The following is a 72,089-nucleotide window of genomic DNA, read 5'->3' as shown; positions in this document are numbered from 1 at the left end:
TACTGTGGAGGTGGAAATGGGTCCCCTTATTTCTTGGCCTGTGTGCAGTTGCACCAATATAATTTCCGCCCCTGTCCACCCCTGAATGGAACCATAGGAAGGATGACACTACAGCTACAGAGGTGACCGTCTGATAGCTTAGCTCGACTACCCATCTCTCCTGAAGACCCTTTCAGCTTTTTGAGACTTGGGTGGAGGACATCATCTCTGAAAATAGGGTCCCACAGCTGCACCCCAACAGTTTGAGCAGCACTCATACATGAGTAAATATCCTAAGAGCAAAGGGAGATGCTTAGCCACTTGCTTTGTCACGGAGGATGATTCTGTCATAGCTATGGATGGGATTTCTTTATCCCATCCTCTCATGGTTAATTTTTTGGCCTCCTTTTGGTTTGGGGAGGGCTATATTTACCCGCTCCTGTCTGAGTTCCCTGTCGGTGATACATTAATTCATGGCTGTGTGTCTGACCCCTGGTGTGCTTGCATACTCTTTTGTCTGATTGTCTCTCAGTGTATGACCCGGTCTTTTTTCTCGTTCTGTGCCTTGCCTTGTGATTCTGTGCTTACTGTCTATTCTGGCTCTGACCTTTGGCTTGCTTCCTCAGACTTCCCACCAGTCTGCCCCATTTGTACTGTACAGCTATCTCCGGTTTTCTGACATTTAGCTACGTCCTGACCACTCTCTGTATTTAACCCTTTGGCACCTCACCGACCTCCTGGCTTGACTTCGGTACGTTCAAACTACTTTCCGGCATCTCCGGTCACCGCCTCTATTCGGCGTCTGACTCTGCCTCCGGCCACTCCCCGGTAGTCATATGATTCAAGTCCTGCACAGCTGCAGGTAAGCTCACCACAGCTCTCCTCTCACATTCTCTGAGCTTTCAGTATTCTTGCACAGATTCCTGCTGTAAGTCTGCAGCAGGGATCTTGATAGATTTCATTCTCCGGGGATTACTCCAGAGTGGTTGTTGTGGTGGGATGCAGGTCTGGACAGCTGTTGTCATCCTATTAGATAGATAAGAATTAATATATGTGTGTTTATGCTTTAAAGAGAATCTGTCACCCCCGAGACGTATATGACCTATAAATATGGGCATACAGGTAATAGAAATGTTAAGCTAGTTCTAACTGTATGCCTTATGTTAATGGTGCTGTTGTGGAGAAATGTTATATTCTGTCTTCACGCTAATCAACCCAATAACTCATCATAACACACAAATTCATCTATTGTGGAGGTGGAAATGGGTCCCCTTATTTCTTGGCCTGTGTGCAGTTGCACCAATATAATTTCCGCCCCTGTCCACCCCTGAATGGAACCATAGGAAGGATGACACTACAGCTACAGAGGTGACCGTCTGATAGCTTAGCTCGACTACCCATCTCTCCTGAAGACCCTTTCAGCTTTTTGAGACTTGGGTGGAGGACATCATCTCTGAAAATAGGGTCCCACAGCTGCACCCCAACAGTTTGAGCAGCACTCATACATGAGTAAATATCCTAAGAGCAAAGGGAGATGCTTAGCCACTTGCTTTGTCACGGAGGATGATTTCTGTCATAGCTATGGATGGGATTTCTTTATCCCATCCTCTCATGGTTAATTTTTTGGCCTCCTTTTGGTTTGGGGAGGGCTATATTTACCCGCTCCTGTCTGAGTTCCCTGTCGGTGATACATTAATTCATGGCTGTGTGTCTGACCCCTGGTGTGCTTGCATACTCTTTTGTCTGATTGTCTCTCAGTGTATGACCCGGTCTTTTTTCTCGTTCTGTGCCTTGCCTTGTGATTCTGTGCTTACTGTCTATTCTGGCTCTGACCTTTGGCTTGCTTCCTCTGACTTCCCACCAGTCTGCCCCATTTGTACTGTACAGCTATCTCCGGTTTTCTGACATTTAGCTACGTCCTGACCACTCTCTGTGTTTAACCCTTTGGCACCTCATCGACCTCCTGGCTTGACTTCGGTACGTTCAAACTACTTTCCGGCATCGCCGGTCACCGCCTCTATTCGGCGTCTGACTCTGCCTCCGGCCACTCCCCAGTAGTCATTTGCTTCAAGTCCTGCACAGCTGCAGGTAAGCTCACCGCAGCTCTCCTCTCACATTCTCTCAGCTTTCAGTATTCTTGCACAGATTCCTGCTGTAAGTCTGCAGCAGGGATCTTGATAGATTTCATTCTCCGGGGATTACTCCAGAGTGGTTGTTGTGGTGGGATGCAGGTCTGGACAGCTGTTGTCATCCTATTAGATAGATAAGAATTAATATATGTGTGTTTATGCTTTAAAGAGAATCTGTCACCCCCGAGACGTATATGACCTATAAATATGGGCATACAGGTAATAGAAATGTTAAGATAGTTCTAACTGTATGTCTTATGTTAATGGTGCTGTTGTGGAGAAATGTTATATTCTGTCTTCACGCTAATCAGCCCAATAACTCATCATAACACACAAATTCATCTACTGTGGAGGTGGAAATGGGTCCCCTTATTTCTTGGCCTGTGTGCAGTTGCACCAATATAATTTCCGCCCCTGTCCACCCCTGAATGGAACCATAGGAAGGATGACACTACAGCTACAGAGGTGACCGTCTGATAGCCTAGCTCGACTACCCATCTCTCCTGAAGACCCTTTCAGCTTTTTGAGACTTGGGTGGAGGACATCATCTCTGAAAATAGGGTCCCACAGCTGCACCCCAACAGTTTGAGCAGCACTCATACATGAGTAAATATCCTAAGAGTAAAGGGAGATGCTTAGCCACTTGCTTTGTCACGGAGGATGATTTCTGTCATAGCTATGGATGGGATTTCTTTATCCCATCCTCTCATGGTTAATTTTTTGGCCTCCTTTTGGTTTGGGGAGGGCTATATTTACCCGCTCCTGTCTGAGTTCCCTGTCAGTGATACATTAATTCATGGCTGTGTGTCTGACCCCTGGTGTGCTTGCATACTCTTTTGTCTGATTGTCTCTCAGTGTATGACCCGGTCTTTTTTCTCGTTCTGTGCCTTGCCTTGTGATTCTGTGCTTACTGTCTATTCTGGCACTGACCTTTGGCTTGCTTCCTCTGACTTCCCACCAGTCTGCCCCATTTGTACTGTACAGCTATCTCCGGTTTTCTGACATTTAGCTACGTCCTGACCACTCTCTGTGTTTAACCCTTTGGCACCTCATCGACCTCTTGGCTTGACTTCGGTATGTTCAAACTACTTTCCGGCATCGCCGGTCACCGCCTCTATTCGGCGTCTGACTCTGCCTCCGGCCACTCCCCGGTAGTCATTTGCTTCAAGTCCTGCACAGCTGAAGGTAAGCTCACCGCAGCTCTCTCTCACATTCTCTGAGCTTTCAGTATTCTTGCACAGATTCCTGCTGTAAGTCTGCAGCAGGGATCTTGATAGATTTCATTCTCCGGGGATTACTCCAGAGTGGTTGTTGTGGTGGGATGCAGGTCTGGACAGCTGTTGTCATCCTATTAGATAGATAAGAATTAATATATGTGTGTTTATGCTTTAAAGAGAATCTGTCACCCCCGAGACGTATATGACCTATAAATATGGGCATACAGGTAATAGAAATGTTAAGCTAGTTCTAACTGTATGCCTTATGTTAATGGTGCTGTTGTGGAGAAATGTTATATTCTGTCTTCACGCTAATCAGCCCAATAACTCATCATAACACACAAATTCATCTACTGTGGAGGTGGAAATGGGTCCCCTTATTTCTTGGCCTGTGTGCAGTTGCACCAATATAATTTCCGCCCCTGTCCACCCCTGAATGGAACCATAGGAAGGATGACACTACAGCTACAGAGGTGACCGTCTGATAGCCTAGCTCGACTACCCATCTCTCCTGAAGACCCTTTCAGCTTTTTGAGACTTGGGTGGAGGACATCATCTCTGAAAATAGGGTCCCACAGCTGCACCCCAACAGTTTGAGCAGCACTCATACATGAGTAAATATCCTAAGAGCAAAGGGAGATGCTTAGCCACTTGCTTTGTCACGGAGGATGATTCTGTCATAGCTATGGATGGGATTTCTTTATCCCATCCTCTCATGGTTAATTTTTTGGCCTCCTTTTGGTTTGGGGAGGGCTATATTTACCCGCTCCTGTCTGAGTTCCCTGTCAGTGATACATTAATTCATGGCTGTGTGTCTGACCCCTGGTGTGCTTGCATACTCTTTTGTCTGATTGTCTCTCAGTGTATGACCCGGTCTTTTTTCTCGTTCTGTGCCTTGCCTTGTGATTCTGTGCTTACTGTCTATTCTGGCTCTGACCTTTGGCTTGCTTCCTCAGACTTCCCACCAGTCTGCCCCATTTGTACTGTACAGCTATCTACGGTTTTCTGACATTTAGCTACGTCCTGACCACTCTCTGTATTTAACCCTTTGGCACCTCACCGACCTCCTGGCTTGACTTCGGTACGTTCAAACTACTTTCCGGCATCTCCGGTCACCGCCTCTATTCGGCGTCTGACTCTGCCTCCGGCCACTCCCCGGTAGTCATATGATTCAAGTCCTGCACAGCTGCAGGTAAGCTCACCACAGCTCTCCTCTCACATTCTCTGAGCTTTCAGTATTCTTGCACAGATTCCTGCTGTAAGTCTGCAGCAGGGATCTTGATAGATTTCATTCTCCGGGGATTACTCCAGAGTGGTTGTTGTGGTGGGATGCAGGTCTGGACAGCTGTTGTCATCCTATTAGATAGATAAGAATTAATATATGTGTGTTTATGCTTTAAAGAGAATCTGTCACCCCCGAGACGTATATGACCTATAAATATGGGCATACAGGTAATAGAAATGTTAAGCTAGTTCTAACTGTATGTCTTATGTTAATGGTGCTGTTGTGGAGAAATGTTATATTCTGTCTTCACGCTAATCAACCCAATAACTCATCATAACACACAAATTCATCTACTGTGGAGGTGGAAATGGGTCCCCTTATTTCTTGGCCTGTGTGCAGTTGCACCAATATAATTTCCGCCCCTGTCCACCCCTGAATGGAACCATAGGAAGGATGACACTACAGCTACAGAGGTGACCGTCTGATAGCTTAGCTCGACTACCCATCTCTCCTGAAGACCCTTTCAGCTTTTTGAGACTTGGGTGGAGGACATCATCTCTGAAAATAGGGTCCCACAGCTGCACCCCAACAGTTTGAGCAGCACTCATACATGAGTAAATATCCTAAGAGCAAAGGGAGATGCTTAGCCACTTGCTTTGTCACGGAGGATGATTCTGTCATAGCTATGGATGGGATTTCTTTATCCCATCCTCTCATGGTTAATTTTTTGGCCTCCTTTTGGTTTGGGGAGGGCTATATTTACCCGCTCCTGTCTGAGTTCCCTGTCGGTGATACATTAATTCATGGCTGTGTGTCTGACCCCTGGTGTGCTTGCATACTCTTTTGTCTGATTGTCTCTCAGTGTATGACCCGGTCTTTTTTCTCGTTCTGTGCCTTGCCTTGTGATTCTGTGCTTACTGTCTATTCTGGCTCTGACCTTTGGCTTGCTTCCTCAGACTTCCCACCAGTCTGCCCCATTTGTACTGTACAGCTATCTCCGGTTTTCTGACATTTAGCTACGTCCTGACCACTCTCTGTATTTAACCCTTTGGCACCTCACCGACCTCCTGGCTTGACTTCGGTACGTTCAAACTACTTTCCGGCATCTCCGGTCACCGCCTCTATTCGGCGTCTGACTCTGCCTCCGGCCACTCCCCGGTAGTCATATGATTCAAGTCCTGCACAGCTGCAGGTAAGCTCACCACAGCTCTCCTCTCACATTCTCTGAGCTTTCAGTATTCTTGCACAGATTCCTGCTGTAAGTCTGCAGCAGGGATCTTGATAGATTTCATTCTCCGGGGATTACTCCAGAGTGGTTGTTGTGGTGGGATGCAGGTCTGGACAGCTGTTGTCATCCTATTAGATAGATAAGAATTAATATATGTGTGTTTATGCTTTAAAGAGAATCTGTCACCCCCGAGACGTATATGACCTATAAATATGGGCATACAGGTAATAGAAATGTTAAGCTAGTTCTAACTGTATGCCTTATGTTAATGGTGCTGTTGTGGAGAAATGTTATATTCTGTCTTCACGCTAATCAACCCAATAACTCATCATAACACACAAATTCATCTACTGTGGAGGTGGAAATGGGTCCCCTTATTTCTTGGCCTGTGTGCAGTTGCACCAATATAATTTCCGCCCCTGTCCACCCCTGAATGGAACCATAGGAAGGATGACACTACAGCTACAGAGGTGACCGTCTGATAGCTTAGCTCGACTACCCATCTCTCCTGAAGACCCTTTCAGCTTTTTGAGACTTGGGTGGAGGACATCATCTCTGAAAATAGGGTCCCACAGCTGCACCCCAACAGTTTGAGCAGCACTCATACATGAGTAAATATCCTAAGAGCAAAGGGAGATGCTTAGCCACTTGCTTTGTCACGGAGGATGATTTCTGTCATAGCTATGGATGGGATTTCTTTATCCCATCCTCTCATGGTTAATTTTTTGGCCTCCTTTTGGTTTGGGGAGGGCTATATTTACCCGCTCCTGTCTGAGTTCCCTGTCGGTGATACATTAATTCATGGCTGTGTGTCTGACCCCTGGTGTGCTTGCATACTCTTTTGTCTGATTGTCTCTCAGTGTATGACCCGGTCTTTTTTCTCGTTCTGTGCCTTGCCTTGTGATTCTGTGCTTACTGTCTATTCTGGCTCTGACCTTTGGCTTGCTTCCTCTGACTTCCCACCAGTCTGCCCCATTTGTACTGTACAGCTATCTCCGGTTTTCTGACATTTAGCTACGTCCTGACCACTCTCTGTGTTTAACCCTTTGGCACCTCATCGACCTCCTGGCTTGACTTCGGTACGTTCAAACTACTTTCCGGCATCGCCGGTCACCGCCTCTATTCGGCGTCTGACTCTGCCTCCGGCCACTCCCCAGTAGTCATTTGCTTCAAGTCCTGCACAGCTGCAGGTAAGCTCACCGCAGCTCTCCTCTCACATTCTCTCAGCTTTCAGTATTCTTGCACAGATTCCTGCTGTAAGTCTGCAGCAGGGATCTTGATAGATTTCATTCTCCGGGGATTACTCCAGAGTGGTTGTTGTGGTGGGATGCAGGTCTGGACAGCTGTTGTCATCCTATTAGATAGATAAGAATTAATATATGTGTGTTTATGCTTTAAAGAGAATCTGTCACCCCCGAGACGTATATGACCTATAAATATGGGCATACAGGTAATAGAAATGTTAAGATAGTTCTAACTGTATGTCTTATGTTAATGGTGCTGTTGTGGAGAAATGTTATATTCTGTCTTCACGCTAATCAGCCCAATAACTCATCATAACACACAAATTCATCTACTGTGGAGGTGGAAATGGGTCCCCTTATTTCTTGGCCTGTGTGCAGTTGCACCAATATAATTTCCGCCCCTGTCCACCCCTGAATGGAACCATAGGAAGGATGACACTACAGCTACAGAGGTGACCGTCTGATAGCCTAGCTCGACTACCCATCTCTCCTGAAGACCCTTTCAGCTTTTTGAGACTTGGGTGGAGGACATCATCTCTGAAAATAGGGTCCCACAGCTGCACCCCAACAGTTTGAGCAGCACTCATACATGAGTAAATATCCTAAGAGTAAAGGGAGATGCTTAGCCACTTGCTTTGTCACGGAGGATGATTTCTGTCATAGCTATGGATGGGATTTCTTTATCCCATCCTCTCATGGTTAATTTTTTGGCCTCCTTTTGGTTTGGGGAGGGCTATATTTACCCGCTCCTGTCTGAGTTCCCTGTCAGTGATACATTAATTCATGGCTGTGTGTCTGACCCCTGGTGTGCTTGCATACTCTTTTGTCTGATTGTCTCTCAGTGTATGACCCGATCTTTTTTCTCGTTCTGTGCCTTGCCTTGTGATTCTGTGCTTACTGTCTATTCTGGCTCTGACCTTTGGCTTGCTTCCTCAGACTTCCCACCAGTCTGCCCCATTTGTACTGTACAGCTATCTCCGGTTTTCTGACATTTAGCTACGTCCTGACCACTCTCTGTGTTTAACCCTTTGGCACCTCACCGACCTCCTGGCTTGACTTCGGTACGTTCAAACTACTTTCCGGCATCTCCGGTCACCGCCTCTACTTGGCGTCTGACTCTGCCTCCAGCCACTCCCCGGTAGTCCTTTGCTTCAAGTCCTGCACAGCTGTAGGTAAGCTCACCGCAGCTCTCCTCTCACACTCTCTGAGCTTCCACTATTCTTGCACAGATTCTTGCTGTAAGTCTGCAGCAGGGATCTTGATAGATTTCATTCTCCGGGGATTACTCCAGAGTGGTTGTTGTGGTGGGATGCAGGTCTGGACAGCTGTTGTCATCCTATTAGATAGATAAGAATTAATATATGTGTGTTTATTCTTTAAAGAGAATCTGTCAACCCCGATACGTATATGACCTATAAATATGGGCATACAGGTAATAGAAATGTTAAGCTAGTTCTAACTGTATGCCTTATGTTAATGGTGCTGTTGTGGAGAAATGTTATATTCTGTCTTCACGCTAATGATCAGCTCAATAACTCATCATAACGCAGAATTTCATCTACTGTGGAGGTGGAAATGGGTCCCCTTATTTCTTGGCCTGTGTGCAGTTGCACCTATATCATTTCCGCCCCTGTCCACCCCTGAATGGAACCATAGGAAGGATGACACTACAGCTACAGAGGTGACCGTCTGATAGCCTAGCTCGACTACCCATCTCTCCTGAAGACCCTTTCAGCTTTTTGAGACTTGGGTGGAGGACATCATCTCTGAAAATAGGGTCCCACAGCTGCACCCCAACAGTTTGAGCAGCACTCTTACATGAGTAAATATCCTAAGAGCAAAGGGAGATGCTTAGCCACTTGCTTTGTCACGGAGGATGATTTCTGTCATAGCTATGGATGGGATTTCTTTATCCCATCCTCTCATGTTAATTTTTTGGCCTCCTTTTGGTTTGGGGAGGGCTATATTTACCCGCTCCTGTCTGAGTTCCCTGTCAGTGATACATTAATTCATGGCTGTGTGTCTAACCCCTGGTGTGCTTGCATACTCTTTTTTTCTGATTGTCTCTCAGTGTATGACCCGGTCTTTTTCTCGTTCTGTGCCTTGTAAATCTGTGCTTACTGTCTATTCTGGCTCTGACCTTTGGCTTGCTTCCTCTGACTTCCCACCAGTCTGCTCCCTTTGTACTATTCAGCTATCTCCGGTTTTTCTGACATTTGGCTACGTCCTGACCACTCTCTGTCTTTAACCCTTTGGCACCTCACCGACCTCCTGGCTTGACTCTGGTAGGATATAACTACTTTCAGGCATCGCCAGTCACCGCCGCTACTCGGCGTCTGACTCTGCCTCTGGCTACTTCCCGGTAGTCACTTGCTTCAGGTCCTGCTCTGCTGCAGGTAAGCTCACCACAGCTCTCCTCTCACACTTTCTGAGCTTTCAGTATTCTTGCACAGATTCCTGCTGTAAGTCTGCAGCAGGGATCTGTATAAGTTTCATTCTTTGGGGATTACTCCAGACTGCTTCTTGTGGTGGGATGCACGTCTGGACAGCTGTCATCATGCTATTAGATAAATAAGAATTAATATATGTGTGTTTATGCTTGAATGGGAATCTGTCATTCTCAGAGACGTATAATATGGGCATACAGGTAATAGAAATGTTAAGCTAGTCCTAACTGCATGAGTCATGTTAATGGTCCTGTTGTGGAGAAATGTTATGGAAGCCTGGAAGAAAACATTAACATATAGACAGTATATAACATTTCTCCACAAGATCTTTAATATTAGGCATACAGGTAGGACTATTACTTTTTACTTGTGTGCCCATAGTAATAGGTCATATATGTCCCAGGGGATGACAGTTTCCTTTTAATAATGATTGAGTGAATGCTTAAATGAAACGTTAACTATAGGTAGCAAAGAATGAATGTCTGACAACCCATGATCTACGCAGGCTAGCTACATACTTCTTGTAGTGTAGGTTTTCAACAAGTGTCATTTCACGATAGGCAGAAACAGGGCTGCCATGAGGGCATGACTACCCTTACTAGTGTACGTGGCCTGGGGAGCAGAACATAGAGGGGGGTTGGACATAGTTCAGTTCCTTAGATCGTGTGCAGTACTCTTTGTTGTTTTTTTATTCTTTTTCTCTGATCTCACAAAATTACCTTATTTTCATTGTGTTGATTGGCTATATGTGTTGTCTTTTTTGTCTGTTTCGTTTGTTTTCTCTTTTGTTATTGGCAGTGTAATTTTTCACCTTATGTAATTGACCAATTGATTTAACTAAATGACTCTTATGCAAAAATAGATTTAGTTAGCAAAATATTTAGTGGGAATGTGTTACAAAGCTTTTATGTTTTGGGCATTGACCATTCTCTGGTTATTGTTATCCAATGTGTTTGTGAGATGATTGAAAGGCACTTAGTGGAGAAATTCAGCATAGTCTATATTTCTATTTCCCATATTTCATACTTGGTGCTGAAATTCAAGAAAGGCCATATTAGTAAGAGCCTTATCATCTCAAACACATTCGTCAACAATAACCAGAAAATGGCCAATTCTTTTAGTCATAGTTTAAAGTTTTGCAAGAATTTACTTTAAAGTTTGTCACCCCTTATGTCATAAAATAAACAGAAACGGCTTTTCTAGCAGACTGACATGTCCAGAAGAGATCCCTTATTAGCAGTCCCCTCATTATCATAACAGGCAGGATTACAATAATAGCACAATTATTTTAATTTCTATAGCGCCAACATATTCCGCAGCACTTTACATTTTAGAGGGGACTTGTGCAGACAATAAAAGACATTACAGAATAACAATAATCACTTAAACAACAAATACCAAGAGAAATTAGGGCCCTGCCTGCAAGCTCATAATCTGAGAGAAAACAGAATTCACAATTCACAGTATGTAGTGTCACAACTCACCTCTTCCCCCTTCCTACACAATGACATCTGCATGTCACTACAACATGAGAATATAAATAGAAAATTCTTAGAAGGAAATAGAGTTACCTATAATGTCTTATGATATCTATATATATTTATATATACATGTATATGTCCAATGTCCTTATCTCCAGTCAGGCAAGAAAGCAGCTTCCATAAATGTACAGGAAACAGAATACAATAATCTGCAATCAGAAATACAGATTATGAAAAAGATGATCACAATCTGATTTCAATTAGCGAAAAAAATTTATGAGACACATTCCCTTAAAGAAAATTAAAGAAAAATATACCTAAAAAGAGTATTGGATATTTTAATAAATGTTTAATACGTTAGAGTAGAGTAGGGCCCTGCCAAAAGAGTCTACCTTGTCGTGGTGGCAGGCTTAAATATCTGTTGGTCAAAACAAAAGCTGATGGTTATGTATGTGATATGGTTCCATGGGAACTGTTACTGTGTGCATGGTGAGAACGGGGGGGCAGAAGAGTTTTTCCAAGGGTGGGTGGTGGGACTGTGGAAAGTTCAAGGGGTGTAGATGGGGCTAAGGTGGAGGCGCAACTGGGATGGAGCCTAGGCGGAGTCTCAAGGGAGCCCCAAAATTTTGCCAGTATGGGGCCCAGAAATTCCTTATGGCAGCCCTGATCAGGAACATGGCTAGCTTACATAATATGTGACAATGAAACTATACAATGATGAGATACTGTGAAAGAAATGATAATTCCATTGTCTTACCCTTGATCTTAGTATCTCTTGGTACATGTATCAGAGATAGAATAACTGTTATTGCTTAGTGATAGTTCCTTCCCTTTATTTTCCCTCGTTTCCCCATATTTTTCCTTTTCTTTCCTTCATGTTGTTTAACTCCATTTTGTATAATAATTAGAACATTTTCAATAAAGACAATTTAAACAAGAAATTGAGTATCTGCTTAGTAAAAAATGCTTTTGTGACTCCTTCGTGAACATCATGTGCTAAAGAAGAGCCACGTCCAGCTGAACCAAGCTGAAGGATGATCATGGATTTTATATGGTCACTTCACGAACATTCTTGATGGTGCCCATCAGGAGGTGGCCACTTGGCATTGCTGTGATTTCTTTTTCTCATGTAGAATTAGTATAAGAAAAAAATTACAGTCCTGCTCTGCCCCATGGTATAACATCGGGCCTAGTGCTATCTGATAAATCATCGGATAGTTCTCGGCCATATTACATAATTGTGTGAACAAACTCTTGTTTTAATAAAGCAATTTTCTTTTAATTTGGAACAGCTGTGATCATGTTGGTTTATTATCCAAAACAGGACCCCCTCTATTACTGACAGCTGTAGAGGGTCACTTACACGCCTGCAGTAAACACATTTCCCTTGTGTAATATGATTGTGGGAGAGCTCGAGTACGGTGCTCACCACAATCATGCGTCTCTAGAACCAATGGAACGAATGATACCGAAATTTACACACATTCAGCCCTATTTCTCTTTTATAAGCTTTCAGGACAGCTGCAAAATAACCATTAGGCCCATGAACATGGCACTTTTATGTGCAGACTCCAAATTCTCAAGCCTCCACACAAGTTCTTCTCTACTAGACCCCATGTGAGCTCTAGGCAACACGCTTCCTCCTCATCCCCCGATAAAAGCTGCCAACAGTCCTGAAATAACAGGACAGTCCGTAAAAACGGGCACTTTTTTGCCCTGCTTGTAAAAAAAATGAAGGCTGCAGTCCCTGAATTTTTCTCTTGCCATCCTACCCCAGGTGTATGAGGAGAGATATCTATTCCTGGGGAAGAAGAGTTTATTGTGGAGTGGAAGAGGAACTACCGATCACCTGAAAAAAACAAACTAAATTAGATAGACAGGATGACTGAGACATAATTGTCACATTAGACCTTTGCCTATCCTGTCAGAGAACAATCTATGCCTTGTATAAATGGTCAGACAGATAGGAGAATCACCCAACATGTTCCGTGGACACCTGAGAAAGTGAAGGATTTCTGTCATCGATCACAAAACCACAGAACAATCCACTTCCATTTGTAAATAAGCTGTATAACATTAGTCTGTTACACCCGACATGGAGAGACTTGTTGCAGAAAATTAAAACAATAGCTGGACAGATTGATGCTTCGCCACCTGATGCACAAGACTCATTCTGCTATCTAACCCAAAAGAGCAAGGAAACTCTCCTCAAAAAGCATCGGATCCCTGGAACATGTGCTGTGACGTTGGACCTGGTGAGGCGTGAGTGTTGGACAGTCTCAGGCGGAGACGGATGTCCTGAATAGCACCCACTGAGCCCCTGGACCTGGTGAGGCCGGTGTGTTGGGAAACCCTGGGAGGAGGGTCGGCTCCCTGAATAGCACCCGGTGCGCCCTGTGTGTTGGACGGTCTCAGGAGGAGACGGACGTCCTGAATAGCACACAGACAGGACACGTGAGTTTTGTGTTGTGTGTGTGTTTTTTTTTCTTTTCCTTCTCAACTCAACTTGCGGTGGCTCAGGGGAGTCAAGAAGGTGACAAGCGGCTTGCTGTAACTCGACGGGTTACGAAGGTGACAAGCGGCTTGCTGTAACTCGGTGGGGTTACGAAGGGGACAAGCGGCTTCCTGTAACTTGTCGGTGTAACAAAGGTGACACCAGCAACTGTGTGTGAGCGGCAGCCGGAGGTGTCGGTGATCGGTGACAGCAGGAGCTGTGGCGGTGCCAGCAAGAACTTGTGTGGTATCGTACTTCAAGGGCCAGTACAGGCCCAAGAGACAAACTGTGTCGTGTGAACTGTGGTCTAAGGAGACCTGTAGAAATGACATGGGGAAATCCCGAAAGGGGGCGGTGACACAAATCGGGGTGGTAACCCAAAAAGGGGTGGAGTCCCAGAGGGAGGTGGTGACCCAAATCGGTTGTGGTAACCCAAAAAGGGGTGGAGTCCCAGAGGGGGGCGGTGGCCCAAATTGGGATGGTGGTCCAGAAAGGGGCCGAGTTTTCAAAAGGGGCAGCACTGGTTACCTCAGTGGACATGTCTGGGGAACCACAGTGTGTGTGTATGACTTTTTCGGAGTGTGGCATGTATTTTCCGGATAACGACAGGCCACAGGTGTGTACCGTGATGCTGCATCGGGAAGGAGTCTCTGGTAGGCTTGACTCAAAGAGTCAGGTGACTCTGACAGGAACTCCTCTCGTTTTATCTCTGACCGAGAAAAACGACAGGGTTCGCTGCGACCATGGGGTCATTGTGAACTATACAGTGGACAGAGTCATGATCAAGATGACAAAGGGGGTTAAGTGCCAAGGTGGCAGTATTCCACCAAGCTTAGTGCATCCCTTTGAGAGGGGCCAGGACTTAGTCTTGTTTGATGATATGTGGCACGGGGATGGAGATGTTTCTAATGTTGAGCTAACAGACGTTGAGACGGTAACGCCTCATAAAGTGGACAAGTCAGATGTAGAAGTGACCGGAGGAAGGGGTACATTTGCCCAACTTACGGACCTGACAACTCGTGACATGACGGATGGTGGGCTGGGAGATGAGACGACTGGACTAGACACATGGGTGGACGGTAACTGGAGGGTTCACTCGACTGACGGGGCTGATCCAGTGGTACCCTTTGAAAATATAATTAAAGAAGTAGTAGTGCGACACGTGCTGGCCAAAAGAGAACAAGATCATGAGATACAGTTGATATAAGAGACAGTGGAAGAACATCTCGAACGAGAAAGGGTCCTGAGACAAATGGCCGAGCATAGGGTGGAGGGTCTCGAGAAAGAAGTCTTGGAGCCCAGAGGTCACCTGTCAACGTGTCAAAACGTGAACAAGACCCTTCGGGAAGAGATGGAAGAACTCAGAGGAGCAGTAAAAGGTCTTCTGCGGGAGAAGAAGGTGGACAAAGACTTACAGCAGCCGAGCACGAGTGATAAGACGGAAATGCCAGTACCCATCTTGGCAAAGGGTCGTGAAGAGATAAAATCTCATGAAGTTTGTGAGCTAAGAACTGAAGAAGAGAGTCACCCGGTCGGGTCAACTGTAGTAAGGGAAGTGTCCGTGGTAAAGCCAGAGCCTTCTGTCCAGGAAGAGAGCAAGACCACGACCTTCAAGTCTGTGATTGAGGTGCCCGAAGACAAGCAAGAAGCCTGCACTGAGGAAGGTGTGCATGAGGCTTTTAAAAAGGCCGTCAAAGCGTGTAAGGTGCACTGGGCACCTGAGACTCGGCAGTTGGTGATAATATCAGCCAGGGAAGATACAGCAAACCGAGTAGCTATCCTGAAAGAAATGCATTTGCAATGTCTCCACACCAAACAGTTGGTCAGGCGGAGTAATATGAAAGCTGCTCGACGCCTAGAGTTAGCAAGGGAGGCTATGGATTGGCTGGGTTTGCAGAAAGATGTAATTCCGGTACCCAAAGGTCTGATTGGGAGAATCATTGGAAGACTCAGGAAGGTAATGCAAGACCTTGTAAATATCTCCGATGTGGTGAGGGTGAGGATCCCTCCTGATGATGAAGTCCAGGTATACAGTGAAGAGGCCATGGTTCCCATCATGGTGGTCGGCTCCATGGAAAGCCTGAGAAACTTTCGGATGCTCTAGGAGTATCGAGTGGGGTACCTGCAAGAGATTGAGCAGTTGAGGCTGGACCGTCGGTGGATCAATAAAGAGGTACGGAACACCAGGTGGCGGGAGCCTTCAACCCAAGATGTAAGGTCCTGAAGGGTTCCTCCAAGTAGTGACATGACAGGTGGCCAAAGAATGTCAGCAAGGCAGGGACATCAAAAATCGGCGAGTGGCAATTTTACTGGCAAGACGAAACTGAGAGACCTTAGCTCCTGTGAGACACTAAATAGGTCAGACTCAGGCCAGAAAGTTGACGTGACTGGGAGTGGGACTTCTGACTGTACCCACAGGGAGAGCCGGTCAGTGAGAGAAAGGTCAGGTGACGAAGCGCACTGCAGACAGGTGGAGACTAAAGAGTGTCTGGTCACTCTGATGGACTGTGACTGGAAGGCCAAAAACCAAGGCCGATATTCTGACTGCTGGGGGCGAGGGAGGCCTAATGTAGAGATGAGGCCCTACGATAGACAAAACAGATGGAGACGGTTCTCTCGACCTGTTGAGCAAGGTGTAATGAGTGCCCGGTCTCGAGATCCCGGGGTAATGTTGTGTGTTAAACCCCACAAGTTTAAACAGAGGGGGGAGGTATGTGGTGTAGCGACCACTGTGTCCGCTAGGGGGCACTGTGTGGGTGTCCCAGGAGAGAGGATGAGTGGCAGGATGCTGAATGACCATTATGTATCCCAAGGTAGGTGGCCTTGGGATGGAAGCTTGAAAATGTGTGTTGATCAGCAGAGGTACTGCTGAGCTGTCATTACACTGTGTCAGGGAGAGCTTTCCAGGGAGCTGGTGAGACAGGCTGAACCAGCTACCTGCAATCCCACCTAGGTGTGTATAGAACGCCATAGTAAAGTATATGTGTGTGAATGATTGAAGGACCTGTGATGACGTCATAGCCATGTGATCCGGTGGGCGTGGCTACGGACCATATAAGGTGGCTAGGGTAGGTCACATGAGGAAAATGCTTGGACCCGATTGGTCCGTGTGCAAGGTCTCGCTGGAAGATGTGTCTGCCTTCCGGAGTGCCTGTGTGCATAATGGCTGCACGTGTCTGAGAGTTCCCAGGAGAGAGAACCGATGTCTGCACCGTGTTGAAGCAACTATGAGGTAACCGGGACACGGGAGTGTTACTAAGAGACTGTATAGCATGTTGGCTGGATGGAGCAAAGCCTGTGTGCCCACAGGGATACAGAGCAGAACTCTGTCATGGACTCTATGCTGTTTTATATGAACTTTCTGTTGCATATGGCTTTGGTTTATGATGCTTAATAAACCGCATGGACTGTTGGAGTTACAGTGGTGGCCAAAAGTATTGGCACCCCTGCAATTCTGTCAGATAACACTCATTTTCTTCCTGAAAATGATTGCAATCACAAATTCTTTGGTATTATTATCTTGATTTAATTTGTCTTCAATGAAAAAAAACAAAAAAAGAATTGTCCTAAAGCCAAATTGGATATAATTCCACACCAAACATAAAAAAGGGGGTGGACAAAAGTATTGGCACTGTTTGAAAAATCATGTGATGCTTCTCTAATTTGTGTAATTAACAGCACCTGTAACTTACCTGTGGCACCTAACAGGTGTTGACAATAACTAAATCACACTTGCAGCCAGTTTACATGGATTAAAGTTGACTCAACCTCTGTCCTGTGTCCTTGTATGTACCACATTGAGCATGGAGAAAAGAAAGAAGACCAAAGAACTGTCTGAGGACTTGAGAAACCAAATTGTGAGGAAGCAATCTCAAGGCTACAAGTCCATCTTCAAAGACCTGAATGTTCCTGTGTCTACTGTGCACAGTGTCATCAAGAAGTTTAAAGCCCATGGCACTGTGGCTAACCTCCCTAGATGTGGACAGAAAACAAAAATTGACGAGAGATTTCAACGCAAGATTGTGCGGATGGTGGATAAAGAACCTCGACTAACATCCAAACAAGTTCAAGCTGCCCTGCAGTCCGAGGTTACAACAGTGTCAACCCGTACTATCCGTCGTCGTCTGAATGAAAAGGGACTGTATTTTAGGATACCCAGGAAGACCCCACTTCTTACCCAGAGACATAAAAAAGCCAGGCTGGAGTTTGCCAAAACTTACCTGAGAAAGCCTAAAATGTTTTGCAAGAATGTTCTCTGGTCAGATGAGACAAAAGTAGAGCTTTTTGGGAAAAGGCATCAACATAGAGTTTACAGGAAAATAAAAAGATGCATTCAAAGAAAAGAAAACGGTCCCTACAGTCAAACATGGCGGAGGTTCCCTGATGTTTTGGGGTTGCTTTGCTGCCTCTGGCACTGGACTGCTTGACCATGTGCATGGCATTATGAAGTCTGAAGACTACCAACAAATTCTGCAGCATAATGTAGGGCCCAGTGTGAGAAAGCTGGGTCTCCCTCAGAGGTCATGGGTCTTACATTAGGACAATGACCCAAAACACACTTTGGAGACTTCTAAGGTGGCCAGCAATGAGTCCAGACCTGAATCCCATAGAACACCTGTAGAGAGATCTCAAAATGGCAGTTTGGAGAAGGCACCCTTCAAATATCAGGGACCTGGAGCAGTTTGCCAAAGAAGAATGGTCTAAAATTCCAGCAGAGCATTGTAAGAAACTCATTGATGGTTACTGGAAGCGGTTGTTGGAAGTTATTTTGGCTAAAGGTTGTGCAACCAAGTATTAGGCTGAGGGTGCCAATACTTTTGTCTGGCCCATTTTTGGAGTTTTGTGTGAAATGTTCAATGATTTAATTTTGCTTCATTCTCTTTTGTGTTTTTTCCTTGCAAGCAAATTAAATGAAGATAATAATACCAAAGAATTTGTGATTGCAATCATTTTCAGGAAGAAAAGGAGTAATATCTGACAGAATTGCAGGGGTGCCAATACTTTTGCCCACCACTGTATATGAGAAACCCGTGCCGGACCTGGTTATCTGGTTGCCTAACATGTGTCCCCTACCTGAATAACAATCATTACCTTACAATAGATGATAGATAGATAGATACATATGGGATAGATAGATAGATAGATGGATAGATATGGGATAGATAAATAGATAGATAGATAGATAGATAGATAGATAGATAGATAGATACATAGAAATGGGATAATTAGATAGTTAAATAGATATTGGATAGATAGATAGATATGGGATAAATATAAAGATTGATATGGGATAGATAGTTAGATAGATAGATATGGGATAGATAGATAGATAGATAGATAGATAGATAGAAATGGGATAGTTAGATAGATAGTTAGATAGATATGGGATAGATAGATAGATATGGGATAAATAGATAGATATGGGATAGATAGATAGATATGGGACAGATAGATAGTTAGATAGATAGATATAGGATAGATAGATACAGGGTCGGACTGGAGTACCTAGGGCCCACCAGGGCAATCGACTCTAGGGGCCCACCCTATGGCTACTATGATGGTGTGATATGTTATGTGGGTATCATTTTGTGTCTATTTATATTATACAGATTTCCATAGTGTTCTCTTGTTGCCCTGTATCATTCCGTGTATTCCCCATATTGTCTAGAGTCTCAATTACTTTCCAAGTCTGATAATTGAATTAGCTCACTTACTGTCTGCAGCCTGACTGTTAGGGATGGTGTAACGCACTAAATATTACATAACGTAAAGTGCGTTCACCGCCCGGGGTCTACCATGCAGAAGGTGTTAACACTGCTGCTAGATAATGCGGACGTACAATATGGCAGTATAACGCAAGTGGGTTGAACATCACCCGGTGCGCTGAGCGATCTCTGTTTATTCACAAAGACGCCTAAGTGCTAAACACAAAAGGCTGAGCCTGTTAACGTCACAGGTCTCAGAGAAGTGCACATACGATATATGACCACAGGAGCTGGAACCTAGGCAGAGGGTCAGCGTCCGTCTAGACCTATCGTGCGTGTGGCGTCGCTACTTCGGACGCCAAGAGGAGCTGCAGACTGCAGCACGGCAACCGACACTGCCGCTAATCGACAATGCCCGGTAGGAGGCGCACTGTCGGACGCTAGCCCTGTGGAGGATGCTATTGTGGCTGTAGCTTGCCACTGACTGTAAACCTAAGTCCCTATACACACTCGGAATATCAGAGGGAGGGGATCTTAATGAGTCATTCGCAGGTACATGCATCCATCCTCATTGACACAGTTAGCCACTAGAGACTATATTAGCGCATGGCCGAGTGGCCATGCGAACCTTTTATAGCTGGGACCTTCCGGAAGCTTCCAGATCCCTGAGATGGACCAATCAGATCACGAGAAGGACCTGGGCATGTGACTCCCGATCTCCAATGGGAGATCGTCTCGTGAACATGCCCAGTAGAGCGACGGAAGGACTTAGCCTCTGGAGTGGCTTGTTGCTGAGCAGCCTGCGATGCTATTGCTGGACCAGAGGTGGCAGCAACAGCCAGACCCACAGAGCTGGTCTGAGCAGAGCGTCTGGGACACCGGGATTGCTGTGCAGGCTCCTGAGTGGTCAGTGGAGAATGGGAGACCGCTGAATGCAAGGCTCTGGATTCCTGCTGTGCAGCTGCAGTAACCCGACGCCTAACACTGACTGTATCTATGTCTCTTGATGACCCCCTGTAGTGCCTTAATCCCCAAGGCACCTTTGTCAGGTCTGGGAGGCTTGAAAACCACCCCAACCTGTCTGACTACCCGTGGACATAAGGAGGGGGCAGGGGAGGACAGGAGCTGTACAAGTCAGACCCTGTATGGTGATGATCACGTGAAGACGGCACGTCAGAGAGAAGGGGAAGCATATGGACCCATTTTATCCTCTGTCCGCCGGATTATTGGACATTCATCCTGTTACTGAACTACATTCGTGTTCTGGACTATTGTAGCCCCAGTGTGATGAATTGTTCATGGACCTTTTATTTTTGCCTACAATAAAGGTATTGGGATTGTTCACACTTCCCTCACTCTGTTGATTGTGTGTTATCAGAGAAGGACCCCGTGACAGCTACCATAAACGGTATTATTGTTCATTTGTCAGCATTTCTCACGTGTGCCTTTTAGCAAACTATACAGTGTGCAAAAGAACTGTAATGTGCACTGCCCAATATCAAAGTTTATTTTTTATTAAAATGGAAGAAAAGCAAATAACTGTCAATCTTTTTTGGTCTGTGGCTCTATGCAAGGTTTCGTCTTATGGGCTAAGGATGATTCTGATAAATTTAAGGAATCGGCCCAGAACTACAATGGAGGCCCTTGTTAATGACCTGAAGAGAGCTGGGACCACAGTCTCACAAATCACCGTTTGTAACACAGTACACCGTCATGGATTAAAATCCTGCATGGAACGTACAGTAAGTTCCACCTGCTCACGCCAGCAAATGTCCAGGCCCACTTGAAGTTCACCAGTGACCATCAGGATGATCCAGAGGAGGCATGGGAGAAGGTAAGGTGAAAAATCTTTATTGAGACAGATTAAAAGGTAATAAGCTGCTTAATAGCCAGTATATACTGGAGGAAGGAATGTCCTAGATAACTGGACGTGTTTCGAACACGTGTGGTGCTCTTAGTCCTCAGCTTCACAATGAGCAGTCTTGCAAAAGTTAAAATACTCCCCAAACAGGTGGTGAAAAAATGAAGATAATTGCTCCACTAGAAAAAGGTTAACACCCAGATAACATGGCAGAGAGGGAGCGAGAAAAAAAAACAAAAAACAACATATAACACATTTAAGTTGCAACAGTACATGTCATATATATAGATGGCACAGACAATCAAATCAACCTGTTTGGGGAGTATTTTAACTTTTGCAAGACTGCTCATTGTGAAACTGAGGACTAAGAGCACCACACGTGTTCGAAACGCGTCCAGTTATCTAGGACATTCCTTCCTCCAGTATATACTGGCTATTAACCAGCTTATTACCTTTTAATCTGTCTCAATAAAGCTGGATACCTTCCCTTTTTTAACAAGCACTTGACGTCAAGCAGAGACGCTTCCTTGCTCGGATAGAACTATTCATGTGCGGTGTGGACATCATCATAAGGGTGAGCTGAATTAACTTTTTTCTACAGAAGGTAAGGTGGACAGATGAGACCAAAATAGAACGTTTTGGTATAAACTTCCCTCGCTGCATTTGGATGAAGAAAAAGGATGAGCGTAACCCCAAGAACACCATCCCAACTGTGAAGCATGGTGGGGGAATCATCATACTTTCGGGGTGTTTTTCTGCAAAGGGGACTGGACGACTGCATCGTACTGAAGGGAGGATGGATGGGGTCGTATAATGCAAGATTTTGGTCAACAACCTCATTCCCTTGACCCAAAACACACAGCCAGGGCAACTAAGGAGTGTCTCTGTAAGAAGCATTTCTAGGTCCTGGGGTGGCCTAGCCAGTCTCTAGAGCTGAACCCAATACAAATTGTTTGGAGGGAGCTGAAATTCCATTTTGCCCATCGACAGCCCTGAAACATCAGAAAAAGATCTGTATTTTCCATCTATCGTCATCGTTCTCTGGATCTATGAAGCCAGAGCTGTCAATCAAATTAGAGGGGAGAGGTGGAGATTGAGTTAAAACAAACAGGACTTCTTTTGAGTAGCCATTCTTTACTGACAGAGTCCTCCCATTAAGGGTAACTTGTCACCTTGAAATACGTTATTTATCTGCAAAAATGTGGTTAATCTGCAGGTAAATAGGGTTTAAAGCCTGGTTAACTGGCTTAATGGAAAAGCGTTAGCTACAAGGAGAAAATTAAGTTTTATTCTCCTTGCCACAACTTACTTCCGGTCATAGGGTCGGTGTAAGGTGGGAAACATTACAGTCTCCACTAACTACCAAGTGAGCGTGCTGTAATAATGTCCCGTCACCTTGACTGTAACATCGTCCAAGGAGCCAAAACTCAGGCTGGGATTCATTGAACGACTAACATGGCAGCAATACGTGGCAACTCATCAGCAACCTGCAACTGCGTCACAGGGAGCTGATGGGAGCAGGTGAGTGAATGCACCAGCCATCGTGATATCTAAATGCTGCTGTCAGCGATTGACAGGGGCATTTAAATACTTAAAACAGCAGCAATCAAGGTGAGCTCTGATTATTGCTGTTACAGGCAGACGCCAGCTATGTATCACATCTGACATCTGCCCGGTATGGAGCAGGCTCAGCTCCTGAACCCGCTCAATACAATCATATCCCTAAGGTTACAGTTATGTTAAGGTTAGTAAATTTCACTTGTCTGTTTCTAAACATGGAAAGGCAAAAGTAATTCCCTTACACATGTGAAAGAGCCCTTATAGATTTAGTAAATGTGCCCACACATGAATGTTTTTACACACCACAATGCACTGTTACATACACACATCTTACAAAAATACATAAAATTACAGATACACAGACATAGCTGCAGACACGCTCAAACAGACAGAGACGCACACACGCATCAGTACATAAATACATCGCCTGAACCATCATCAGTACATGGTACATCAATTGTAATGTTCGGTATACCCCATATACCTTTGTATACCATGAAGCTACAACTCCCAGTATGTCCTTAAAAATGGAGATACTGGGAGTTGCTGTTACCAGTCATCAGACTGTGAACCATTCAGGAACCACAGTACTGATGAGACGCAGGCAAGATCACAAATGAGCATTTACATCCAGGTATCTTACCTGTGACATCTTCTCTGATTAGAGTTGTTCTCTTTCTTTTAGTCTCCATCTCGTCCAGACCCCATGATGACTTTTCTCATCCACAGCTCGTCTCTGCAGACCTCCATCTTCTCCGGTCTTCTGCAGCACATCCTGACACAGTGCCCTTAAAAATAGCAGAGTCATTATAATGCTCCTGAATAAAAATATCTGCCCTACACTGAGCTGCGGTATAGACTACTAACTCTCATAATCAGGCCCGGATTGGTAATCTGCCCAACCGGGCATTTTCCCGCTGGGCCGCAATATAAGTGACTCTGTGGCAGGCCCGGTTGGTAATCTGCCCAACCGGGCATTTTCCCGCTGGGCCGCGATATAAGTGACTCTGTGGGCCGCTGGAGTGGCGGCGCCTGCATATCTGGCCGCCGGCCCGTTTAAAATTCTTTCCGCCAGCCCTTTAAATCTCCGGGCACGGCGGTTTTACACAGGTATGCGTGCTGGCAGAAGCTGCATCATCACTCACCAGTCTGTGGCACAGGAGGGGGTTAAGAACGTCTGACATTGCACGTCAGGACGTTCTTTGTGGACAGAGACAGCACGCTCTTCTCTCCTGCTCCAGTCTGCAGCGCTGACCTATCAGGGGAGGAGACCAGAGGCTCAGGACCTCCGGCCTACCTGCGCCCGCCTGTAATCACTGGATGCCTGCCAGGATTGGAGTGATGGTGTGTCTAGGACCTGGTGAGTAAGTGAATACAGGTGCTGGGCTGCAGTGGGGGGCTGACTGGTGCATACATGTGCTGCAGTGGGGGGGCTGGTGTATACAGGTGCTGCAGTGGTCTGGCTGGTTGGTGTATACAGGTGCTACAGTGGGCTGGCTGGCTGGTGTATACAGGTGCTACAGTGGGCTGGCTGGCTGGTGTATACAAGTGCTGCAGTGAGGGGGCTGGCTGGTGTATACAGGTGCTGCAGTGGACTGGCTGATGTATACAGGTGCTGCAGTGGGCTGGCTGGTGTATACATGTGCTGCAGTGGGGGGGTTGGCTGGTGTATACAGGTGCTGCAGTGGGAGGGCTGGCTGGTGTATACAGGTGCTGCAGTGGGAGGGCTGGCTGGTGTATACAAGTGCTGCAGTCGGGGGGGGGCTTGCTGGTGTATACAGGTGCTGCAGTGGACTGGCTGATGTATACAGGTGCTGCAGTGGGCTGGCTGGTGTATACATGTGCTGCAGTGGGGGGGTTGGCTGGTGTATACAGGTGCTGCAGTGGGAGGGCTGGCTGGTGTATACAGGTGCTGCAGTGGGCTGGTTGGTGTATCCAGGTGCTGCAGTGGGCTGCCTGGTGTATCCATGTGCTGCAGCGGGGGGCTGGCTGATATATACAGGTGCTGCAGTGGGCTGGCTGGTGTATACATGTGCTGCAGTGGAGGGGCTGGCTGGTGTATACAGGTGCTGAAGTGGGGGGGCTGGCTGGTGTATACAGGTGCTGCAGTGGGCTGGCAGGCTGGTGTATACTGATGCGGCAGTGGGAGGGCCAGCTGGTCTATATAGGTGCTGCAGTGGGGGGGCTGGCTGGTGTATACAGGTGCTGCAGTGGGCTGGCTGGTGCATCCAGGAGCTGCAGTGGGCTGGATGTTGTATCCATGTGCTGCCATGGGGGTGCTGGCTGATGTACACAGGTGGTGCAGTGGGCTGGCTGGTGTATACAGGTGCTGCAGTGGGGGGGCTGGTTGGTGTATACAGGTGCTGCAGTGGGGGGGGCTGGCTGGTGTATACAGGTGCTGCAGTGGGCTGGCAGGCTGGTGTATACAGATGCCGCAGTGGGGGGCCAGCTGGTGTATACAGGTGCCGCAGTGGGGGGCCAGCTGGTGTATACAGGTGCCGCAGTGGGGGGGGGCTGGCTGGTGTATACAGGAGCTGCAGTGGCGGGGGCTGGCTGGTGTATACAGGTGCCGCAATGGGGGGGGGCTGGCTGGTGTATACAGGTGCCGCAATGGGGGGGGGCTGGCTGGTGTATACAGGTGCCGCAGTGGGGGGGGTGGCTGGTGTATACAGGTGCCGCAGTGGGAGGGGCTGGCTGGTGTATACAGGTGCCGCAGTGGGGGGGGCTGGCTGGTGTATACAGGTGCCGCAGTGGGGGGGGCTGGCTGGTGTATACAGGTGCCGCAGTGGGGGGGCTGGCTGGTGTATACAGGTGCCGCAGTGGGGGCTGGCTGGTGTATACAGGTGCCGCAGTGGGGGGGCTGGCTGGTGTATACATGTGCTGCAGTGGGGGAGCAGGCTGGTGTATACAGGTGCAAGCTCAGTGGGGCTAGTGTAAACAGGTGCTGGGCTCAGTAGGCAGCGGGGCAGGTGGTGATGATACATAGATATATATTATATATGCCCATGATACTATATGTGGGGCCATTATAATATGTGCAGGGCTATATGTGGGGCCACTATAATATATGCAGAGCTATATGTGGGGCCACTATATGTGCAGGGCTATATGTGAGGCCACTATCATATGTGCAGTGGGCTGTCTGGCTGGTGTATACAGGTGCTGCAGTGGGCTGGCTGGTGTATACAGGTGCTGCAGTGGGGGGGCTGGCTGGTGTATACAGGTGCTGCAGTGTGGGGGCTGGCTGGTGTATACAGGTGCTGCAGTGAGGGGGCTGGCTGGTATATACAGGTGCTGCAGTGGTCTGGCTGTCTGGTGTATACATGTGCTGCAGTGGAGGGGGCTGGCTAGTGTATGCAGGTGCTGCAGTGGGCTGGCTGGTGTATAAAGGTGCTGCAGTGGGCTTTTCCTTAGGATAGGTGATCAAGGTCTGATCTGTGTGGGTGCGATGCCTGTCCTGATGCAGGACAATTTAGTGGTAAATATTTCATCTTGTGTATTGACAGATGCTGATTATATTTTATCCAAAGGACTGTCGTTTTGTCCTGTGAACTCTCCCGATTGGTTCGAGATTGAATGTGATTTATTCTCGTTCTTTAGAAGATTACGATTAACGTCATATTTTTCAGATAAACGGGAGGTTTCTAATGTTTTGACTGATTGTAAGTCTTCTGGTTTCACATTTCATGGAGTTGGTTTGTACTCTAAGAGTAATTTCCAGCCCCCTGTTAAGAATAGTTTTGTTGAGTCCTACATCCAGCTGGTTGAAAGAGAGATTGCACAATTAAAGAAAAGTTCTCGATATAATGCTAAGGGTAACCTTGGCCTTGTTGAGAGACAAGCTTTACAAAGGCTATCTAAGAATACAGCTATCACAATTAAAAATGCTGACAACGGTGGATGTTGTGAGTTCATTTTCCCCTTCACCACTGAGGCCCGATGAACTCCCTCTTCTGGTAAAGAAAGGTAGTGAGCCTGATTATCAAGCACCTGAGCCTAATGATGATGACTGGCTGAGTGGAGTTACTGACTGGATATAAGGCCGCCAACGTCCTTCTGCCCTGCGGGTGATTTCTCTGAGGGATTCTTGGAGACCAGTCTGAATTCCTGCTCTTCTAAAGCTAAGTTTTCTGCTCTGCTTTTTGCATTTGTGCTTTGACTTTGTTTTGCTTTGTTTTTCTGGATTTCTGCCATTCCCTGCTGGGGTGAGCTGAATTCCTTTAGCTCTGTCTTCAGAAAATACCTGAATGCTGATATAGTTTTTTGAAGCCTAGCTGCTTCAGGGTCTTTTTCCATATCAGCCTGTTGGCTTATGTCTTTGATAGGGTTTTGGCAGATTGCAGACAGCAACCTTCCTTTCCTGTCCTGTTTAGTTAGCTTGGGCCCCATCGTTTGCTCAGCCTATCTTTCTATCTGTGTGAGTGTTTTTTCATCTTGCTTCACCGTCATTATATGTTGGGGGCTGCCTTTTACTTTGGGGTCTGCTCTGGGGCAGTTTAGATTTCCTTTTCTGTCTTTAGGCTATTTAGCTCTCCGGCTGTGATCGAGGGGTCTAGGGCACCGTAGGAACCCCCCACGGCTACTGCTAGTTGTGTTGATAGGTTCAGGGGTCTGCAATCTGATAGTTGCCAATTTCTCTGGTTTTCTGGACGTAGCTTCTATTTTTGTGTCTGCCTCCTACGGTGACTCATTCATAACAGGTGGAGCTGTGGTAGTAATGGACACCAACAAATATAAGGCTGAGATTTTGCAACAATTGTCGGATGTTGATGTGTATATACTAAATTGACAGGTGATCCTACCTCTCGCTTTCTTAGTGAGTTATGACTCCTGGTGGATGATGCCTTTTTTAATGGACTCATTGACCAGAAGCAGATGGATTTTTTGATTGTGGATATTCCAGTGACACCAATTCTATATACCCTTCCGAAAATCCACAAAGATCTTTTCAATCCTCCCAGGTGCCCTATTGTATCCGGTTGGGGTTCGCTTTTTAATAAAGTGGCTACTTTTTGGACAAGGTTTTGAGACGGTTTGCAACATCAGCACGGTCATATATCATGGACACGAATGATTTCTTGGGTAAAATCAAGGATATTAAGGATGGTTCTAATAGAGTGTTAGCCTCATTTGAGGTGGCCTCACTGTATGCTTCTATTCAGCATGACAAGGGCTTGGAAGTAGTCGGTGTGGTGCTATCAGGCTCGGACGTGGGCCCAGAACGTGCACAGCTGGTCCTCTCCCTGTTAGGTTTCATCCTTAGGAAGAATTATTTTCTTTTTGGGGATGATTATTACCTGCAGGTGCGTGGTACCGCCATGGGGTCCAATGTGGCCCCAACTTATGCAAACATCTATATGGCGGTATTTGAGGACCGGCATGTGTACAATTCCATCTACTGGTGCCATGTCCGGGCCTGGTGGCGCTACATCGACAAAGTTTTCTGTGTATGGGAGGGTAGTGTTGAGGACTTATACAACTTCCAAACATAATTGAATAGAATTTATCCAGAGTTGAAATTTACTCTAATACAATCTCTGACTCAAGTCCAATTTTTGGACACAATGGTATACAAAGAAGGGAGTGCATTGTGTACAGATCTCTATGTTAAGGAAACTGATAGGAATAGTCTTTTGTTGTACAATAGTAACCACCCAAGGAAGATGGTTGAGTCTCTCCCCCGGAACCAGATGCTACGAGTGTGGAGAATAGTTAAGGATGAGAATAAGCTGAAGAGTAGACTTGATGAGATGTGTCATAAATTCATCAATAGGGGTTATCCGGTGGGACATGTTAAACGTTTTAAAGAAAAGGCTATGACTTCTGATGAACTCTGCTGTAAACGTGATAAAACAACTAATACACGGGTACCATCTGTGTCAACTTTTTGCCCTATTAGTGACAAAATCAATGGAATCTTGAATAAACATTGGGACCTTCTGCGAAAGGGGTTACCAGAGGTGCCTGAGTTTGCTAATAGACCAAATTTCATTGTATAGGCGTGGATACAATTTAAAAGATAAATTGGTGAGAGCAGATGTGGGGCCTAGTAGAATTCTGTGACAATTGACATTGGGCCCTTTGAGTCTTGGCAACTTTATGTGTCTCGGGTGTGCGTGCTGTGGGAATATGATCAAGAGTGACAGCTTCAATCATCCACATACTGGGAAGAAATTTTTGATTAAGGAACGATTTACGTGTACTGCCAGTTTTGTTATTTATGAGATCAACTGCCCTTGTGGGTTGATGTATGTAGGTGAGACCACTATGGAAGTTAGGGCACGGATCAGTAAACACAAGAGTACTATCAGAACTCAACTCCTTGAACTACCAACACCGAAGCATTTCATTGAATACAGACATTCTGTGAATCAGTTACGGTTTAGGGTGATAGATGGGGTCCCTATGTTGAGACGGGGTGGTGACAGGACTATATTGTTAAAAAGAAAAGAATTGAGGGGGATTTCGACTTTGGGTACACTACAGCCGAAAGGCTTGAACCTTGAGTATAATCTGCAAATTTGTACTAAATAGTCCACATAGGTCTTGACAGCATCATTTTTTGGTTTTTAATTAGCATTAGTTGGTTTTAATTGTTTTTTTTTTTCATGAATGGTGTTTTGAAGTGACCGGAGGACATGGGGACTGAATTGTCCTGAAGCTTTTGTATATTTACCATTTTTTTATGTGAATTTGCATATTTCTCAATCCCCATGCCCTCTTGTCTCTGTATATTTATGCTATAATAAAGTTATTTCCTATACAGTCAATTTTATATTTTTCTATATTTCTTATATTTGGGCCCATAGAGATGTTTCTAATTTATGATTTAATGAGTACATTGTGAGGTTTGTATAGATTGCCATGATGATGGCTTATTTACATTCTCCATTTGTTCACGCACTGGATCCCTTTGTAAAAGCGCTCCGTTTGGTTTGCTGACCGCGGTCATGTGACTGTGCCATTTGATCGCTTTTTGATTGACACAGGCTGCTGAAGGAATAGTTATAGTGACCCTGGTTTGCTTAATTCCGCCCTTGCGCTATATGCTTTATTGATTACCATGGAGTTGGTTTTTATATATATTTATAATTTGTGGATACATAAGCGCTGGCATTTTTTTTGGGGGGGATTGCGGTCATGTGACTTTGTCATGTGACCGCGCCCTGATTGACATTGGTTTCTGGGATTGCGGTCATGTGACTTTGTCATGTGACCGCGCCCTGACTGATATGGGCTTCTATAGCTACAGATACATTGACCGCGCTGGGCGCTACTGCGCATGTGCGGTATCTATGACACCACGGTCCGCGTCCTGGAGTGTTATCGCGGGATTTGTGTCCTGTGATGTCATCTCCTCTGCAGCAACATGTTGGCGCTGCGTAGTGACTCTGGTGGGCGGATGTTGAACGCTGGATGGCGGATCTATCACATCTTAAAATGTGTAGGTAAATTTAATAGGCTGCCGGGGTTGGCGCCTGTTTTTGGGAATATATCTATTGGCTGGTTAGTTTGATTGGTGACGTTTTCTGTATGACTACATCTGATTGGTATGGGGTTGCTATGATACTTGGGGACGCTGACATATGATTGGTGGTTATACATATGGGATTGGATTTATTTTTTGTTTACTTTCATCATTTGTTGATAAGATTGCACCATTTCTGTAATATGTTTTAAGATTATGTTCACACTGTATTGTCACTTATATGGTATGTATTTTTATATATTTTCTCTGTATACTACTGCTATTTATTAATTATGGGCGGATTCTTGATGGTGATTGGCTACTTTGGGCTATTTAAGACCGCCATATTTGCTATGTACTATACTTGAAAAAACCATGCGGTTTTACCTGCGGTTTGCCACCTGGACAATGGAATAGGTGGCAAACCGCAGCAGAATCCGCAGAAATAGTTGACATGTCAATTGTTTCTGCGGATTCAAAACCGCAGCTTTTCCGCAGTTAAAAATCCGCAGCATGTGCACAGCGGAATGTAAATCCCATAGAATAACATGCTACTGTACACTGTCTGCAAAACTGCTGCAGTTCTGCTGCGGTCAAAACCGCAGCGTGTGCACATAGCCTTAGAGACTGCGACTTAATGTCATCTGTTGGTGCCTATTGTGTTCCGTGGAAATAAATGAACTGTTCGGCGTGCAGTCGCCCACGGGAACTGGGCAAAGTGCTCCAAAGTGTTTAGTGAATGCGAGTTAAGCCGTATACTAGGAAGTGCTAAGGACTATGTGTGTGATGTGTAACATGGCGGTTTATGCGGAGTAAAATTTACCCGAATAGACTATTTTGTGTAGAAAACATGCCCGTGCCTTCATCCCAATGCTAAACGAGTGTCCTCCAACCAGAGCCGGACTGGCCATCAGGCATTTCTGGCAAATGCCACAACGGCCGGTCCCACTGGTGGGCCGCTTGATCACCTCCTCTCCCTCTTCAGCACGCACACCCGGCAGCATAGTCTGCCTTGCACACACTATCACGCTGCACTGATGAGACCAGCAGGACCAGGGGGCGGCGCTGTGCTGTTCTGTGCAGCCCCTTGGCACTGCTGATTCTCCAGTGCGATTGTGTACACAAGCAGGGGGCGCTGTGCAGCTCCCTGTGCAGACGGTTTAGGCCTCCCGGTCGGCACTGTACTGTACCATAGAGTTGTACAAGTGCCGCCATCCCAGTATTGCAGACACACCGCATGATGTGAGAGTGGACGTCACCTGCAAGCCGGCCGGCCTGAGAGGAGCTCCTGTGATGAGGTCAGCAGAGCAGGGGGCCGGGGCAGGTGGTCTCTGGCAGGGTCAGATATTGCCTTGTCTGGTTGTCTGCAGTCGAGCTGACTCGCTGAGGCAGGTGAGATGATTTATTGCCCAGCTTGAACCTTGACACAGATCGGGTCGCGCTGTCAGTGGGGTCATCAGCTCCAGCGTCCCCCTATCTGTGTGTAAGATCAAGCTGCAGCAATGACTCCCAGTCTCACAGCAGCCAGCTGTATACAGGATCATAGGCTGACTGCTCCTCAGCCCGGCTCCAGGACATCATACACTGCATATAATATATACAGCCACCATATATCATCTCATGTATGGCCTGTAGCCCGCTCCAGGAGTGATAATAATAATCTTTATTTATATAGCGCCAACATATTCCGCAGCGCTTTACAGTTTAACAGTTTCAGAACACAAGTCATAAGTAACAACGTTAACAATACAATAATTAAAGCAAAATAAGACGAAATAAGACGACCCTCCTCGTGAGAGCTTACAATCTACAATGAGGTGGGGGAGATACAAAGTACAGGGGTGTATTTACAATTGTGTATTTACAATGAAGGTCCAGCCATCTTGAGGGAGTGAAGGATGGAGATAGTGAATGAGCTACACACGCACACTTACACATAGAATGACTTTGATTAGTGAACGTGATAGGCCACTCTGAACAAATGTGTTTTGAGGGAGCGCCTAAAACTTTGAAAATTGTGGATAGTCCTGATTTCTTGGGGTAGAGCATTCCAGAGGATAGGAGCAGCACGGGAGAAGTCTTGGAGTCGGGAGTGGGAGGTACGGATTAGTGCAGAGGTTAGTCGAAAGTCGTTTGTTTCCAGAACGCAGCGATCGGCTAGGCCGATAGACAGAAATGAGGGAAGAGATGTAAGGGGGTGCCGCACTGTGGAGAGCTTTGTGGGTGAGAACAAGTACTTGGAATTGGATCCTATAATGAATGGGCAGCCAATGTAAGGGCTGGCGAAGAGCGGACGCGTCCGAGTACCGATTAGCCAGATGGACGATCCTGGCCACTGCATTAAGTATGGACTGGAGAGGGGATAGTCGAGTGACGGGGAGGCCAATTAATAGAGCGTTGTAGTAATCCAGGCGGGAGTGGATCAATGCAACAGTGAGGGTTTTTTTTGTTTCCATAGTGAGAAAAGGGAGGATTCTAGAGATGTTATTTAGGTGTAAGCGGCAAGAGCGAGCTAGAGATTGTATATGGGATGTGAAGGAGAGATTGGTGTCAAACATAACACCCAGACAGCACGCCTGCTGCCGGGGTGTTATTGTGGTACCACCCACGGAGAGGGAAATGTCAGATTTAGGGAGGTTAGTAGATGGCGGGAGCAGAAGTAGTTCAGTTTTAGCGAGGTTGCATTTCAGATAGAGGGAGGACATGATGTTGGAGACTGCGGACAGACTGTCACTGGCGTTCTGTAGTACAGCGGGGGTAAGGTCGGGGGAAGACGTATATAGTTGTGTGTCATCAGCATAAAGATGGTACTGAAAGCCAAATCTGCTGATGGTCTGTCCAATTGGGGCGAGTGATCAGTCAGTCATATACAGTGGGGAAAAAAAGTATTTAGTCAGTCAGCAATAGTGCAAGTTCCACCACTTAAAAAGATGAGAGGCGTCTGTAATTTACATCATAGGTAGACCTCAACTATGGTAGACAAACTGAGAAAAAAAATCCAGAAAATCACATTGTCTGGTTTTTTTTTCATTTTATTTGCATATTATGGTGGAAAATAAGTATTTGGTCAGAAACAAGCAATCAAGATTTCTGGCTCTCACAGACCTGTAACTTCTTCTTTAAGAGTCTCCTCTTTCCTCCACTCATTACCTGTAGTAATGGCACCTGTTTAAACTTGTTATCAGTATAAAAAGACACTTGTGCACACCCTCAAACAATCTGACTCCAAACTCCACTATGGTGAAGACCAAAGAGCTGTCAAAGGACACCAGAAACAAAATTGTAGCCCTGCACCAGGCTGGGAAGACTGAATCTGCAATAGCCAACCAGCTTGGAGTGAAGAAATCAACTGTGGGAGCAATAATTAGAAAATGGAAGACATACAAGACCACTGATAATCTCCCTCGATCTGGTGCTCCACGCAAAATCCCACCCCGTGGGGTCAGAATGATCACAAGAACAGTGAGCAAAAATCCCAGAACCACGCGGGGGGGACCTAGTGAATGAACTGCAGAGAGCTGGGACCAATGTAACAAGGCCTACCATAAAGTAACACACTACGCCACCATGGACTCAGATCCTGCAGTGCCAGACGTGTCCCACTGCTTAAGCCTGTACATGTCCGGGCCCGTCTGAAGTTTGCTAGAGAGCATTTGGATGATCCAGAGGAGTTTTGGGAGAATGTCCTATGGTCTGATGAAACCAAACTGGAACTGTTTGGTAGAAACACAACTTGTCTTGTTTGGAGGAAAAAGAATACTGAGTTGCATCCATCAAACACCATACCTACTGTAAAGCATGGTGGTGGAAACATCATGCTTTGGGGCTGTTTCTCTGCAAAGGGGCCAGGACGACTGATCCGGGTACATGAAAGAATGAATGGGGCCATGTATCGTGAGATTTTAAGTGCAAACCTCCTTCCATCAGCAAGGGCATTGAAGATGAAACGTGGCTGGGTCTTTCAACATGACAATGATCCAAAGCACACCGCCAGGGCAACGAAGGAGTGGCTTCGTAAGAAGCATTTCAAGGTCCTGGAGTGGCCTAGCCAGTCTCCAGATCTCAACCCTATAGAAAACCTTTGGAGGGAGTTGAAAGTCCGTGTTGCCAAGCGAAAATCCAAAAACATCACTGCTCTAGAGGAGATCTGCATGGAGGAATGGGCCAACATACCAACAACAGTGTGTGGCAACCTTGTGAAGACTTACAGAAAACGTTTGACCTCTGTCATTGCCAACAAAGGATATATCACAAAGTATTGAGAAGAAATTTTGTTTCTGACCAAATACTTATTTTCCACCATAATATGCAAATAAAATGAAAAAAAAAACAGACAATGTGATTTTCTGGATTTTTTTTTCTCAGTTTGTCTCCCATAGTTGAGGTCTACCTATGATGTAAATTACAGACGCCTCTCATCTTTTTAAGTGGTGGAACTTGCACTATTGCTGACTGACTAAATACTTTTTTCCCCACTGTATATACACAGTGCACTAAGTACATACAGTGTATAGGAGAATATGTCACTGACATATCCAATACTATGTGCACAGACATCTGATTTTATTTACAGGGTAATATGTGATAGTGTAAAATCTGATGTCTGCAGTAGTAGTGTAATATCTAGCATGCCATATTACACTGTATATAACAGCCGATGTCTGTACACATTGTATAGGATATATTAGGGATGTAATATACTGTGTGCGCAGACATCGGATGTTATATACAGGGTAATATGTGACTGGTGTAATATCAGATGTCTGTAGTCACAGTATACAGTAGCGTAGATACCAGGGTGCAGCTTGTACGGTTGTCCCGGCCCCCGCGCTCAGGGCGCCCATCCAGGGCTACACTGCCCTTACTGTAATTAATCAGCATGTATGATGCGCATACACCGTTAAGCCCTGCGGTAGAGCAGGGAGACATGATCTTCCGGCACCACCGCTTTCTGTTCTGTAGACGTCAGATCACTTTATGCCTCAGGTCTACAGAACGAAGCACAACGAGGATGTCAGAGTTCTGGCACCGGGACTCTGACATTTGGTGCGGGAGTCGGTGCTGTTACAGCACATTGCCTTGCCACTGGATTCTGGGTTAGAAAAGTATATGATTTTTTTTTATTAAAACTTGTGGTGTCATGTGGGGGCATAATAAAGAATGGGGGAACCTTACTGTATACATAGTGTGAGGGACCCCAAAACTGTGTGGGGGCCCTCATACATTTTCAGGACTATTTCAGCAGCCATTATATAACTTGTGGACTAATGCAGGGGCCATTATACAGTTTGGGAGCTAATGTGGGGGAGCATTATACTGTACAGTTTGGGAGTTAACGCGGGGGCCATTATTTAGTTTGGGAACTAATTCGGGGACCATTATACAGTTTGGGGACTAATGCGGGGGCCATTATATAGTCTGAGGGCTACTATGGGATTCATAATTCAGTATTTTAGGGGGAAGAGTGGGGATATCATGCTATGTATAGGGAAGCTGTGGGCCATTCATACTCTGTATAGCAGAGCTGTCGGACCACCATACTATGTACTGGGGAGCTGTAGGCCCACCATACTGTGTATTGGGGAGCTGTCGGCCCACCATGCTGTGTATAGTGGAGATGTGGGACCATCATACTGTGTATAGTGGAGCTGTGGGCCCATCATTCTGTGTATAGTGGAGATGTGGGACCATCATTCTGTGTATAGTGGAGCTGTGGAACCACCATACTGTGTATAGTGGAGCTGTGGGCCCATCATTCTGTGTATAGTGGAGCTGTGGAACCACCGTAATGTGTACAGAGGAGCTGTGGGCCCATCATACTGTGTAGAGCGCAGTTGTGGGAACATATTGTGCATAGAGAACTGTGGGTGTATTATACTGTATATAGGGGTTACAGTTTCCCCATCATAATGTATATAGAGGAGTTGTACATTGGGACTCAGGGGACATTAGTAGATGTTAAGCAGGCACTTAAAGGGAAGGTGCCATCCAAAAACTTTTTTTTCAGCAATTGAAAAAAATGTGAAGAATTAATGTTTACATTTTCTTAAAAAATATTATCGTTTGTTTTTAAATTTGTAAAATATGAAAAATAATTTTAAAAAGTTTGGCATTTCCACTTGTTAACACTAGGGGGAGCAGCTACTGAAGTTTGGCACAAAAACCTAGTGCAACTAGATCACATTACTGCACTGGAGTAATTATGGGTGGAGTCTGCTGACATGGGTGTGGTGTCACTCCTCTCCTCCCCTTCTGGGTGTTTGCTAAGGGAAAAGAGAGGATGACATCTAGGAACACAGTGAGCCGCCATTTTGATGGGGCCTGCAAAGTTACTGACTGTCTTTGCATGTAAAGTCTGGATCAGAACAGGCCATCAATCAGCAGAAATGTGTCCTGGATTTCTGTGGAGCAGACGGTCCATCCATGTGTCTAAAACACAGCGCTCTATGTACAATCCCTGGCACCGAACAGGGTGCCCCCCACAGACCAGCACACTGCTCTCCTGAAATACTCTGTGCTGCACAGCACCCTGCTCCTTCCACCATATATCAGGCACCTGTCTCCTCACTTTCACACATCGCCAGGACAGGATCTGAGGAGCGGAATGGGGTCTTCGGTCACCGAGGATGGCAGGCAGCAAGGATTCTGGGAGCAGGGTGACAGCAGCACAGAGTATTTCAGGAGAGCAGTATCACACGGGATAGGATTAGATCCACGGCTCAGCAGTCAGTATCACACAGGAGAGGATTAGATCCACGGCTCAGCAGTCAGTATCACACAGGAGAGGATTAGATCCACGGCTCAGCAGTCAGTATCACACAGGAGAGGATTAGATCCACGGCTCAGCACAGTATCACACAGAATTGGATTAGATACACGGCTGAGCAGTCAGTATCACGCAGGATATGATTAGATACACAGCTCAGCAGTCAGTATCACACAGGATAGGATTAGATACACGGCTCAGCAGTCAGTATCACACAGGAGAGGATGAGACACACGGCTCAGCAGTCAGTATCACACAGGATAAGATTAGATACACTGCTCAGCACAGTATCACACAGAATTGGATTAGATACACGGCTCAGCAGACAGTATCACACAGAATAGGATTAGATACACGGCTCTGCAGTCAGTATCACACAGGATAGGATTAAATACACAGCTCAGCAGTCAGTATCACACAGGACAGGAATAGATACACGGCTCAGCAGACGGTATCACACAGGATCGGATTAGATACACAGCTCAGCAGACAGTATCACACAGAATTGGATTAGATACACAGCTCAGCAGACAGTATCACACAGAATAGGATTAGATACACGGCTCTGCAGTCAGTATCACACAGGATAGGATTAGGTACACGGCTCAGCAGTCAGTATCACACAGGATAGGATTAGATACACGGCTGAGCAGTCAGTAACACACAATAGGATTAGATACACAGTTCAGCAGAAAGTACCACACAGGAGAGGATTAGGTACACAGCTCAGCAGACATTATCACACAGGATAGGATTAGATACACAGATACACATGTTGTTTTTCAAAAGGCTGAAAATAAAATACTATCAATACTTGGGTAATCATTTAATTAATTTGTGTTGCAAATCTGTAGTGTTGAATATATGATGTGAAATGTTTTTATGTGCAATATATTCATTATAATTTGTTATAGCTAACCTCAGTTGGTTACTATACCCAGGCAATGCCGGGCTCTTCAGCTAGTATATATAATGTGTGTGTGTGTGTGTGTGTATATATATATATATATATATATATATATAATATTTATGTATATATTTAGCTTTGTCGCCATAAAAGGAAGGGGGCCCAGGCACATTTCTTGCACTGGGGCCCCAAGCTGTCAGTGTCCTCCCCTGATGGGATAGATAGATTGCTAGATAGATAGATATGGGATAGATAGATGCATAGATATATCTATCCATATATGTATAGATATATCCATAGATATATCTATACATATATCCATAGATATATCAATAGATATTTCCACAGATATATCCATAGATCTATCCATATCCATGTTTATTAATGAACAATATGTTTCATTTAAAAAAAAAAAAATGGTGTGGGCTCCCGCGCAATTTTCTGTGCCAGAGGGGGAAAGCCGATGGCTGGGGGCCAATATTTGTAGCCTGGGAAGGGGGTAATACCCATGGCCCCTTCCCAGGCTTTGAATATCAGCCCGCAGCTGTTTGCATATCCTTTACTGGCTATTAAAATAGGGGGACCCCCCAAAAAATGAAGTGGGGTCCCCCTATATTTTATAGCCAGAAAAGCCTACGCAGACAGCTGCGGGCTAATATTCATAGCCTAGGAAGGGGCCATTGATATTGGACCCCCCCTGGCTACAAATACCAGCCCGCAGCCACCCCAGAAATGGCGCATCTATAAGGTGCGTCAATTCTGGAACTTAGCCCCTCTCTTCCCACTCCCGTGTAGTGGTGGGATATGGGGTAATAAGGGGTTAATGTCACCTTGCTATTGTAAGGTGACATTAAGCCCGGTTAATAATGGAGAGGCGTCAATAAGACACCTATCCATTATTAATCTGATATAAATAAAGAGTTAAAAAACCACACACATAAGAATTAAGTATTTTAATTAAATAAAACACAACACCGTTATCATATTTTTATTGCACGCCCACATCCAAACAACACCTTCGGTCTCCTATAATGAAAAGTAAAAAAATAAAGCAACTGTATACTCCCTGTCCGACGCAGTCCAATTAATAACAAGTGTCCCACGACGATCTCCCCTACAGAACAGTGACATCAGGTGATGTCACTGCTCTATAGGGCCTCCCAGTGATGAACTGACAGGAGTGTTGTGAATTCTCTCTCTGGCTTCCCTCTGGTGATTACTGAAGATAGTGGAGCTGGTCAGATTGAGAGTCCTCTTTCTGTGCTCCCTCTGGTGGTTACTGGAGGTAGTGAAGCTGGTCTGATTGACAGAGGCCTGCCACCTGATAATGAGGAAGACGATTGGAGATCTGGGGTTTCTGATTGGGATTTAAGACAGTTGACTCCCTCTATCAATGCTGGTGATTTTCTTCTTGTGCCTCCTGAGGTCTGATGTCTCCTGCTCTTTCCCTGCATGTTCAGCTAAGTGGTTCATTTGCTATTCTGTTTGCATTTGATCTGGTTTTGTTTATCTCTGCTTTGTGCGGGTCAGCTAGCTCCAGCTGTGGCTGTGCTGAATCACCGCCCATATGTTACTGCATGTACCAGTTTGTTTTGTCCCCTTTTTTATTGGTCCCTTTTTACTTTGCTTTCAGAATATACCAGAGTGCTGATTAGTGGGGGCGAAGTCGTGCAACTTCAGTGTTTTTGTGCAGCAGATGTGTTGGACTTTTTTGCAGGGTTTTTTGCGTGATTGCAGACAGTGTCTTTCCTTTCCTGTCCTGTCTAGTCAGTGTGGGCCCCATAGTTTGCACAGTCAATTTTTCTGCCTGCGTTTGTGTTTTCATCTTGACTCACCGACAATATATGTTTGGGGGCTATCTATTCCTTTGGGGTCTGCTCCGGGGGAGTTTAGATTTCCCCTTTCTTACTTTAGGCTTAGTTAGCTCTCCGGCTGTGCCGAGGCGTCTAGGATCATCGTAGGTACGCTCCACGGCTACTGCTAGTTGTGTGGACAGGATCAGGGGTCTGCATCCGCTTAGTTACCAACCTCTCTGGTTTTCTGTGGCTTAGCCTGGGTCTGCTATCCTCAGCGGTGACCCATTCATAACACAGGAGACAATGCCTCCTGCAGTGCATCACTGAGGTACCTGAGTTCAGGCTCTCACTTTACAGCAATGCTGCATGAGAATTAGTGTTAGGATTACGGGACCTCTTTCCCAGCGGCAGAGGGATATACTCTGCAGAGGATTAGATCCGCTGTCAGTTCATCGTAAAAGCCCCTGTATAGCACTGACTTACCCGATGTCAGTGTTCTACACCGGAGATCGTCGTGGGACCCTCGTTATTAACTGGGCTGGAAAGGTAAGTATAGGTTTGTTTATTTTATTTTTATTAAAGGAGACGAGGGCTTCGGGGAATTAGTTGATTGGTAAGTATGTACTCTATGTTATGTTGTATGTTATATGTTGTATGTTCTGTATGTTTTTTTTGTTTGTTTTTTTATATTCAACACATTAACTTGATGATGGGACTACTACTGTTCCATCATTGGCTAATGTGTCACTCACTGTCAGTGTAGCACTCTCTTCACTCCGGCTTCCAGTCCCAAAGAGCCGGTTTTCCCGCACGTTTGCCCCACTCCTTAAGGTATGATACTAATTATTGGCTTTTTCTTAAAAAATAGAACTGAATCTAATATAACAGAGTGGGAGACAGGCTCTGACTCTGAGGTCCAAGTGGACCCAGTTGGTGAAGGGGAAGAACAGGCTGGACCATCATCCCATCAAGTTAGCAATCACCATCCACCACCACCAGCATGGCCATCTGCAGGACAGGAGGCTAATCAAGAAGAGGAGGACCGTGGGCAGAGTAGCAGCCCAACCCTCCCACTTGATACCTCACCACAGGCTGCAGTAGTGTCACTGCCTGAGCGATGCAAACTGGATACCAAACGCCAAGTGGATACTGGGGTATTGAACTACCTGTCCGGCACTGCAAATGATGATGGGGAAGAGGCATATGCCCGGAGTCTGGCTCGCTATCTACGCACAATACTCCGAGAAGTCAGGCTGTGGGCCAGAGGTGCTCTACAAATTGTAATAGATGCCTGCACCCCACCCAATAACCCAACTCAGATCTTGGCTTATCTAGACAGATGCCAACTTTCACCGGCAAACCGTCTCCAAATGCCAGTGCCACCAGAGGATAACACTAGACCTGAAAGTGATCCCCTTCCACGCGTAGTCCATCCCCACAACTACCTCAAGGTGTTAGCCAACACCGCCCACAACATGGGCATGTATATCCTCCTGCAGTACATCACCAGTATGGCCACTTGACCATACCCAGTGGAGGAGAGTGGCCACTACATTGGTATGGTCAACATGGACATTCTGGGGTGTATCCGCACATGGGCCCTGTCAATGCCCTTGAGCATGTCCCGCATTACCAAAGTGGACAGTACCAGCATGTTCCACCCCAAGTACCTTCCATGCTCCATCATGCCGCCTCAGCCACCAATCAGCATCATGGCCAATTAGGCCAACAAAGTACCGAAAACACTCAGGCTGCTGCTCCACCATCTCCACCACCTACATATATAAATTTGTGAGTGTTTTTTTGCCTTGGTTTTATAATTTTGTGTTAAAAATTTTCTTAGTATTGTTTGCTTTTGTCAAACTTTCTTTCTGGCCTCAAATACAGGCCATATTTGCCATATGACATTAATATGGTATGTTAACTACTACAATTTATGCAAGTAAAAAGCGTAAAGTCAATATGGTTTTCTAGTTTTTTTAATGTTTAGATGATGCTTGGAATGTCTTATTTGAGACATATTATATTTTTGGGTAAAAAAAAGGGAAATTTACCAAAATTTTGTGTTTAGCACACACACACCCAAACAAATCATAACATAGACAATGCATTGTCTTGCCAAGGAGTATATCCCTCCGGCAAAGCAAAATAAGTAGCGAAGACATCACGCACTTTAAGTCCAGATGGTGGCCGACGTGTTTGATGTCCATGTTGAGTAGGCCCGACAGTATTTACACCAGCAACATCATAAGCTTTGTTGGCAAGACAGTCATGTTTTCGGGTAAAGTTGTGTAGTACCACACATGCTTTTATAACTTGATTTACATTTTGTTCGCTTAGTTGGATTGCAGGCTGCAGAACCCACCATTTGGCAGTGAGAATGTCAAAGGCACACTCCACCAGGCGGCGTGCATGGGATAGGCGGAAATTAAAAATTCTGCGCTGGTGGTCCAGCGTTCACCTTGGATAGGGCCTAATGAGGATCCTGGTTAACTGAAAAGCCTGATCACCAACCATCACATAAGGCACTGGTTCTAGATTAGACCCTGGTAGCTGACGTGGGGGTGGAAGATCCAACTGACAATGCCTGAAATGGTGGATTTACCGAGTAAGAACTCAAGGTGTAGGCCCGCATAGGATATCCCAGTGTACAGAAAGCTAGAGGCACAAATAAAAAAAAATTAGGATCTAAAAAAAATCTTAAAAAGCCCCACAACATTTTAAGGTTGGTAGCATACCGTAAAGTCAGTAGAAGACGCTCCTCTGCCGAAATAGCTTGCACATCACAGTGTTCTTGTACGTGATCCCAGAGCGCACAGTTTCGAGAAGATCAAATGTGGGCAAGCTAATCCTGCAATATTGATAGAACATGTCTGGATGGCTGCGTAGTGAAGCATACAGACGGTGAAAATGGCCTTTTGTCACCCGTTGTCTCAAAAGTGGATGGACCCACATTCTTCTTGTCCGCCTCCTCAGATCAACAATCACAGGGTAAGGCTCCCCGAAACGTTGGTGCAAAACCCAGTATAAAAGAACCTGCTCAGTGGTGTTAAAGGTTAGCCTGTATGACATGTTGCACACAAGTCAGCTCGAGAAACACAACAGCAAACTAGGAGGAGAAGCTGACTTGGTGGTCAACCAATAAATAGCCTAAAACATTAATTTAAAATTATTTTCAGCTCAGAAATCAATCATTTGCTCGTTTTTCAAGCCGGCGAGAAGATCTCGTCATACGGATGCCATACGGATGTCACACGGATCCTTAGATGCAAGGAAATCGCATCATCGCATTTAAAATGAATTATATACGGATCTACATACGGAAAACAGTTGTGCAATTATTGCATTACAAAATCGGACTGATTTTTTTACACGTTGTGTGTGACTCCGGCCTAAGAAGAATATGATTTTAAAACCTTCCTAATAAATGTGAGTTTTATCTTTTGTCACTAATTTTGGTGCTGGAGACCCCCTCTTTTTTCCTTTGGATTTGGATTTACAGCACCAGTTGAACCGCACTGGACATCTCCTGGCATCAGACCGCTTATGGACTATATGGACACTGATGTATGGTAGGCTGAATATTTTCTCCTTCGTCTCATTGGGGGACACAGGTACTGTGGGTGTATGCTACTGCCACCTGGAGGCTGACACTAAGTGAACAAAAAAAGGTTAGCTCCTCCTCCGCCACATACACCCTTGCCCCAATCGCGGGCGGAAACCAGTTTTTTGCTTAGTGTCCTGTGGAGGCACACACGTCTGCATGTCTCCAGACTTTTATTTATTTATTTTTTCCTTTTTCTTTTTACTATGAAGATAAGACAGGGGCGACGGACCCTATTGAAAGGGGCCGATCTCCCCAAACCATCAACGGGCGAGCACACGTTGAGTATCGTCTCCGCGTATCCTTTCCCGCACCATGGGACATATCGGAGCCGTTTTTCCCCAGACTTCTATTTTTTTTTTATTTTTTATTTTGTGAAGAAAATACCGGGGCAACAGATCCTATTGAAAGGGTCCGATTTCCCCAAACTATCAACGGGCGAGCACGTGCGAGTGTCCCTCCACGTATCCTCTCCCGCGACGTGGGAGATTATGCCAGACTTAGCCCTGTCCACCCCTAGGTATAGAAACCGTCGGCTTGTACAGAGGCACAAGACTGGTCTGCGCGGCCCCTACTGCTCCACCAACGCTAGACGGCGGTGCTGCAGGGCGGCGGACGGTCCCTCTCCTCACCCTGGAAGTTGGACGGAGCTAGGGTGCCTGCACCGTCCAGAAGATTACCCCCTTCCCTCTACCTGGAATTGTCATGAGGATCTCCTTCGTCAGGTATGGAGGGCTGGGGAGGGTCCTGCGGCAGCGTTCGGAGGGCGTCAGGCATCAGAGGAATGCAGGTGAAAAAGAGGATGTCAGCCCCGTCCCCCTTCCCTACCCCGGCGCAGTCGCCGAGTTCTGGCGCCGATTCCAGCGCCCATAGAGTGCGGGGTTTCCTGCGCACATCCACCACACGGCCGGCAGGCAGATAAAAATTTAGTCCGCGGCTTCGGCCGAGACTAGGCCGCGGGTGGAAGTCCCGCCCCCGGTGTGACGTCATTTCCGGCGCCCACCCCCCGCGACTAGGGCGGACGCCAAACAAATTGAACTCCCGGCTTCAGTGCAAGGTGGGCCGCGACTGGAGGAGGACATCTCAGCCTACCCAGAGGAGAAAGGACGCAAGGGAGCTCAGCAGCAGGCGGGGGGACACAGGATCGGGGTAAGTGTGACCCCGACCCTAGAGGCCCCGCTACGTGCAATAAAAGGGGGCTTTCCTCCTCCTTCCTCTCAACCCTCATAGTATAGATTGAGTCTGGCAGGCATTATGGCCGGAAAAGTAAAGTCACACACGTTCCTTTATGCCGCATGCATTTCCTGTGGGGCTATGTTCCAGCGTGCTCCCCTGCGACAGAGCCCAGTAGTCCGGATCCCCCCGGAATGGGCCTTATCGCTCTCGCGGTCTATGGCATCGCTGACAAAGGCAATTGAGACCCTTCAAGCCCCAGGTAGGGGCAGAGATGGCGGCTCGCCGGTCTGGGAGGGATCATCCACCTCACAAGAGCCTCCGGTCTGCAGGGGCCGCTCTCACTCTAGGCAGGTACAAAGGAAAAGAACCCACACTTCGTCTCCGGGCCCATCCGGTGCCTCGGCATCTGTGAGCGCGGCGTCTCGTTCACCGTCACTATTATCCGGGAGCGAGCAGAGTTCAGGTTATGACGCAGACAAGCCCCTGGACCTAGATACTCCAGGGTGGCCATTGAAGCAGTCAATCAGAGTCTGGGAATCGAGGAAGATATCTCCCTGGCCTCAGGTCATAAGGAGGCCTTTAAGAGGGCCAAACGACCGCATAGAGTGTTTTGCACTCACCCGGAGTTCGAGGATATAGTGCAGCATCATAGGGAACGACCGGACAGGCATTTCTCGGGCTAGAAAACACTGGAAGCAAGGTATCCGTTTGCACCGGAGCTCTGTAAGAAGTGGGCGGAATCCCCAGTGGTGGATCCGCCAGTATCGCGCTTGGCCTCAAAAACTTTGTTATCAGTACCTAGTGTTTCTGCCATTAAAGACCCCACGGATCGGCTCATAGAAAGCTTGGCCCGCTTGGTGTATGAGGCATCAGGAGCAGCACTCTCCCTCATTCGCAGCAACATGGGTAGCCAAGGCCATGATGTCATGGTCAGATTCACTAAATAAGGTCCTGCAGGATAGGGACCTGCCGACGGAAATATCAGAGTAGCGAGTCAGATCGCGATGGCTGGTGATTACTTAATCAATGCTTCCTTAGATGTGGCTATTTGAGCGGCACTTGTGGCTACAAATGCAATCGCCATTAGGAGGGCCCTATGGTTAAGGATGTGGCAAGCCGATTGGATTTCCAAAAAATCCTTGACTTCCCTACCTTATCAAAGTGGCCGCCTATTTGGGGAAAAATTAGACCAACTCATCTCTGATGCTACAGGGGGAAAAAGGAGTTTTCTCCCACAACAGAAAATTAAACCGCCTTTTCGCCAGCCTCAGGCACGGTTTCGTGCATTTCGCAACCCCGGGTGGATGGCACCGGCCAGTTTCGCCGCGCCAGCCCGCTACAACCAAGATAAGGATCGACAGGTCACATATAGAGCCAACCCGCTGGGCAGGATGTGGGCTCGCCAGCCCAGGTCAAGGGGAATAAGATCCCAAAGATCCTCAGCCAAATGACTCGGGGCGCCCTCTACCCAAAAGTGGCAGGGTAGGCGGCCGCCTGCTCCGGTTTCGCCACATCTGGGTCACGGTAGCACGCAACTCATGGGTGGCAGAATTGGTGTCCTCAGGGTACAAGATAGTTTCTCAGGTATCCTCCAAAGTGTTTCTTTCTGTCCCAGCTTCCCAAAGGGGAGGCCAGGGCAAAGGCGCTGATAGGGGCCATCGAGTCACTCCAGCGCAACGGAGACATTATTCCCGTAACAGAGTACAAGAGGACTCAGGGTTTTTACTCCAATCTGTTCGCGGTCCCCAAAAAGGACGGGACAGTCAGGCCAGTGCTGGACCTAAAGCTCCTGAACAAGTTCATCAGGATCAGACATTTTCGAATGGAATGTCTCCGTTCGGTTATATCGGCCATGGAGCAGGGAGAATACTTGGCCTCGATCGACGTCCAGGATGCTTATCTGCACATCCCTATTTTTCCTCCGCATCAGAGGTTCCTACGTATTGCCATCAACGGTCGCAATTTCCAGTTTGTAGCACTTCCGTTCGGGCTAGCCACCTCCCCCAGAGTGTTCACAAAGGTAATGGCAGTTGTCATGGCCATTTTGCACTCTCGGGGTCTTGCCATACTTAGACGACCTTTTGGTGAAAGGCCCCTCATTTCGGGCATGCAAGGAAAACGTCAGCATCACGCTGGATACCCTATCCCGTCTAGGATGGTTGGTCAACAGAAAGAAATCATCCCTTGTCCCAGCCCAAAGGATTTCTTTTTTTAGGGATGTTTTTCGACACCTCCCGAGGGTTGGTAATTCTCCCTCAAGACAAGGCTCTAGCGCTTCGGCAAGGAGTCCGGAAGCTGCTGCAACCAGTCCCTCACACCATCCGGTTTGGGATGAGGGTGCTAGGGAAGATGGTGGCAGCAATGGAAGCGATTCCGTTTGCCCAATTTCATCTTCGTCCCCTACAGCACGCCCTCTTGTCATCCTGGAACAAGAACCCATTCACGCTCGATCACCGGTGCCGGTTGTCCCCTCAGGTCAAACAGTCACTAAAGTGGTGGACGAACAGTTCCTCCCTGCTTCAGGGGAAACCTTTTCCCCTGGATCAATGGCTGGTGGTCACAACCGATGCGAGCTTTCTCGGCTGGGGAGCAGTTTTTCGTCACCACACGACCCAGGGGCAATGGTCGAAACAGGAGGCGTGCCTCCAGATCAACTTGTTGGAGATACGAGCAGTGCGTTTGGCGCTGCAACATTTCCAGCACCTTCTAGCGGGACGGCCTGTCCGGATTCAATCGGACAATACCACGGCGGTGGCTTACGTAAATCATCAAGGGGGTACGCGCAGCAAGGCAACCATGCGCGAGGTAGAACACGTACTTCGCTGGGCCGAGAGGAACCACTCGGTAATTTCAGCAGTCCACATACCGGGCGTGGAAAATTGGGAGGCGGACTTCCTCAGCCGGCAGGGGGTCGCGTCCGGGGAATGGTCTTTGCACCCCGAGGCCTTCCTGTAGATTTGCAAACGGTGGGGGACACCGGATGTGGATCTGATGGCCTCCAGGGTGAACGCCAAGGTGCCCATGTTTGTCGCTCGATTTCGGGACCCGCAAGCGATAGCAGTGGATGCGCTGGTTCTGCCATGGAACCAGTTTCGCCTTCCATACTTGTTTCCCCCGCTGCCGCTGCACCCGAGGGTTATCAAAAAGATCAAAACAGAAGGGGTTCCAGCGAGTCTGCTGGCTCCAGACTGGCCCCGCCGAACATGGTACGCAGATCTAGTGCAGCTGCTCGCTGACGTCCCTTGGCGACTGCCAGAGCGCCCAGATCTACTATCCCAGGGCCCGATCTTCCACCCGAACCCAGGGGCCCTGTGTTTGACGGCTTGGCCATTGAATCTTGGATTCTGACCCAGGCGGGGTTTGGGCGTGAGGTGGTCGCTACAATGGTTAGCGCCCGGAAGCCTACCTCAGCAAAAATTTACCATCACACTTGGAAGGTCTTCTTTGATTGGTGTCGAGATTGTGGGGTTGCTCCACTGATCTTTTCTATCCCCAACATCTTGGCTTTTCTTCAGTCAGGCCTAGACTCATGGTTGGCCCCGAGCTCCCTTAGGAGACAGATATCGGCCTTGTTGGTCCTCTTCCAGCGAAAAATCGCTGCCAATAGGCAGGGGAGGACGTACATCCAGTGGGTTTCACATTTGGTACCCCCCCCTATAGGGCGCCTCTAGACTCCTGGGACCTTAACCTGGTCTGGAGTGTCCTGCAAGAAGCTCCTTTTGAGCCATTACGGGAAATTTCTTTGTCGTACCTTTCCCGGAAGGTGGTATTCTTGGTAGCCATAACTTCCATTAGGCGAGTCTCAGAGTTGGCAGCCCTATCTTGTCGAGCACAGTTTCTCACTTTCTTCAAGGATAAGGTGGTTCTCAGACCAGCTCCCCCCTTTCTGCCAAAGGTTGTGTCCTCATTTCACATTAATGAGGACATTGTCCTGCCTTCATTTTGTCCAGCACCAGTACATCAGGTGGAAAGAGCGCTTCACACAGTAGACCTAGTGAGAGCACTCAGAAGGTATGTGTCGTGGACGGCGCCCTTTCGCCTGACAGGCATGCTGTTCGTGCTCCCCGAAAGGCGCAGGAAGGGACTCGCAGCCTCAAAGTCGACCATAGCCAGATGGATCCGTCTAACTATTCAAGAGGCCTACCGCATTAGAAGCACGCCGATTCCAGCAGGGATCAGAGTGCACTCTACTCGTGCAGTGGGCGCTTCGGCACCAGGCTTCGGCGGAGCAGGTATGCAAAGCAGCAACCTGGTCCAGCCTGCACACATTTTCTAAACATTACAAGGTGCATACCCAGGCTTCGTCAGATGCGAGCCTGGGTAGGAAAGATCTCCAAGCAGCAGTGGCGCACTTTTAGACAGGAGGTGCTTGTGGCTTGGATCGGTGAGTCAATCTCCCACCCAGGGACTGCTTTAGGGCGTCCCACAATACCTGTGTCCCCCAATGTGACGAAGAAGAAACATGGATTTTGTGAGTACTCACTGTAAAATACTTTTCTCCGAGACGCTCATTGGGGGACACAGCACTCACCCTGATGGCCAGTTGGCTCTTGTTTATTTAATTAATGTGTTTTCCTTTTAAGATTAGGGTGGTCCTTTTCCAGACTTATTGTATTCTGCATTAAGGATGTTTTGTTTCATGTTCTCCTACTGCTGTTGCACTAAACTGGTTTCCGCCCGTGACTGGGGCGAGGGTGTATGCGGCGGAGGAGCTAACCTTTTTCTCTTCTCAGTAGAATCCTATGCAGATTGCTTCCTTGCGATGGTAAACTAACCCTTTCTATGCCAGCAAAGGTCAAAACATTAAGATTTCCTCCATGTATATCCCTAATATGATTTATTAGGCGTGGAACCCCTTTGCCTGTACCAATAGAGTTGAAATGCTCCCTGAACCTTACATACATGGGACATATCGTTTTCCCTATTGTGGTGTAGTAACCACTGAGTCCGCTAGGGGGCGCTGTGTGGATGTCCCAGGAGAAAGGATGAATGGCAGAATACTGAATGGCCGTTATGTATCTCAAAGTGGGTGGCTTTGGGATGGAGACTTATGTGTTGATCAGCAGTGATACTGCTGAGGTGTTTCAATGTGTAAGGGGGAAGTCTCCAGGTAACTAGAGAGATGGGTGGACCTGGTTACCTACAAACCCCCCCAGGGGGTGTGTTTAAAGCACTATTGTAAAGAGTGTGTAAAGGCTTGAAGGACCTGTGATGAGGTCAGTCATGTGACCCGGTGGGCGTGGCTATGGACCATATAATGTGGCCAGGGTAGGTCACATGGGGGTGAATACTGGGACCTGGTTGGTCCAGTGTGGAAGGTCCCATCTGAGTGAGATGGGGCTGCCTTCTGCCAGCAAGTGAACGCTGTGTTAATGGCTGCACGTGCCTGGTAATTCCCTGGAGGGAATGGACGTCTGCCGCATGATGAAGAAGGAACCACGAGTGACCCTGATGTGGGTGAGATAACACTGAGGCTAGAAAGCCTGCGCATATATAACCCGTGTGACCACAGGGATTACAGAGCTGAACTCTGTCATGGACGCTATGCTGGTATATGAAGTTTATGTTGCTTCTGTGGGTTTATGCTGCTAAATAAACCACATGGACTATGATGTTGTATGGAAAACTTGTGCCGGATCTGATTTTGTGGCTGCTGAGCGAGTATCCCCTACTTGAATGACAGCGCTACCTCACATTATATAGAAAAATTTACAGGGACAAAAGATCACATACACTACATGAGTAGTTTTACAAGAAATGAAATCAAAGACGCAATGAGAGGAAATCCTAATGTCGATTTTTCTCCAACCACTGCTTTTTTCCCTCAGGTTGTTTTAGCTTTTAATACAATTGTTTTTATTCAATTTTTGTATAACAATAATTAGATATTATAATAATAAGAATCTTAGCTTTGTATGTTGTTATGAGGGATTTTTGTCGGGAGGAGCTTGCCTCACCTTGGGTATTTGATCTCCCGTCATTTCCCCTAATTCATGTGACCCGTAGAAGCGTGTTTGTCTGCGAAACATCCGTCGTCATTTTTTGCACCCCTGTTCCCATTCTCCCGTTGAAGATTCTTCAATAAAGTTTCATATCCTGACCGGTGAGTGCCTTCTATTTTTCTTCTTATGGTAATATATTAAACACCTTCTTCGCCACGGTATTCGCGGTGGAAAATGAAATGCTAGGTGAAATACCGAGAGACAAAGAAAACCCTATATTAAAGGTCACCAATCTAAACCAAGAAGAGGTGCAAATCCGGCTAAATAAGAGTAAAATGGATAAATCTCCAGGTCCGGATGGCATACACCCACGAGTACTAAGAGAACGAAGTAATATAATAGACAAGCCATTATTTCTTATATTTAGGGACTCTATAGAGACGGGGTCTGTTCCACAGAACTGGCGCATAGCTGCAATGGTTTCTACAATACGCATCTATTTCAAGTCTTGAATCTGCAGATTAACTCTGTCAAGGGCTAGACTACATTTCTGGTGTAACTTTTGAAGAATTTCCTGGGTGGGCATTGCCATGCCCCATTCCACCCATGTTCTGCACACTTTTGCAAACCTCACCAGGACTGACTTGAAAACGCCAGAAATCTGGTGAAAGCACTTAGATGACTTGTGCCCTTTGTGTCATGAGTAGTACTATTAAACTGGGATGTTATAATGAGTGATTTGATATTGTATTGAGTGATTATTCGGTCGTCCATGACAGCACCACCTGAGTGAGAGAGGGGATCCACCCCTTAGGAACAGGAAACCTACAGATACAAAAGGGTGGCACCTCTCCCACGCATCAGTTGGTTTCCTGTTCCTAGAGGACAGGACTCTCTACAGATCGTCCGTCATGGAGTCGTCGTTGAGTACCCAGGCCGGCTGACCGACTCAGATAGCGAGGGGGTCTCCTACCTCGGTCAGTGCGGGGTCCCTGGAGGCGCCACGGTGGGGCCGGGTAGGTCACCACAGCAGTGGACGGAGCAGGTGGAGCAGGGGTCCGGTGGATGCCGTCTCCAAAAAACGCCAGCACCTGGTATGTATGCCCCGGTCCTGCTGCGCTTCCCCAGGCCCGGTCCTCCCGGTCAGTGCTGGCCCCTGGCGGGCTCATGGCGGCGTGCGCAGAGGGGCAGTGGGGCATTCCGGCCAGGAGGCGCTGCGCGGCTCCTTCGCGCGCGCTCCCGCAGGGCTCTGATGAGCGGCGGAAGTGACGCGGCGGAAGGGGCGGAGCGATAGCGCCAATACCGGAAGTCGGGTGCCGGCCGGCCTCCGGCGCGCGCCGCGGGTGCATGCCCGTCCGGGGGTCGCGCGGCGACCCGGGTAAGGCGAGGGGGGCCGGAGCATGGGGGAGGGAGTGCGGAAAGCCGGGTGGGTGGTGCTATGGCAGGATACCTGCTGACCCGGACACCAGGAGGCCATATAAGGCAGATGGGGATGCCGCTGGGGTGCTTCTGAAGGCCCCAGCAATGGATACAACGGAAGCCCCCTTGGACCAGCAGGACGAGGCGCAGGAGCGCCCGCAAAAACAGGCCACGACAAAACCGCTTGCGAGTGGCCAGCAGAAAAAACAGAGACGAACTAGCGACCAGAGCCGCGAAAGTTCCTCCAGAAAGGACCCCCCTGCCTCCCTCCGTGATCCGGTACCTGCTTCATCTGCATGGGTAAGAGATCTCCGTGAATGTACCCTGATGCAGTGTTCCCTTATGTTTTTTTTCAGGGGAAGAAGGCTACGGGAAAACAGAAGCACAGGGAATGTGCCCTCTGTAGTTCCCCCCTACCAGATGGCCACCCTAAAAAATTATGCCAACCATGCATTCGGCAAACGGTAGGGGTTATTAAAGACAGGGAGTCCAGGGGTAGATTGTCAGGCCCTTATACTCTCCCCCGTTTATGCAGGTAGCGGAAGAGACACCTGACTTCACTTCGAACCTGAGAGAGATGATCAGGGCAGAAATGAAAGTCTTACCTCAAAGAGAACCTTCTAGGAGAAGAGAGGCTAGTGGTTCAGGCTCGGAGACCTCAGTCGCCCCTGGGAAAGGCGATAATTCCTCGGACTCCTCGGCCTCCTCGTCGTCTTCCTCGGATGAAGACTCTAGCCGGTTCTGCTTCCCCTTAGACCAGATGGACAGATTAGTGAAAGCAATACGGTCCACCATGGGGGTAGCGGACAAAAAACGGGAACTCTCAGCACAGGACATAATGTTCGGGGGTCTAGACCCCAAAAAACGCAGAGCTTTTCCATTAAACGATAAGGTTCAGAACCTAATTGACAGAGAATGGAAGAGACCGGAAAAAAGGGGCTCCATGCCATCAGCCTTTAAGCGGAGATACCCCTTTGATAACCCGGTAGAAAACAGATGGGATAAAGCCCCGAAACTAGACGCAGCAGTAGCCAAAGCATCTAAAAAATCTGCCATACCATTTGACGATATGGCCTTGAAAGATCCGCTAGATAAAAAAGTGGATTCTTTTCTTAAAGGGACATGGGAGATGTCAGCAGGCGCGTTAAGACCAGCGGTAGCTGCCACCTGTACAGCCAGATCGATGATGGTCTGGCTAGATCAGCTGGATTCCGAGCTAAAAGACGGAGCTTCAAGATCATCTATTCGGAAAAGTTTGACGATCATTCAGAATGCCGCGGCGTTTTTAGCCGATGCTTCTGCAGACTCTGCAAGAATGGCGGCTAAAGCCGCGGGTCTATCTAATGCAGCGCGAAGAGCGCTCTGGTTAAAATGTTGGCCAGGAGATATTCAAGCCCGGTCCCTTCTCTGTTCCATTCCCTGCGAGGGGGAGTACCTATTCGGCCCTGTCTTGGACGAATTGTTAGAGAAAGCTGGAGATGACAAAAAGAAATTTCCCAGTCTCCCGAACCCCTCGTACAGACGTCCTTTTACCAGAAAAGGTTTTTTCCGGAGAAGGCCGTCCAGAGATCAGGGCAGATGGGAGGAGAAAAAAAGGAAAGGTACAGGATTCATGTTTGGAGGGGGGCGCCAGGAAGGTCCAGCTCGAGATACGAAAAAGCCGCCCCAATGACTAGTTACCCCGGTAGGAGGGAGACTAGCTGCCTTCTACCCATCCTGGTCTCTGATCTCTAATAGCAGCTGGATATTGGGGATAATAGCCGTGGGACTACGACTAGAGTTTTCTAGGGTTCCCCTTGATCAATTTAAAATCACCCCACTCAGGTCGTCTGCTTCAGAACAAGCTGCCCTGGAGGCCGAGGTTCATGACCTGTGCGCCAAAAAAGTCCTGATAGAGGTTCCAGAGGGAGAATGGGGGAAGGGATTCTACTCCCCTCTGTTCCTGGTCCACAAACCAGACAGCTCCTTTAGGACAATAATAAACCTTAAGGCCCTCAACAAGTTTTTGGTCATACGTCCTTTTAAAATGGAAACAATTAAATCTGCAATAAAATTGCTGTTCCAAAACTGCTTTATGGTGGTGTTAGATCTGAAAGACGCATACTACCATATACCCATCCATGCAGGCCATCAGCGGTTTCTCAGAGTGGCGGTTCAGTTGGATGGGTCAATTCGACATTTCCAATATGTGGCCCTCCCTTTTGGAGTGGCAGTCGCTCCCCGAGTGTTTACTAAAGTAATAGCGGAGGTCATGGCCCATCTATGTGAATCGAACATTCTGGTGATCCCCTACCTGGACGATTTTCTTATTGTAGGTAAAACGGCGAATCATTGTTTACAACAGCTACAAAAGGCAATGTCCGCCCTAGAACGGTTAGGATGGTTGCTGAACGTCAAAAAGTCTCGGTTGCAACCAATGAAAGTCCAACAATTCTTGGGCCTAACCCTGGATTCTGAAAAACAGGAATGCCGTCTGCCTCCGGAGAAGCTTGTTCGCCTCCATTATCAGATCCTGAACGCCTCCAATAACCCCACCATGTCCCTCAGGAAAGCCATGTCCCTTCTAGGCTCTCTTTCGGCCTGTATCCCGGCAGTCCAGTGGGCCCAGTTTCATGCAAGGAAACTACAGAGCGAGGTCTTATTACATCAAAAGGTCCTTGGGGGTTACTTGGAGGGTCAGCTAACCTTGTCCCGTAACACAAGGGAGTCCCTAGAGTGGTGGTTAGACAAGGATAACTTGTCTAAAGGGGTGCCCTGGGAGTATAACGTAACCCGCATAGTCACCACGGATGCTAGTCCTTACGGTTGGGGAGCTCATATGGGTGAAATATTAGTCCAGGACCAATGGCAACATGATCAGTTAGGAATGTCATCTAACCTAAAAGAATTGACAGCAGTAGAACAGGCGGCTAAAAAGCTCCTTGTGTATCTACAGGGCCATCACGTGCGGGTGTTCTCCGACAATCAGGTCGCCGTGGCATATATCAATCACCAAGGCGGGACCCGTTCCAGACCCCTGATGATTGTAGCAGAGCGGTTGTTCCATCTAGCAGAACAACACTTTCTATCTTTAACAGCGTTGCATATAAAAGGAAGAGACAACATCACGGCAGACTTTTTAAGCCGCAATCAGCTAAAGCAAGGGGAATGGTCCCTAAACTCCTCCATATTCAATCTGATTGTTCAAAAGTGGGGATATCCAGAGGTAGACCTCTTCGCCACCAGAGACAACAGGCAATTGAAACAATTCTGCTCCCTAAATCCCAGAGAGAATCCTCTGGCGGTAGATGCCTTCCTGATAAAGTGGGACTTCAAACTAGCCTACGCCTTCCCTCCCCTATCTCTTCTACCCCTGGTGATGAGGAAAATCAGGAAAGACAGAGCGAGGGTTATAGTCATCGCTCCATTTTGGCCCAGGAGAGCATGGTTCTCATGCCTCAGGACCATGTCGGTGTCCGATCCTTGGGTTCTGCCGGACATCCCGGATCTCCTGTCCCAGGGCCCAGTCTTCCATCCTCAGGTGGCTGGCCTTCATCTGACGGCGTGGAGTTTGAACGGTCATTATTAGAAGAGAAGGGCTTCTCCGCAGACCTAATTAACACCCTACTTAAGAGTAGAAAAATCATTACCACAAAAATTTATGTCAGAATTTGGAAGAAATTCCTTCAAAACTCAGGAGTAGTCGCTGGGGATTCAGCGCCTATAATGCAGATATTAGAGTTCCTACAAAAAGGTCTGGACATGGGGCTCTCTACCAGTACCCTTAAAGTTCAAGTGTCAGCCTTGGGGGCTCTGTTTAGCTGTAACATCGCTGGTAATTATTGGGTAAGCAGGTTCATTAAGGCGGCAGGTAGATCCAGGCCAATAATGAAGGATAGGTTCATGCCGTGGGACTTGAACCTAGTCCTCACTGCTATGACAGAGACCCCATTCGAACCTATCTCGTCGGCTTCCCTAAAAAACCTGTCCCTCAAGGTAGCCTTCCTGGTAGCTCTAACATCAGCCCGCAGAATAAGCGATATCCAGGCTTTATCTAGGTGTCCTCCTTATTTACAGTTCAAAGAGGATAGGGTAATACTTAGACCTGACCCAGCGTACTTGCCGAAGGTAGTGTCTAGTTTCCATAGGACACAGGAAATAGTTCTTCCATCCTTCCTCCCTAATCCAACTAACGAGAAGGAAAAGAAACTACACACCCTGGATGTCAGGAGAGGCCTCATAGAATATCTGACAGTCACCGATCCCTGGAAGAAAGATAATGCCCTATTTATCTCTCATCAAGGCCCCAGGAAAGGTTGTAGAGCATCAAAAAATACACTAGCCAGATGGATTAGAGAGGCGATTTCAATAGCATACACCTCAAAGGGCAGGTCACCACCCGGGAAGCTGAGGGCGCATTCCACCAGAGCCATGGCAACCTCATGGGCCGAAAGATCAGAAGTCTCCATTGACCAGATTTGTAAGGCGGCTACTTGGTCCTCTCCGAGCACCTTTTATAGTCATTATAGGCTAGACCTGGGTGCTTCCACAGACCTCTCTTTTGGTATAAGGGTGCTGCAGGCTGTAGTCCCTCCCTAAAGCTGATATTACTCTCTGTAAATCTCTCAGGTGGTGCTGTCATGGACGACCGAATAAAGTCTTAGTTACTCACCGGTTAACGGTATTTTTCGGAGTCCATGACAGCACCCGTATATTCCCTCCCTTATAGTTTGATTGGGGTGTGCACGTCTATTTCTTGTATATGCTCACTGGTGGTAAAAGTTTATAATTGTAAAGAATACTGTACATAAATCATGCATTAACCTTGGAAGTCCTCTTGTGCTCTGTAATCCAACTGATGCGTGGGAGAGGTGCCACCCTTTTGTATCTGTAGGTTTCCTGTTCCTAAGGGGTGGATCCCCTCTCTTACTCAGGTGGTGCTGTCATGGACTCCGAAAAATACCGTTAACCGGTGAGTAACTAAGACTTTCACTGCTAAAATTTAAGAAGGGACTGGATGCCTTTCTTAAAAAGTATAATGTTACAGGGTTTATATACTAGATTCCTTGATAGGGCGTTGATCCAGGGAACTAGCCTGATTGCCATATGTGGAGTCGGGAAGGAATTTCTTTCCCCAATGTGGAGCTTAGTGTTTGCCGTATGTTTTTTTTTCCTTCCTCTGAATCAACTTGTTAGGCTATGGGTTGAACTAGATGGACTTAAAGTCTCCTTTCAACCTTAAGGCTATGTGCACACGTGCTGATTTTTTGTGGAATTTTCTGCAGCAATTCCGCAACTTCTGCCACAGGAAATCTGCATGCTGATTGACAGGTTGGTCACACTCGTCAAACATAGTGTTTGACGAGTGTGACCAAATTTTTTACTATTGAGGCTGCCTATGCAGTAAAAGATATTTTGTTAAAAATAATAAAAAAAAATAAAAAATCGGGATATTCTCACCTTCCAGCATCCGCCGCAGCCTTCCCGATCCTCGCGATGCTCCCGGTCCCAGCGATGCCTTGCGACAATGACTCCATATGATGTAGTGGTCTCGCGTGACCGCTACGTCATCACTGGTCATTGTCGCAAGGCATCACTGGGAACGGGAGCTGCCGGGAGCATCGCTGATACCTGGGAACTCTGCGGGGGACGCCGGAAGGTGAGAATATCTCGATTTTTTTATTTTAATTCTTTTTTTTTTTACCAGTGATATGGTACCCAGGGCCTGGAGGACAGTCTCCTCTCCTCCAGACTCTGGGTACCATCCCCACATTTTCTGCAAAAAGAATGATCCTGCTGCGTATTTTTCCGCAATGCGATTTAGCAGCGGAAAAATACGCAGCATTAGCACAGCATGTGCGGAATGCCATTGACTTCAATGGCTTGCTTATTTTATGCGTTTTCACGCGAAAAAACTTGGCAAAAGCGCATAAAATATGCGGGACTTCCGGACGTGTGCACACAGCCTAAATACTATGTTACTGTGTTACTATGTAACATTATTTTGTAATATAACTTAATAAATTTAATATTACAGGTTATGGTGACTAGATCCACTGAACTAGTCTGATTGCTCAAAGGAGTTGAGAAGGAATTTTTCCCCTACTATGGAGCTATCAATGTCTGCCCGATGGGTTTTTAGCCTTCCTCTGGATCAACAAAGTAGGCTATAGTTTGGGATTGATGGACTTACCGTAATTCTACCTTCAACCGTAAAACTATGAATATTTTGTGTCTTACTATTAAACAGTGTGGAAATGCATGCAAATATTAAAGAGAAAGCTGGATTGATTGCAAATTTATGCATGAAAACAATGCAATAATCACAAGAAATAGCAATCTCCAGACATGACCAAACTGTAAGTACTGTACTGAGGTTGAGATTTTAACCCCTTCATGACCCAGCCTATTTTGACCTTAATGACTTGGCCATTTTTTGCAAATCTGACCAGTGTCCCTTTATGAGATAATAACCCAGGAACGCTTCAATGCATCCTAGCGATTCTGAGACTGTTTTTTCGTGACATATTGGGCTTCATGTTAGCGGTAAATTTAGGTCGATAATTTTTGCGTTTATTTGTAAAAAAAAATAGAAATTTGGCGAAAATTTTGAAAATTTCGCAATTTTCAAATTTTGAATTTTTATTGTTAAACCAGAGAGTTATGTGACACAAAATAGTTAATAAATAACATTTTCCACATGTCTACTTTACATCAGCACAATTTTGGAAACAAAATTTTTTTTGTTAGGAAGTTATAAGGGTTAAAAGTTGACCAGCGTTTTCTCATTTTTACAACAAGATTTACAAAACCATTTTTTTTAAGGACCACCTCACATTTGAAGTCACTTTGAGGGGTCTATATGGCAGAAAATACCCAAAATTGACACCATTCTAAAAACTGCACCCCTTCAAGCTACTCAAAACTACATTCAAGAAGATTATTAACCCTTCAGGTGCTTCACAGGAACTATAGCAATGTGGACGGAAAAAATGGACATTTTAATTTTTCCAACAAAAATTTTATATTAGCATCAATTTTTTCATTTTCACATGGGTAACAGGATAAAATGGATCCTATAATTTATTGGGCAAATTCTCCTGAGTACACCGATACCTCGTATGTGGTCATAATCCACTGTTTGGGTGCACGGCAGGGCCCGGAAGGGAAGGAGCGCCATTTGACTTTTTGAATGGAAAGTTAGCTCCAATCGTTAGCGGACACCATGTCGCGTTTGGAGAGCCCCTGTGTGTCTAAACATTGGAGCTCCCCCACAAGTGACCCCATTTTGGAGACTAGACCCCCTCAAAAATGATTTTTTAGCCCGCTATATTTTATTTTCACAAGGCTAACAGGAGAAATTGGACCACAAAAGTTGTTGTGCAATTTGTCCTGAGTACACCGATACCCCATATGTGGGGGGAACCACTGTTTGGGCGCATGGGAGATCAGAAGGGAAGGAGCGCCATTTTAGATTGCAGAATTTGATGGAATGTTGCGTTTGCAAAGCCCCTGATGTGCCTAAACAGTAGAAACCCCCCACAAGTGACCCAATTTTGGAAACTAGAATCCCCATGGAGCTTATCTAGATGTGTAGTGAGCACTTGGAACCCCCAAGTGCTTCACAGAAGTTTATAAACGCAGAGCCATGAAAATAAAAAATATTTTTTTTTCCTCAAAAAATGATTTTTAGCCCACAATTTTTTATTTTCACAAGGGTAATGGGAGAAAATCGACCCCAAAAAGTTATCCAGTTTGTCCTGAGTATGCTGGTACAGTAAATGTGGGGGGGAACCACTGTTTGGGCACACGTCGGGGCTCGGACGGGAAGTAGTGATGTTTTGAAATGCCGTCTTGATGGAATGGCCTGCGGGTGTCATGTTACTTTTTCAGAGCCCCTGATGTGCCCAAACAGTGGAAACCCCCCACAAGTGACCCCCATTTTGGAAGCTAGACCACCCAAGGAACTTATCTAGATGTGTGGTGAGCACTTTGAACCCCCAAGTGCTTCAAAGAAGTTTATAACACAGAGCTGTGAAAATAAAAATTATTTTTTTTCCCACAAAAATAATTTTTTAGCCCCCAATTTTTTATTTTCCCAAGGGTAACAAGAGAAATTAGACGCCCAAAGTTGTTGTGCAATTTTTCCTGAGTAGACTGATACCCTATATGTGGGGGTAAACCACTGTTTGGGCATAAGTCAGGGCTCAGAATGGAGGGAGCACTGATTGACTTTTTGAACACAAAATTGGCTGGAATAAATGGAGGCACCATGTCGGGTTTGAAGACCCCGTGATGTGCCTAAACAGTTGAAACCCCTCAATTCTAACACCAATCCTAACCCCAACACACCCTTAACCCTAATACCAACCCTAATCATAACCCTAACCACAATCCTAACCCCAACACACCCCTAACCCTAATACCAACTCTAACCCTAATCCCAACCCCATCCCACCCCTAACCCTAATCTTAACCCTAATTACAACCCTAACCATAATTCCAACCTTAACCCTATTTCTAACCTTAACCCTAATTCCAACCCTAACCCTAATTCCAACCCTAACCCTAATTCCCACCCTAACCCTAATTCCAACCCTAACCCTATTTCTTACCCTAACCCTAATTTCAACCCTAACCCTAATTCTAACCCTAATGGAAAAATAAAAATATTTTCTTTATTTTATTGTTTGTGCCTGCCTATGGGGGTGAAAAGTTGGGTGGTGATTTTACTTTTTTTTAATTTGATCACTGTGAGAGTTTATCACAGTGATCAAAATAAATGAATAAATCTGTTGCTTTGCAGATTCTGGCGGGCGCACTGCGCATGCGCCCGCCATTTTCCAAGATGGCGACGCCCATAATCCGTGACGGCGGGACACCAGGATGGCCAGGCAGACATCAGAGGCACTGTGGAGGGTGAGGGGAGGTGATTGGAAGGCAGTGGGGAGCGGAGGGAGGGGGAGCAGATGATGGTGGCGGCGGCCGATCGGCGCCTTCAGTCGGTGGGAGGGGTCTGATCATTGTTCCAAGCCATGGCCGATGCTATTGCAGCATTGGCCATGGCTGGATTGTAATATTTCACCAAATTTCTTTGGTGAAATATTACAAATCGCTCTGATTGGCTGTTAAAAGTGAAATAGCCAATCAGAGCGATCGTAGGCACGTGGGGGCTAAGCCACCCCCCCCTGGGGTGAACTGCAAAGGGTCCTCTGTGTGCGGGTTGGGTGACCTTTCAGTGACCCCAGTCACCCGACCCGCAGGGGGCAATCAATTCATGACACCACATAGGTGTCATGGGTCGGATTTGCACCGACTTTCATGACGCCTACATGGCGTCAAAGGTCGGGAAGGGGTTAAGCAAAAGTTTATGTAAGGTAAGGTCACCTTTTACATTTGTCACTGTACAACATCAGAACCGAGCACCACTGAATACATTGCAATGTCAGCAACCAACTACTAGTACTCAGTAATTCAGGAGCCAAACAATATAGGCACAACTCCACCTATTGATTTATCACTATTTGGCTACCAATAATGAAACATGGCTCCAAAAAATGGTGCTCTCAATTTAAAATAATATTTTATTGAATAACAATTAAAACACATATACAGAGAGGTGTATATCCAATAATAAGAGGACCACCATAAAAACAAGAGACAAGAAAACGAATAAATGGCCAAAAAATGTTTGTGATAGTATAAAATATAAATTTTATTAGTATACCAGGACTTAAAATGGTGTAAGATCAAAGAGTTACATAATTAACAATTGACAATATCAAGCAGTATGCCATATAACAAAAGGAAAAGAAAAATGGGGCACAACTCAGTAGTATAAAATTAGGTGTGGATATCTATGAATGTACAGGGATATACTGTAAAAAAAAATTATAATTTATAATAAATATTGTAATGTGAAAAAATTGAAAACAAAGTGTTAAAAAAGTATAAAACTACAGTGTGTGAAATACACATATTATAATTGTGCTAAAAATGCACAATGAGAATAATAATAACACCCAGAGTAAAGTGCAAAATATGTGCAAAAAAAATATTTTGCTGACTGCAAATTTGAACACAAAAACTGATAGTGTGGTGTAATAACCAAAAAGAACCACCAAGTGGCAGTATATCCACAAAAAGAAAGCCTCAGCACATCTATCTTTGTAAAACTAAGAACTATCTTTGTAAACTAAGTATGGTAGTAATACTATATATAAGCATAGTGCCAGTTTTAATATATCCACATCTTTATATTAGGACCAGGGCTAAAAATGAAAGCAGGTAGGTATTATAATATGCTGTTAACTATAAGTAACTCACAATATGATGTCAGCAACTCCTGGTCTCCTGAGGCGCCCTCCCCAACATCCTCATCAGGGGCTTCTCTTTTTGTGGATATACTGCCACTTGGTGGTGCTTTTTGGTTATTACACCCCATTTTTCTTTTCCTTTTTTTATATGGCATACAGCTTGATATTGTCAATTGTTAATTATGTATCTCTTTGATCTTACACCATTTTAAATCCTGATATACTAATAAAATTTATATTTTACACTATCAAAAAAATTTTTGGACTTTTAGTCGGTTTCTTGTCTCTTGTTTTTATGGTGGTTCTCTTTCCAATGTCCAATATTAGTACAGTCTAATTCATTCAGTAGTGCTCAATTTACGTGGTTTTCTTACCCATGGCTTACTTTGATTCACATTGTTGACAGAATTATAATTTTTTGCACTCTGAATTTGGGTCCCCCACTCTTGTTACCCAATAATAAGAGGGACTAGAAAAAACCCTGGGATATCCTCCAAAAAAGGTCCATAAATATGATATGCAGCCCTATTAATAATATAAACTTATTATGCAGTGCAAAACATCTATATACATAATTGCCTTAAATTGCCTGTCATCCACTTCCATCTGGATGTCCCCGAATCCCACAATCCACTGCGCTGTACCGGAAGTACACCGACCGCCATTTTGGTACACCCAAGTGATGCCGCTCGGATCCAGGCCACCGATACGATCCCAAACGCCGCTGTGATCCCAGCCACCACTGCGATCCCGACCGCCGCTCGGATCCCAGTTGCCGCTTGGATTCAGGCTGCTGCGATCCCAACCGCCGCTGGGATCCTGGCTGCTGCTTGGATCACAGCCGCCGCTCGGATACAGGTCACCACTGCGATCCCGACCGCCGCAGGGATCCCAGCTGCCGCTCGGTTCCAGGACGCCGCTGCGATCCCGACCGCCGCTGCGATCCCGACCGCCGCTGCGATCCCGACCACCGCTGGGATCCCGGCCGCCACTGGGATCCCAGCCTCTGCTCGGATCCAGGCCGCCACTGCGATCACGAGGCTGTGAAAGGGGTATAACGAGAGGGGTGTAATGAATGGGGTGTAATGAGAGGGTGTAATGAGGGGGGAGTAATGAGAGGGATGCCGCCACCAGGACCCACCGCCTGACTACACGCGCCGGATCCCGCCGCTGCCTGCCCACACACCTCCGTGCAGTCACAGTGGGCAGGAAAGACCGCAGCTTGAAGCCTGTGCTGGAGATTGGGTGCGGCCACACTCTGGTGGCGCCGCACACTATCTCCAGCACAGGCCGCAAAACACCGTCTTTCCTGCCGGTTGTGACTGCACGGAAGTGGGTGGGCTGCCACCCCCAGCGCCACAAAGCTGCCCCCATCGTGATGTTACTGCCCTCCTGATGCGATAGCATCGGGCACACATCTAGTATAAATATAAATAATCAATGTATTTTGATGTAACCTAAGTAAATACGATAATAGCAGAGATACCAATGATAGGGTATGTACAAACAGACACATCGGACCTGTTCACATATAAAGGACCGCTATAAAAGCATGTCAAACAACAAAGTGCAGGGCTTTCCAGCATCTAATAACCCCTACTGTGAACCGCTATTAATGCCAAGGCTCAGCACCAAATGATCACCGCTAGTGAAGTAAATGGGCACTCATACCTAATATGGACACATGGAATCCCCCAGGAATCCCTCTGCCCTGATGCGCATTTCGCTGCACCTTCTTCGGGAGGCATAACCCTTAGCTTAAAGGGTTTTCCCATGAACAGTCGCACCCCTTTCTACTAAGTACTTGCTGCCTTCTATGGCAACACAGCGGGTACCATCTTTGAAACAGTGAATGCAGTCAGCCTGCACAAAAATTGAACGCAGAGACCACAGTCAGCCATCTAACCAGCACTTTTGTGTGGTTCCATCTTTGAATCAGGGAAGACAACCAGTGCTTAAGAATCCAAGATGGACTGCTCCCTATGCTGAGGTCTGGCACAGCTCTTAGCCCTACTACCCAGGGACAGTTCTCTTTGCCCTACTACCCAAACACAGTTCTCTTAGCGCTTATATTTGAACCCTTGGTCCTGTGTTCTGTGGTTGGTGTCTTTTTGCTGAGCCACAGCAGATTCACCTTTTTGTTGGTGGTTTTTGTTCTGTTCTATTTTTTCCTGTCTGTTTTGGGCCACAGGTGTTTTTCATTTACTCTGTTTTCCCTATCACCTTTCGGGTGCAGCTTTGCATTCCTTCCCTGCTGATGTTTCCTGCTGTTGATAGTCTTTGTTGGATTCATTCACTTTACTGTAGTTTGTGTTGGTTGGAGTTGTCCGATAGCGTGCACTGAGTGGTGAGCGCGTTATTCCAGACCCGGTGCCTGTGGCCGTGTGCACTACTCAGCAACAAGTGATCTGAAGTGAGCGCTTTCTCATCACCTGCTGCTGTCGGCTTCTACTGATCTAATTTCGCTGACTGCTCTCTCAGCTGTGGGGTGCTCGATGAGATTACTAGAAGCCGCCAGCAGCAGGTGACGAGAAAGCGCTCACTTTACATCACTCATTGCTGAACACTGCAGACATCCCGCCGGCACCATGTATGGAATAACGCACGTACAGCAAAGCCGGCTCAATCACAGACTGTGAGACTGCACATACAGCACGGGAACGTCTATAATGGAGGTGATATTTGGAGGGATTGATGTCACCGGAAGGGGAGGGGCCTCCTTCAGTCCAGTGAAGACCAGATAGCCAGAAGCAGTGCTGTGCTCAGGCTGCTGGAGAGAAGTGATAGGCAGTCCGGCTCTTTTTGGTGATCTGGCCCTCATGGCTCTGCTCACCAAAAAGAGCCAGCTCTTTTTGGATCGTAAATGGATGCCTATTAAATATGTGCTCACCACAGGTTAACCCATATTGAAGGTGACGTGAATATGACTGAAACTCCGCTCACCAGTGGTCAAACCCACGCCCATATGCAGCCAACCAATTAAATTAATGAATAGATGGGTTTTGTTTCAGGTGGGCGGGGTTACTTCTGCCGAACTTGGGAATTATATGCCCAGTGAGAGCCATTAAGAGAATTCAGTGGCTCTCACTAGAGTGTCGGCTTCACCACCGGGATATAAATATTACATTCCTCCATTCTATTCATTACAGCAGTCGGGTAGGCTATCTTTATTTTGTTTTCGTCTTTACATGTCCTATTTTTTTTCTTTTTCCCTTTATTTCTGATTGGTTTACATGTTTTGCATTTTTTGCCTGAACTATTTTTGTCCCTAGACTGATATAAGGTTGCTGTTATAGGTTATTTTACTGGGATATTCTAATATGTCTATATATTGGACCCATTTGGGCCATAGTAGTCAAATATATTGTGTATCTTTTTTCCTTTTTGTTAGTACACTGATGAAGGTCGAGTTAGAACGAAACGTCTGTGCTTTGTACTACTGACTGTTTATTAAGTCTTCCTATTATTCATCAAACAAGTTGAGTGCCAGGTTTTGTTTATATATACCGGCTTCACCACCAGACATGGAATATGGCATGGGACAGAATGACGGACAGTTGAGGGATAGTTATTTTTTATTTTTGTTTTATTACAGGAGACGAGAGATTCAGTGGAATGGGTGATGACGTGAGTATGGTTTAATTTAGAACCATTAAAGGAGTCTGTGTCATTCTTTCAATTAAAGGACTTTATTCTTGCTTTGTCTTTATTTACCATTTACAGTAACTATAGGATTAGTAATGGATAGGTGTCTTATAGACGCCTCTCCATTACTAAGCCGTGGGCTTGATGTCATCTGACAATACAAAGTTGGCATCAACTGCACAAATATGAGCCCCGCTTACCCCTGCTACAGGGCAAGTGGGAAGAGGCGGGCAAAGCATCAGAATTGGCGATAGGAAGCAGGGTTTGTCGCGCTGTCATGCACATGACAGCATGGCAAACACTGGATGTTCGGACCCCCATTCTAGTGACTGGTCTGTATGTATCCTGTGTCTAGTGTGTGACTGGTCTGTATGTATCCTTGTCTAGTGTGTGACTGGTCTGTATGTATCCTGTGTCTAGTGTGTGACTGGTCTGTATGTATCCTGTGTCTAGTGTGTGACTGGTCTGTATGTATCCTGTGTCTAGTGTGTGACTGGTCTGTATGTATCCTGTGTCTAGTGTGTGACTGGTCTGTGTGTATCCTGTGTCTAGTGTGTGACTGGTCTGTATGTATCCTGTGTCTAGTGTGTGACTGGTCTGTATGTATCCTGTGTCTAGTGTGTGACTGGTCTGTATGTATCCTGTGTCTAGTGCGTGACTGGTCTGTGTGTATCCTGTGTCTAGTGTGTGACTGGTCTGTATGTATCCTGTGTCTAGTGTGTGACTGGTCTGTGTGTATCCTGTGTCTAGTGTGTGACTGGTCTGTGTGTATCCTGTGTCTAGTGTGTGACTGGTCTGTGTGTATCCTGTGTCTAGTGTGTGACTGGTCTGTGTGTATCCTGTGTCTAGTGTGTGACTGGTCTGTATGTATCCTGTGTCTAGTGTGTGACTGGTCTGTATGTATCCTGTGTCTAGTGTGTGACTGGTCTGTGTGTATCCTGTGTCTAGTGTGTGACTGGTCTGTGTGTATCCTGTGTCTAGTGTGTGACTGGTCTGTGTGTATCATGTGTCTAGTGTGTGACTGGTCTGTGTGTATCCTGTGTCTAGTGTGTGACTGGTCTGTGTGTATCCTGTGTCTAGTGTGTGACTGGTCTGTATGTATCCTGTGTCTAGTGCGTGACTGGTCTGTATGTATCCTGTGTCTAGTGCGTGACTGGTCTGTGTGTATCCTGTGTCTAGTGCGTGACTGGTCTGTATGTATCCTGTGTCTAGTATGTGACTGGTCTGTGTGTATCCTGTGTCTAGTGTGTGACTGGTCTGTATGTATCCTGTGTCTATTGTGTGACTGGTCTGTATGTATCCTGTGTCTAGTGTGTGTATGTGGCACGTGTCTAATACAATCTTTCTGTGCTTATAGAATGTCATTGTTCTCGGCAGCACTAGTGTGTGACTGGTCTGTGTGTATCCTGTGTCTAGTGTGTGACTGGTCTGTATGTATCATGTGTCTAGTGTGTGACTGGTCTGTATGTATCCTGTGTCTAGTGTGTGACTGGTCTGTGTGTATCCTGTGTCTAGTGTGTGACTGGTCTGTATGTATCCTGTGTCTAGTGCGTGACTGGTCTGTATGTATCCTGTGTCTAGTGTGTGACTGGTCTGTATGTATCCTGTGTCTAGTGTGTGACTGGTCTGTATGTATCCTGTGTCTAGTGTGTGACTGGTCTGTGTGTATCCTGTGTCTAGTGTGTGACTGGTCTGTGTGTATCCTGTGTCTAGTGTGTGACTGGTCTGTATGTATCCTGTGTCTAGTGCGTGACTGGTCTGTGTGTATCCTGTGTCTAGTGTGTGACTGGTCTGTGTGTATCCTGTGTCTAGTGTGTGACTGGTCTGTATGTATCCTGTCTCTAGTGTGTGACTGGTCTGTATGTATCCTGTGTCTAGTGTGTGACTGGTCTGTATGTATCCTGTGTCTAGTGCGTGACCGGTCTGTATGTATCCTGTGTCTAGTGTGTGACCGGTCTGTGTGTATCCTGTGTCTAGTGTGTGACTGGTCTGTATGTGTCCTGTGTCTAGTGCGTGACTGGTCTGTATGTATCCTGTGTCTAGTGTGTGACCGGTCTGTGTGTATCCTGTGTCTAGTGTGTGACTGGTCTGTATGTATCCTGTGTCTAGTGCGTGACCGGTCTGTATGTATCCTGTGTCTAGTGCGTGACTGGTCTCTGTGTATCCTGTGTCTAGTGCGTGACTGGTCTGTGTGTATCCTGTGTCTAGTGCGTGACTGGTCTGTGTGTATCCTGTGTCTAGTGCGTGACTGGTCTGTATGTATCCTGTGTCTAGTGCGTGACCGGTCTGTATGTATCCTGTGTCTAGTGTGTGACCGGTCTGTGTGTATCCTGTGTCTAGTGTGTGACTGGTCTGTATGTATCCTGTGTCTAGTGCGTGACTGGTCTGTATGTATCCTGTGTCTAGTGTGTGACCGGTCTGTGTGTATCCTGTGTCTAGTGTGTGACTGGTCTGTATGTATCCTGTGTCTAGTGCGTGACCGGTCTGTATGTATCCTGTGTCTAGTGCGTGACTGGTCTCTGTGTATCCTGTGTCTAGTGCGTGACTGGTCTGTGTGTATCCTGTGTCTAGTGCGTGACTGGTCTGTGTGTATCCTGTGTCTAGTGCGTGACTGGTCTGTGTGTATCATGTGTCTAGTGCGTGACTGGTCTGTATGTATCCTGTGTCTAGTGTGTGACTGGTCTGTATGTATGTATCATGTGTCTAGTGTGTGACTGGTCTGTGTGTATCCTGTGTCTAGTGTGTGACTGGTCTGTATGTATCCTGTGTCTAGTGCGTGACTGGTCTGTATGTATCCTGTGTCTAGTGTGTGACTGGTCTGTATGTATCCTGTGTCTAGTGCGTGACCGGTCTGTATGTATCCTGTGTCTAGTGTGTGACCGGTCTGTGTGTATCCTGTGTCTAGTGTGTGACTGGTCTGTATGTATCCTGTGTCTAGTGTGTGACCGGTCTGTGTGTATCCTGTGTCTAGTGCGTGACCGGTCTGTATGTATCCTGTGTCTAGTGTGTGACTGGTCTCTGTGTATCCTGTGTCTAGTGCGTGACTGGTCTGTATGTATCCTGTGTCTAGTGCGTGACTGGTCTCTGTGTATCCTGTGTCTAGTGCGTGACTGGTCTGTGTGTATCCTGTGTCTAGTGTGTGACTGGTCTGTGTGTATCCTGTGTCTAGTGTGTGACTGGTCTGTGTGTATCCTGTGTCTAGTGTGTGACTGGTCTGTGTGTATCCTGTGTCTAGTGTGTGACTGGTCTGTGTGTATCCTGTGTCTAGTGTGTGACTGGTCTGTGTGTATCCTGTGTCTAGTGTGTGACTGGTCTGTATGTATCCTGTGTCTAGTGCGTGACTGGTCTGTGTGTATCCTGTGTCTAGTGCGTGACTGGTCTGTGTGTATCCTGTGTCTAGTGTGTGACTGGTCTGTATGTATCCTGTGTCTAGTGCGTGACTGGTCTGTATGTATCCTGTGTCTAGTGTGTGTTTGTGTCATGTGTCTAGTGTGTGTATGTGGCACGTGTCTAATACAATCTTTCTGTGCTTATAGAATGTCATTGTTCTCGGCAGCACTTGTGTTGTATATACACAAAATTATCTGTTGCCGATAAGAATGTTTTTAAATCAAGTATAAAAATCATTTCACCCAACAAATGAGTGCATTGCTGGTTTGTCAGGTGATTGTTTGGACATTGTATATAGTTGGAAAAAATTCCCTCATTATCAGCTTTACTAGATGGAAGCTAAGGGAAGACTCTGCAGCTAAAACCCCTTAAGCGTGGTGGCCCCCAAGAATGATTTTCTCTGGTGGGCCCAAACTACTCCAGTCCGACGCTGGAGATATGTATCAGCATGGGACTCCATATACACCAACCAGGATGGGGACATATATACCAGAATGTGGGGCCATATACAGTACACCTGGATGAGTTCATATACAGTTGTGTGGAAAAAGTGTTTGTCCCCTTCCTGATTTCCTATTTTGCATGTTTGTCACACATACATTTTTCAGATCGCCAAACAAATTTAAATATTAGACAAAGATAACACAAGTGAACACAAAATGTAGTTTTTAAATGAACATCTTTATTATTGAGGGAAAAGAAAATCCAAACCTACAGGGCACTGTGTGAAAAAGTGATGCCCCTATATATGGGGGGCCTTATAGAAGAGGATGAGGGGTCATATATACCAGCATGGGGGACTTATATCTCTAGAACGGGCCCATAATGGGGGACATTTGTGCAGAACTGGGGGACATTTCCCCTATAACAGTGTCAGCAGCAGATCCCCTCCATGGTATAGGCCATTGTTCCTAAGAGCGGAGGGTGTGGTGATTATAGCTGATAATGGCAGACTGCTCTTGCAGGCAATTCAGGTGCCTCTGCTGACGCCAGGCTGACAAAGCAGTGGATTATTTTTTAGCTCTGCTCTGTTAGCAGGTCAGGACTTCCGACATCATTCTGATTGACAGTATGATTCCTGCTGCTTAATTGTGTCACCTCATTAACAGTGCGGAGTAGGGAAGAATCCACCGCTCTGTCAATGTGACGTCAGCAGAGGCAGCTGAATCTATGGCAGGAGTCGTCTATGACCAATGTGTGTCGGGGAAGAACGGCGCCAGGCAAAACAAGCAAGCAAGTAACAACTACCTGCCTGTTAGTGCTTAGACACATTTTTCGCTTCTCAGAAAGTCCCGGATGTCCCTTTTAGGCCATGTTCACACATTCAGTATTTGCGGGCTGTGCGGAGGGGTCTGCGGGCTATGAGGAAGGGGTCTGCGGTGATCTATCCCATATCTATTTATCCCATATCTATCTATCTATCCCATATATATCTATCTATCTATTTATTATCTATCCATCCCATATCTATCTATCTATCCCATATCTATCTATCTATCTATTATCTTTCCATCCCATATCTATCTATCCCTTATCTATCTATCTAGCTATCTATTATCTATCTATCAATCTATCTATTATCTATCCATCCCATATCTATCTATCTATCTATCTATCTATCTATCTATCTATGTGTGTAATGGAGTGTGGGTTGGACAAATGTAAAAGATGAGTTTGGACAGAAATGACATCACAAATTTTTTTTTTTGTTAAATAATATATCTTTAATTAGCTTACAAAAACGCATACAATGCGTAGGTAAAAATCGCATCAAAAGTGCACCTGCGTTTTCTGCCAAGAGATGCGGATTCTGTGCGGAAAAATCCGTACTGGAATCTGAAACATGTGCAGATACCCTCATAGCTTTCAGCACTATAAGGCTGTGCGCACAAGCTGCGGATTGTCCTGCGGATTTTTCCGCGTGAATTTGTCAAAAACGGCAGGTAAATCCACAGGTCAAAAGACCTGCGGTTTATCTGCAGTTTTTCTGTGGTTTAGCCTGCGGTTTTCCCCTGCGGTTGGACACCTGTCATGGATCAGGTGCCAAACCGCAGCGGAATCCACACAAAGAATTGACATGCTGCGGTTTTGAAACCGCAGCAAATCCGCGTGGAAAAATCTACACTGCACAGCGGTTTTCATTTTTCATTGATTTTAATGGTACTGTAGCTGCGGATCCACAGGACCAAAACCGCTGCTGATCCGCAGCAGAATCCGCAGCGTGTGCACACACCCTTAAGGTATGTACATGGGAACATATTCACTATTTTTAAAAAAGAATGTCTGTTTGTGCATGCTCGTGCGTGTGCTCAGCATGCTTGCAACTTGTTACAATAAGCTTGAAGATAGAGGAGGGAGGTGTTTGGGTGTATTTTGGAGTGGGTGTGCTAGGTGCTGGCTTAGGCCAGGTTCACATAGCGTTAACCAGCCCTATCAATGCATAGCGATATGCGTTATGCTATACCGCTAGCACTGATGATTCTTCAGCGCTCGCTGTGACGGAGCTGCAGGCGGCGTCCGAGGCTCCGTCAGTGCTTAACGGCACATCGCGAACGTGTGCCACTTTACGGCATACGCCGCGATGCGCCACATAATGGCGCAGTGAGAACCCGGCTTTACAGGCAAGTGCAATGCATCATGGAACTTGTAGTATTAGAGCACAGTTAAGGTACTGTCACACTAAGCGGTATCGCTAGCAATATCGCTATAACTAGTGAGTTTTTAGCGATATTGCTAGCGATATCGCTGTGTGTGATACCTACAACCCGCTCCCCCGCTGGTTATGGCTGATCGCGCGAGAACGTCCAGGACCGCTTCTCGTCGTCAGCTTCCTGCGGCGCTTCCTGTGGAGAGACGAGCGACGCGTGGACGCGGGCGGGAGGACGTCAGGATCGCCCCGTCTGACAGGTAAGTAGCGACCCCCGACCCCTGCGATGTCGCTGGTGAGATCTGCCTGTGTGGCAACTCACTAGCGACCACTTAGCGATGCACTAGCAATCCTGACCGCGTCATATCGCTGGTCGGGATCGCTGGTACATCGCTAAGTGTGACAGTACCATAAGTCAGGAGAAAGGAAGTTGTCCATTAACCACATGAGAGCTGGAGCCAGCA

This window comes from Dendrobates tinctorius, unplaced genomic scaffold (assembly GCF_039654945.1).
Source record: "Dendrobates tinctorius isolate UK_male_01 unplaced genomic scaffold, ASM3965494v1 ptg000056l, whole genome shotgun sequence".
NCBI classification, from domain to species: Eukaryota; Metazoa; Chordata; class Amphibia; order Anura; family Dendrobatidae; genus Dendrobates; species Dendrobates tinctorius.
The sequence above is the reverse complement of the archived record's forward strand: the minus strand, read 5'-3'. Positions refer to the sequence as shown.